Below are 72,089 nucleotides of genomic sequence, written 5' to 3'. Positions count from 1 at the left end.
GTTGCACCTTGACTTTGGAATGGCCTGCCACCTCATCTAAAACACTTGAATAACCACCTTGCCTTCAGAAAGGCTTTAAAAACTCATTTGTTCTAGTGCTGTTGCAGTGTGCACATTGATCCTCTCTCTCCTCCCCAGCACCAAGATGCCTTCGGCGAACATGCACTTAATAAGTATGCCTAACATAACATAACATCAGGTACACTCAATAATAACATAAAAGACAGTTTCTAGCAATTAAAACAAAACCCCATTAAGAAGGTTAGAAGGTAAAATATTCGCAGGTCATAATATATGGGTCCGAAAGGGACAAAATGTGCCAGTGTTTCTGAAGCACCACAGAGGCAACAGGGATCATTTGCATACTTTGTGTCAGACCAATTACTAGTTACTGCTCTTACTTGAAAGGTGTTTAGTCTGGCTGGAGTCAATAGTTATTGATGGTAGAGATTAGTTACCAAGTCGAGGTACATAACCTTCCCAACGGTTGGTGAGAGAGGGAGGTATTGTCCTGCTGGTGGCTTCAGGGAATTCAGATCCTTCCTCTTGCTACTTTACAGCAACAGAAACTTCTTTTGCAGAACCTTCACAGAAACTCTAACAAGTCTGGATGGATTTACAAAGCAGCCTTCAAAGCCCACAATACCAAGAGACTTTTCAATAAATAACAACCATTCGATTCTGTGGTGATCGCCCGTGAATATAGATGCTTGATCAGATGTTTAGTTAGGTTATCTTCTTGACCCAGCCACAGGGAAAACATGATAGATTTCTGCAGTAAGGTATTGGAGATGTGGACAAGCCCAGTTTATAGGTGAGTAATGTATGGTGCCTAAGTCGAAGGCACTCTCAAGAGACAGGCGAGAAAAGAGTTCTTCTCAGCTTGAAGCATGTCTAGCTTGCCTGTGTCCCATAATTGGCCACCATAGGCCCCTATAGCCATATGCATTCCATTATATACAGTGAGCATATGGCTTGCAGAACATTTTGGCAGGATCTTGGTGAATCTTTGTGAATCTAGAAATGCTACACAACTTGTTTAATTGTCAACCTTCGATTAATAATGCTGTCCTGCCAGGTTAGCTGGCTGTGGAAAGTTATTCACAAATAATCGAAGGACTGGCAAACATTCCGTCTTTGACTGTACACAAAACATGACAGATGCTGAAGACGTTTACTTGTGAAATGTATTACATAGCATGTATTAATGTTTACCTTCAGACCCCTCACGGATGCACATTTAACATTGCTCTCAACAAGGATTTGAAGAGACATAGAATATTTAAAATGAAACACATAGGCAGTTGGAAGAGGTTTTGGGAAGGCAACAGAGCGGAAAAGAGCATGTCTGACTGTAGAAAAGCTAATGGGTATCCGGGTTGGATGTAGCGGATGTATAGGCTCTGTAATAAGACCTTTTCCAGATGGAGTTGAATGCAGAAGATTTTATCAAGACAGAACCAGATTACCTGAAAGTGATGAGAGGGAAGGGAGACATAATAGAAGAGCTTATCTCGCAGAGATTACTAAAGTTGTTGATGGCCCTAAATATTGTGGTTCCTCAAATTACAAACCAAAAATGAGTTTGATTCATGTGGCCTGATCCTCATGAATCTCACAGGATCCCAGACCCTTGCTCCCAGTCAATACCAGCACCCCGATTCTCCACTGCACTGCCCTGCAGGCAGGGCCATCTTAAGCACTTTTGGTGCCCTGGGCACGGACACCTTTGGGGCCCCTCTCCATCAAACCAAAGAAATTAATGGATCCAGAATATCTGGTCAGGACCCCCCCACCACCCCCTCTCATTGCAATCACAACACATAGCTTGACTTGTTGCCTCGCAATGATTAAAAAAGCCAACTGTATTCCGTTTCAGTCCCCTTACCCTCTTCATTCTGGCTGTAATAAGAATGCTAAATAAGTCGCATTTTAAGGCCAACATCAGCAGTCCACGACACGGCTACTTGCATTCTAGCATAGATAGAGGCCATTTTTCATCATTAGCAGTCACGAGGAAGTTACACCAGTCATAGTATAAATTCGGGACACAGATCGTGTTTAAAAGGTGCACATAATCCAGAATAGACAAACAACTCTGATTAGCTCCCTCACAGAATGCAAAAGTGCTCAAGGAGACCAATGGGAAGCAAGGAGAAAGGTACACCTACCATAGCATAGATAGCGGATGAAGGTTAGAGGCTACCAGGAAGGTGCAAGTGGCAGTGGTGTGCAATATGTCAATGCTCCCTATTATTATAGAGGAAGCAACACTATATCCAGTGAAACCATGAGTGAATATGTTTTAAAGATCATACACTGAGAACAAAATCACTACAAAGGGTGACAATCGTGAATGATTTAGGGACTGGCAATGTTGACAGATTACGCAATGCTAGATTGAATAAAATTGTCAGGATTACAAATTAGTTAAAAGGAGATGCTGGGATTTGCACCCATTGCAATTTCTGCACTTTACCACTTGTTTTTCTAGTATGTACCATGAAGTAAAATAATCCCTTTATAGAGATCTCACTTGGAAAGTGGACAAATCACATTTTAAAAACAAAATGTTATAGAGGCTTATTATGCAAAATGAGAATGATTCTAGCTTAATTATTTCCATCATCAAGGGAAGTATATAAGTACCAACATACTAATGGATTTGAACCTAAGAGATTACATCTGGGTTTCTGCTCTGTATTTTAAAGCTTTAAATTGGCTGAAAACACAGGCTTTTGAAACTGTTCTTGATAAACATGCACAAACACCTTTCAGATTATTTATTTATGGGTCACTTGTTTAGCGCTTATACAATTAGCAAAACTGTTTTGAAGTGCCCACAAGGCAAACAGTGTGGGCACAGGGGAAGGCTGACAATGAATTACAGCAAGGATAAATAATTAAGTTAATAGTGCAAACAATAATGAGAATAAAGGGAAGGGGGGATGAACCTACTGTGCCTTGTGAGTGTTCAGAAAGTGCAAGTGCAGAGGGGTAGGGGTGAGGGAAAGGTGCTTTGATGCTCATGGAGAAGTGCTCAGGGTAAGTGCTAAGAGGAGAAGAACGTAAGTGCAACCACCCATAGCTAGGGTGAGCCCAAGTAAGTGCAGCAGAAAGACAGCAGCTGGGATGAGAGATGTGAAGGGTCAAGGTCCCAAGGACACATATGGGCCCTGCACATTAGTCATGCTGCTGTAAGATTAGCAGGGAGGAGAAGGAAGAGGTAAAGAGAAAGGTCTTGAGGATTTTTCGGAACTTAAGGAGGTCATGCTCAAGACGCAGAGGGAGAGGGAGGCTGTTCCACAGGAGAGAGCCAGCCGAGGAAAGAGATCACCCACCAGCCCTCTGTTTTAGCAAAACGCTTAACATGCAGGGAGTTGGTGCCAGAGGAACGGAGCAAACAATTTTTTGTGCCAAATAAGCAGACCTTAAAATATGCTATCAAGAGGCCTGCAATATCTGATCCGCTCTCTTCTGTCTAGGACCCCTTCCACTGAAATGGCCTACATAAAAGGTCAGATCAGGTAATGAATGGGCTGGACAATACCCCCTGCATGTGAGAAGCAGACCTTTTCATGGAAGACAGTACAGTAATGTCAGTGAAATAAGATGATTTGTCCAGGATCACTGAATCGTCTGCTGACAAAGCCAGGATAGAAGCCTGAACACTTTGGTTGCACAGTCTTGAATTTGCATACCTAATCATCTTTCAGACTAACACTTTATAGTTTTCATTGATGGCAGCTGCCTACGTTTTACAAGCCTCCATCTGAAGAAACCAATTTCAAGACCTTTCACCATACTGATGCTATATTCGTTTTTATAGCAAACACTATCTAGTACTGGTACACTCCTGATAATAGAACCACTTGCGCTACAAAACACACATACATGCATATTTATCAACTTCAAACATAGGAAAGGCTGAGTTGGCCTTGCTGGAATTTAGTATTATAATAACACTGAGCTATCTTCTGAACCAGCGCTGCACTCACATTTATCAGTATGCATTTCAACTTTGGCTAGTGCACATAATCAATATCATTCCCATAGAAAGGTGAGAATACTGTGTCGTAGTGAATGCACAACCTATGTGCAGGACAGTGAACACCGGATGCATTACACGATCAATTGATCAGAGCAGAATCTATTTGTCAAAATAAACAGGCAATAGCTTCAGAGCCTCAGCAGCACACCATAACATATATTGGTGTGTGTTATTCAGGTTTTGTAAACAATGGTCACTGACTTTTTTAGATTAGGCAGCCTTGTGGGGCCCCCCTCCAAGGTGGGGGCCCCAGGCAAGTGCCCCTTTTCCCCTCCCAAAAAGACGTCTCTGACTGTGGGCTCCTTCTTGGTGACACCACATCACACTGTTGAGAGTCGCCTGTACTTGCACTTAGCCTAAGCTTCTCCTCCTAGCTCCCCTTAGCACTTGCCTCCCGGGCCCTCCTCCAGCACTTGTCCACTCCTCTCTCGCCCTTCTATCCCATCGCCAGCACTTCTCCCAATTCAATTGCACGGCCGAATGCCACAAAAGTTAGTAATTACTGTTTTTGCCTTTGTTTTTATTTCCCCTACTCCATTCCAATTTAGCCGTGTGGCACTTTGATCACACAATTCTGTTGAATAAAGTGACTTACGAATGCTCAATCAAATAAATACAATTACTCCAGTTCATTTAAAGATTATAAATCCCAAGAATTAGTTAAATCCCAGATAGAAATTAAAAGTATTTTTGGGAGAACTCAGTTTACAAGCTGGTCCATTAAGTGGGTACTTGGCATGCACATTAAATTGTGTGGAAGTATATTTTAAATCAAATTTCCTAGAGTCAATATTTGTGCAGGAAATGTTATCTCTGACAGTAGCCAAGTAATAATTATTTCCCTGAGTTTTCACATGAGGACATTATACCTGGGTTTATGAGCATGGTGTACAACTCGACTCACAGATTGGTCCTCATTACGAGGTAGGAGGTAGCCATGGTGCTCTTAGCACCATGGCTACCCCCTTACCGCATTCCGGGTCCGGGTTGCCGAAATAAGGACTTACCGGGTCATTCCAACCATGGAGGACCCGGTAAGTCCCCATTCCGGGAACCATTCCCCATTCCCATTCGAGCCCCCATAGGGCTCAATGGGAATGGGGATGGAGCTAATAACGGTACCGCAAATTGCGGTACCGTTATTAGCTCTGAAGTCCCTTAACGGGTCCCATCCATAACGCCTGGTAAAACCAGGCGTTAAGGAAGGGACCCGCTAAGGGACCTCGGAATAGGGTGGTAAGGGATTACCGGCACTGGTGTCCTTACCGGTGCTGGTAATCCCTTACCACCTACCTCGTAATGAGGACCATTATTTTCTGTGATTGATAGACTTCTCGACATTTGAAAACCATAGTTTATATAAAAGAAAAATACTGAATACAGTTTGTTATCCCTCAAAGTGGAAATGGAAGGGCAACGTTCCCTGCCCTTTATTCCCAGAAAGTGATATCAATTCAAGTAACCACTGTTGTTTTCCAAATATCAATGCACAGAAATAGGATTTAGCCGCATGTGGACTCATAATGCCAAGTTAAGTTCACTTGCTGATTTCAATTTTATAATCTTATGCTTGTGTAACCCATCAATACATCAATATTTTGTTCTTTAAAATATGAGCTTCTACTCTGAACCAGTGGCAGAGCAAGGGAGAGGGCCGTAGGAGGCCACCCCCTGTATCTCCTCTGGTGCCCAGTACACCCCCAAGCCTCCGACTGGCACGCTATTAACTGCCCACTGGTAACAACAGATGCCTCTCCTGCTGCCCTGAACGTAAGCCTGTTTACCAAATATTCGTATATCTATATACAAGCTAGAAACAAATAATGTCCAACATTTCAGAGTTAAATCAGTACTAGAATTAGAAAGTAATATGTGATCCTAATATGTATATCTGATGCCAATATGTGACAGTGATATCTGAGAAAATTAAGTGAATCCCGTCATTGTACAGTGTAGTTTAGGAATGGTTTTGCATTTTCTATGAATTACATGCACAAGCAAAATGCGTATGTTTATTTTGTAGAGGAATATACTCTTATGCATGTAGTAGTTATTGAGATTTGTGTTTATACGTATGGATGTTTGTGTGTATTGATAATTTAAACTAGCAAGATAATAGCAAAGAGCATATGTTTATTTTCTGTAGGTAAGTGGCTTATATATATGTCGATTTTTTAGATGTTATTAATTATGATATATTCTATAGATTACAAAACTCACAATCATAAAACTTTGCAAACTGCATACATTTCCGAAATATTGAATGACACAGTACAGTATAGCTTAGCAGATCATAGCAACGAAAACAATTGTAAATAGCATGAAGCAGGTGGTGGGATGCAGCGAGTTCCTCCTCCCAAGTATATATATTATACATGTAGGCATCACTGATCATGGACTGACAGGTGAAGCGGAGGTTGACTACCTAGAAATATCCATAGTTTGCCTACGTTGGCATGGTTTTTTGGGAGCCTTAGACTTTTAAGTGCAGATAAAAAAAGCTCCCATGAACGGAACCCAGTTCCCCCTTTAATCATATGCAGTGGACAGTTTCTTACAATGGGGATAATTTTGAGGGACATTCTGACCAGTTTGTGGAGGGGAGTAAATGGAACAGTCAATGGGAACAATAAATCAGTTGACATACATAGATTAAGGACAACCAACATTGGAAATGTTTTAGTGCAGGTAGGCGGTACGGCCAGCTGTGCTCGGGATGCGACCATGATGGGTGAAGTGCTAGAATGGAGGCAGAGGTAGTGAGAGATAGAGGCAGGTTAGAGGTGAGGGGAAAATGTTAGCTAGCAGGCAGATGAGAGGTAAGTCAAGAGGCGGGGATGTAGGCTTTTAGTTTGGCTTGGAACACAGCGAGGAGCCACAAAGGTAGTCGGGGGGGGGCAGAGTGGAGATTACAAGAAGGCTTAAAGAGCTGAATAGTGGAGTCTAGATACAACAGTGCCTTACCATGGATACATTTCTGAACCCGGAGAAGACATTTAAATCTGGCCCTGTTTTGCATCATCAGCCATCCAGCCTGGTGACGGTACAAGGAAATTGGTGTGAAGTAAGGGAGTTAAAAGAAGGTCATGGTAGCAAAATTAATGATCTTGTTGAGAGGACAGAACATGTAATTGGGAGACTAATGAGGATATTGGCACAGTAGTCCAGTTTAGAGAAGACAAGAGTGGTTAAGAGATGCTTGCCAGGGTTGAAAGGAAGGATGTGCCCGATTTCCCTAATAGTTAGGAGGTTGAGGCGAGCTGAAGAAGAGTAGGGGAGAGTGTCTGGTGGGAACTGCATAGGTAGAGGAATAGAAGAGGGAGAGCTTTTGGCAGAGAAGAAGAGTACCTCTGTTTTGGTAGAGCTTAACATCAGTGAGTGTGACGCCATCTGATGTAATGTGCACGGGCACGTGTGGAATGTTGATGCCGGTTCAGGAGTCAACATTCCACAGCGGCCAGTTGATTGGGGACTCTGGAGGTGGGAGCTGGCCTGTGGGGTCCATGCAATAAAGCACTTGAATACACCTACCTGGTGTGAGGAGATCTTGTCATTGGCAACGAGGATTTGTGTGGACCCCGGTTTCACGCGTGCGTTGTTGTTTTGCTGCCATCTCCTCTGCTGTCGGCGCATCTTCAGCCTGATCCGCGCGGTGATGTGGACATACTGCGGAGCCGTTGGCGGCGACCAGGGCAGCCCGGAGACCGCTGTTGGGTGCCGAAGGATTGGTGGGGGCCCTGTTGGGGTACCAGAGACTCTGTGCCACCCGTGCTGTCGCCCCGCCGGATTGCGTACAGAGGGCTCTTTGAGTCGCGTGCGGTGGCGGTTGCAGGAGGGCCCTGCTTGGATGAATGCGCCTCTGCCTGGCTGTCTCGCTGCCATGTGAGCTTGGCAGTCACGGGCTGGTGAGACTTGCGGTGGCCTCTGGCGCCTGCTCAGGAGTCCAGCCTGGGCACTGGCGAAGGAGTGGCCTGGGATGCGATACGCATTTGCGTCCTCCCCGTTGTCCTCCGTTTGTGTTGCCGAGTGCTGCCATCAAGGGGCGGGGCTATCTGTGGAGCCTCCACGTAAGTGAGGAGGAGATGTGAATAAAATGGCTGAACTAGGCCACGTCCCACAAGCATTTCGGAGTGTTGGTTTGTGCTACGGGCCAACGGAATGCAGCTGTGATCTCTAGACAGGCTGGCGGCAGCAAGCTTGATGCATACAGCTGCTAGGGAGCACCGGTAGGTGTGGTGACATTTGCATGCTGGGCTAATTCCTGGAATGGTCTGTGTCACGGATTGCCTTGGATAGTTGGTAGCACGGATTGCCTGAATTGCATCGGACACTCTGTATTGACTCACCTGGGGCCAACCTGTCGGTTGAGAGTACTGCATTGAACGTGTGGGTGCACGTAGACAAGGTGACAGTTTGTGGAGACACTTACTCAGTGGTTGGGAACAAGAAACCTCGAGGAGTGTTCCTGGTTTGGGGCCTGGTGACCAGGGCATCTTTGATTTGACATGTTGCATACACCTGCCAGGCCTCCACCTGCCTTTTTGCTAAACCCTGGTTAACCTACTGCCCCTTGGGAGCAGTGGATGGATGCCTTCAAAGTGTACCTGAGGGCTGCCGGTGGTGCAAAGTTCAACGATGATGAAAAGGAGGCAGCATTGCTTAATTGTATTGGTACTGAGGGATTGAGGGTTTTTCGTCACCTGCCTGGAGAGAATGTAACGGTTCAAGGGGGCGGTGAGGGAGAGATGGTTATAAGCGCATATGAGACTGCCTTAAGGAAATTGCACATACTTTTTTTGTAAAGGAGTTAATGTGGTTTTAGAGCGATATAAATTCTTTTACAGGGCACAAGGATCCACGGAAAGCATAGATACTTATGTTACGGCATTGCGTGCACTCATGGCCACGTGTGGGTTTCCTGGTAATGGGGATGAACATATCAGGGACCAAATTATGATGAAGACATCTAATCAGAAAATTAGAGAAAGATTGTGGATTGAGAGTGATCCGTCTTTAGATAAGGTGTTGGAGATTGCAAGAGCAATTGAAGCTTCCAAGACGAGCGTACAGATTGTTACTGAAAGGGATGCGTCTGGGGAGGTGGTTCATGCTGTAATGCCAAGGAACAAGAAAAGTGTGGATAAGGTGGTTGGTCAAGGGAGTAGGGGATCCAAGAGCAAGGATGGGTGTAAAAATTGTGGTTGGTCCAGCCATGCGGCCGATTCTAAGTCCTGTCCTGCTTGCAATGTTGAATGCAGGAAATGTAAACGTCTGGGCCATTTTGCACGCATCTGTAAGGTGCAAGTGGTGGCTAATGTGGCTCCAGTTGATTCCACAATGTTACAAGAAGGTGCCTCAGGAGGCGGACCTGGATAGGGTGGGATTCTTCATGTGGAGGGAAGTGGGCGGAAGGGTCCATGGGTGTCATTATTGGTGGATCAGCATCCTGTGGATATGCTGGTGGATTCAGGGTCACCTTACACATTGGTGGCTCCAGAGGTGTATCAGGAAGTATTGGGTAAAGAAGTTTCAACTTTGTTGGCTTCGGACATCAAGCCATGCACATATGGGCAGAACCCTATTGATGTACTGGGATACAATTGGTCTAATTTTCCTTCAAAGGGAGGCATGCTTTGGGTAAACTGTATGTGGCTTCAAAGGGCACTAGTGTGTTGGGTTGGGATGAGCAGGCAGCTTTGAAAATACAGATTCATCCGGGTGAGGAAGTGCCGGTTCTCAGTATGGTGGAGGGAGTGGTGCAGGGCGACATAGTTACCCCAACAGTGCTCATGAGGGAGTTTCCCGAAGTATTTTCAGACACTCTTGGTAAGCTCAGAGGTTTTACCCATCGCATTGTATTGAAGAGGGGTGCAGTCCCCAAAGTACACAAAGTGAGGGGAGTGCCGGTGGCAGCAAGGGAGGCATTGAAAGCACAGCTGACCAAACTACAGACGGCGGGAGTAATTGAGCCTATTGAGTCATCAGAGTGGTTGTTTCCTGTGGTTTTGGTCAAGAAGGGTGACGGGAGCATCAGAATGTGTGTAGACCTCCGGGAGCTAAATTCTAGCATATGGGTGGATCGGCATCCCTTGCCGAACATTAATGAGTTGTTGTTGAATTGGGGAGATGCCAAGTATTTTTCCACCTTTGATTTGTCAACGGTGTACCATCAAATTGACTTGCACATGGACTCTAGGCTGTTAACTTCATTTGTGACTCCTTTTGGGGCATACCGATTTTGTCGCATGCCATTTGGCCTTGCTTCAGCCTCTGCTGTGTTCCAACGGTTGATGCAGCAGATGTTTGGAGGGGTGTTTGGAGTAAGTTATTTCCAGGACGACATCTTGGTGTGGGGCAGTAGCAGGGAAGAACATGATGTTAGCGTTAGGAAGGTCATGCAGATTCTTAAAGATAGAGGTCTGACTGTAAAATTAACCAAATGTCAGGTGGGTGTGGAGGAGGTTACCTATTTAGGTCATACCCTGAATTTGCAAGGTGTGAGTCCCAAGGGGGAGTTGGTACAGGTTTTGGGAGACACACCAGCTCCGACCAATAAAGACCAGCTGAGGGCTTTCCTGGGGCTTGCAGAATATTATGTTAAATTTATATCGAACTATGCTGAGAAGACTGTGGCCATGAGGGCTCTGATGAGGAAGTCAGTCAGATTTGTGTGGTCTGAGGAGTGCGGGCGGAATTTGAGCTGGTCAAGAGGGATGTGGAAAATGCTCCGTGCCTGAAGTCATTTGATCCAAAAAACAAGACTGTACTGACTGTGGATGAGAGTGAGGTGGGTTTGGGTGCGGTGCTAGAACAATGGGTGAATGGTGAATGGATGCCGGTGGCTTTTGCCTCAAGGACACTGAGAGATGTGGAAACTAGGTACTCGGTAATTGAGAGGGAGACCTTGGCCGTATTGTGGGCCTCAAAACATTTCAGGACATTTCTGTGGGGTATACCATATATAGCCAGGACGGACCACAAACCGTTGGTGTAGGTGTTTTCCACTAAAGGTGTCATGGCGGTATCCCCGAGGATTGCGAGGTGGTCGGTGGAGCTACAGGATTACAATTTCTCTTTGCAGTATTTTCCAGGGAAGTTTAATGTCGTGGCGGATTGTTTGTCCCGTTTGCCTGGGATGGAGGCGGATGGTCACAATCAGGCAGGGTTGGTGAAAGATGAGGATTTGCAGGGGTGTCAGGTTGCTTATGTGGCTTCTTCTGCTGTGGACAAGTCTTTGTGGGATGTGGAGTCGGAGGCTGATGCTGAATTAAAATGGATCAGGGACGGTCTAGTCAAAAGTTGGCATACCGTCAAGGACAAACCCGAGGGGAAAGGCTATGCCCAAGTATTGCATGAATTGGCTGAGGGTCCTTTGGGTGTGTCCAGAGGTGGCAGGTTAATTCCCCCTATATGTCTAGAGGTAAAATGGTGGAATTGGCACATGTCGGTCATTTGGGCCGGTCTTTGACCAAGAGAAGACTTAGGGAAGACTACTGGTGGCCGTCTATGGACAAGGATGTAGAACAGGCGGTGAAAGATTGTCAGGTGTGTGCTGTCAGTGATAAAAGTAAGGTACTGCATCCCCAACCGGTACATCCTGTAGATGTTCCTGAGCAAGTATGGAGTAAATTGGCTTTGGACATCATGGGTCCTTTTGAATGTTTGCAGCCTGAGTGTAGATATCTATTGGTGTTGGTGGACTATACATCCAGGTGGATCGAGGTAGCTGCCTGTGCTAATGTCACTACTGATTATGTTATTGCTTTCTTGAGGAAAGTATTTGCCCGTGAGGGATTACCTGCCAGCTTAGTTCAGATAATGGTGTGCAGTTCACGTCCAGAGCTATGAGAGAATTTTTGGATCAGCATGCCATTTCCCATCACCGGACTGCATTATATAATCCATGTGCTAATGGATTGGTTGATAGGGCCAATGGTACCATTAAGGCGGCTATACAATTGGCCTTGGCTAATGGTTTGGATTGGCAGGAAGTTGTGACACAGTACCTGGCTGAATATCGTAGAACTCCTGCTGTGGCTATGGGGAGGTCTCCATTTGAGCTCATGAGGGGCAGGAAAGCAGGTACAATGTTGAGAACTCCGGCTTTGGGTGGTGGTGGCTCATGTAATGTGGATCTGCAAGGTATACATCGCAGTATTGTGGCACGCCAAGAAGCTATGATCTCTTCCCAGAAATTCAGGAAGGAATTAAAGGAATGGTTCGGTCCACATTTTTTATTGCCCCTACGGGTCGGACATGTGTTTTTAAGCCTAAGTCGCTCGATTTTAGAAAAATTTCCTATGGACCTTACCCGAGTTTTTTTCCATTAAACGCACGTGAAAACAGGCACCAGGGAGCTGCCATTTTGTGATAATCCTATCATTTCCCCCATCGCCCTGGCTGACCTGCTTTTGCGGCACTAAATTGTATCCCCCGCCCCTGAGCCTGACATTATCAAAACATTTATATTCCCCGCCTCTCTACGTGACGTTACTGTGCTGCGTAGGCAAACGAGCCCAGTCGTCTTCTACGCGACTTCACACAGAACCCGGAAACCAACACAGATCAGCTCACAACACAGCGCGCCACAATTCGGAATATGAAACTGTACTTTAAAATGAAACAGCAACACAGTAAATTTGGTAAAGTACATTTATTTGACATTAAATGTTTATAGAATATTCAGCAATTGCCATAGGAACTCCGAAAGTCATTTATTTTCTTTTATCTCTATCCGCAAATCTGTAAAATTTTATCATGAGTCACGCCCTGTTCCTTTATGGTACAAAGGGTGTTGGTTTTCGTTCAAAGAAGCACTTTTGTTGCACGTTGAACCGCAAGGCTGTTCCATCAAGTAGGCACTAGGCCAGCGTAAAGGTTGATATGTTGCTTCTAGCCGCTAGTACCGCGTAAGGGCATATGGGCCCTTGGCGATCGTCCCATAAGATCATCAGAATGGTGCAGTTGTTTACATTAAGCTGCAGCTGGCGGCTGAAGAAACCGTCTGACTGTGTCTGAAACTGGCGGCAGTGGCAAAAGGGAAGTATATACCTGTTTTGAAAACATAAAATTTATAATTAGTCTCGCCAGCCGATCTTTATTAATATTATTCATTTTATTTATTATGGCCGAGCTGAAATTATTTGCTTTCAAGGATAGTGCAATGGAGTATGTTCGGCTCTAAAATCAATGCAAAAACTAACAAAATAAATCGAGGTTAGTACACAATGAGAAATGACTTTTTGTCTACATGCGTGTGGAATGTGGACCTGCATGCCCATGTGCCCGCTACAAGGACGATCCCACAAACGTTTTCATTCATTTATTCATGCATCCATTCATTAATTCTTCAGTCCGGTATAAAAGCGTCTGAAGAGTTACTTACATTATATTTGCAATTTCCATTGTGTCTCTGCGTAATGCAGTCCGTAAATCCCACTGTGCTCTTGACAACGATTTTTCGTATACTGAACTAACATGAAACTCGGTCTAGTTTAAGAAATTTCTGCCTTATCGTCTCTTACGTTATTGCACCCCCCAACCCACCCTTCAAATGAAGTTCTTTCTGCATGGTCCCTGTCTCTCAAGGTCAAAAAACAACTGAACCTTATACTGCCAGTGCGAGTTGTGGGCCTCTTCAGGGCACAAGCTGAAAATCAAAGCCGCTGACCTTCACTAGAAATGAGCATACATTCTTTCTTTGCAACATCCCGTAGTAAAGCCGTCTGTGAGAACTTGAACTTATCGAATCCATCTATGTAGTGCACCTCAATGTGCAAATGCGAACTGGCTTCTCTCCCATCTGCAACGGCTCGCTTGGCGCGTTCTAAGGCCCCCAATTTTGTCCTCGTTGTCTGCGAGCTTTGAAGCCCAAAGAACCATAACTATTGAGACTTTTAATTTTTTGGGGAAGGTCAGGGAAAGTATAAAGTACGCAAGGAGTTGAGTTGAAAGTGAGATTTATTGTTTGTTTGTTTTATTATTTGCAATACGCAAGCCTCCCCTCGGTTAACAGTGCCCAGCATTTATAAGAGATTGTGAAAATTAGTTACATCTACAAAAATATATACATACACATATAGACAAGGACAGCAATATGAGGTGAATAGAGAGAGAATTCAAAGATGACACCCAGGTAGTTCGGCACCCAGGATGGTGAAGGTAGGGGTTAGGGTTAGCGTACTTTGTATGCACACTGTACAATAAAATTTATTTACTAAAAGACAATCGTATTACAGTTATTTAAACCGGGATTTGTACTTCACAACCAGCTCTCCTTTGGGTGGACATGGCACAGTGCCAATGTTGGATGGCAATGGATCAGTGCTCTGCACAGAAACGTTCAAAATTCCATATCTCTGCTTCTCTAATACAGCAACAATAAGGCTTTTGACAAAGTCGAACTCCATTTCCTCATAGACTGGTTTGATCACCCATTGCTTCCTTCTTTTTGAAAAGGCCTTAGTGTAGCGAGGCATCCTTACATTACCCTTAGTCCTAGATTGTTCATGGACGAGATTCTCGTTATGGGCCAAGACGGCAAGTAGAGTCCTATGTCTCATGCCCTGTATGCTGAAATGCAAGCGCTTTGGCCTGTACTTTAGGCACATATTGTGGAACACCTCCAAACCTCCTGTGTGATGGAATTCTGTCAGTCCCCTCAAATCTCTTGATAGAGTTTTATCGAAAACAATCTTCTCAATGGCTTTGTGTGTCAGTGAAGATGGATTCAACCACTTCTTCTTCCGTGCCTCCACTGGGGATAAAGGGCCATGTTCACATTGGTGGAAATGTAGGTTTTCTGACCAGCGGTGCACGTTGGTACAGTGGTGCATCAGTGACCGCCATTTTTCAAGTAGTATTTCCACTGACCCTTCACAAGTTTTGGAGCTCCACCAAAGATGGTTGCTGATAGACTGAGACCACTCTGAAATACTTTCCAAACCTTTTTTTTCCCCTGCAGCCCAGATTTTCTTATTGATTGATTTAGCAAGATGCCATACGTCAAATTGATGTTTAATATGTGGGAACTGCTCTCTCATTGTCCTGGCAATTGAAATGTGTCTGTCCGTGGCTATGAGGTCGATGTGCATTCCCCTCGATTGTAGATATTCCACTGATTTTATAAATCCTAGTTTCTCCATGGCCACTGAGGATGTACATTGTGTTACCTGCACGACCACCGAACTCACAATTTTCTTACTATCCATGTCCTGAAAGTGGTAGGTGCAGTACTTGGCAGAAAATCCAGGGCTGTTGCACTGTCCATCGCCAGCTAGCCTGAATCGTTTGCCTTCGAATGTACTTGCTAGAGACAATTGTTCAATTTTCCAAGCATCACTAATGGCCGGAAACAGATAATCATGTTGGTATTTGTAGTACTGTGTTTTTTAAATGAAATGGAGTCCCACAAACTGAAAGAAAGACTCTAACTTTCTAAAACTGGAGCCACTAAAAAGTGATGCAGCTGCACACAGTAGATTGTCTGCTGGCAGTTTCCCCAGTATTGGTTGTGCAGACCATGAGAACGTATGATGTAATCTACAGGCGGCATGTATTGTGACATTACTGCCTTGTTTTTGATGAGTCACATGAATCAATGGCTTCCCACATACTTTCCCTCTGACGGAATGCCCACATTTCAGCATACTTATAATATCCATCAAACAACTATCGAATACTATGGATTTGCCCTCTTTCATTAGACTGTCATCCTGCGTCAAAGTTGTTTCGGCCTGTGACGTTGCGGACATATCACCACATTTGAAAGAAATATCGCTGCTATCAAGTTCTAATGCGTCGGTGAATGCTGCTGCTGGTTCATTCTCTGTCATTTCAACATCTGCTACTTCAACATTGATGGGAGAACACAACAATGTCGACAGCTTTTTTGGTGGCAATTTTTTGGCGGGTGTAGATTGTGTGAGTTGATCTGCGACTACTTCAGAGCTATCTTCAATACATCCAGTATCATGTTGTTGCGGTGGTGCGGTCGTACTGTAGCAATGGTCCAATACAACTTTGCCGGATTCTCCAGACACATTCATTTCATTTTCTGTACATTGGACATGAGCATCCCGAGTCTCAACACGCCGTGTCTGAATTAATAGTTCCTCCATAGCCTCCATAGTGTAAATGGTCTGGCAAGCAACATCTCTCATTCGCTTCACTGTCTGTGTATGTATAGTTCGTAGACCCACGGGTAACTAGAGGACAGGTTGGAAAAGGGATGTTCAGTTTAAACACAAGATAAAGTATAGTACAATTGACTTGAAAAAAACATAAAATAGTCCCCAGCACAAAATAAATTCTAAAGTTATGAACTGTTTGTAACTAACCTTATTTTTGTTTCTTTTCTTTGCAACTTTTTTGACTCGACCTTCAACATCTGCATGCTGTTGCTCCGATACGTATCCGCATGTCTCCCCTTGCTCTTGCGCTGCAACGACTATATTTTCTGTATCCGCATAGATAGCACGAAATGAGGCTCCATCGACTCCCTGAAACATAGTCGACTCCCTGAAACATAGTATTTTCATTGCTGTGTATCAAAATATTGTTAGCATAAAACACACGTGAGGACGAACACACATGTACATCTCAATAGCCAAACACGATTTAAACATTGTGTGGAACAATCAAACGACAAGTATTCGAGCTCTGATGACCTAGTTCGATGGAGCTGTCAGTATCCATACCTCTGGCTCTGCATGGACTGCCACGAATGATTGTATTGAAGAGGAGGCATCAGCAACTCCCTGAAACACAGTACTTGCATTAGTATGGTTTTCAATATTGTAAACATAACACACACTTGGGGTCGACGGCACAGGTACATCTAAAGAGATAACCACAAATGTTGCATTGTCTAAAAGAATCAAGGAATATTTAAATATGATCAGATTTAATCGACTTATTTCTCCAATTTCGTTACATCTGCATCATCTGAATGGGATCTTGTGATTGTAGTGGAAGCTCCATCGTCTCCCTGAAACACAGTACTTGCTTTAATGAGGAAGAAAGTATAGCAAATGGAATCACGTTATATGATCACGCTCGATGGAGCTGTCAGTATCCATACCTCGTGCTGCTGAAGAATATCTAGGGCTGTTGTCAATGTGGTGAGCACTTCCGAAAGCTGTTGCGCTGATTCGTATCTGCATGGTCCCGCTTCCACCGGAATTACTTGAATGTCGGGCTCCACATCAAGTGCGTGGGTTGATGATTCAACAACTGCCTGAAACATAGTATTTGCATTAGTAAGGATTACAATATTGAAAACACAACACACGGTTCGGGTCGACCGCACAGGTACATATCAACGGCTAACCACGAATGAAACATGGTGTAGAACAATCAAACGACAAGTGTTCCAGCTCTGATGATGACGCTCGATGGAGCTGTCAGTATCCATACCTCGTGCTGCTGAAGAACATCTAGGGCTGTTGTCAATGTGGTGGACGCTTCAGCATCTCCCTGAAAGACAGTACTTGCATTAGTATGGATAACACTAATTATAAATGAAAACAAACACCAGGGGACGACAACTATGGTGTATATCAATTGGAAAGCACTAACCAAACAATTGGTAAAATAATCACACGATATATACAAACTATTACTTGACATGCATGAAACAAGTATGTAGCGGAATAGCCAAGTATGATTACCTGATACGCGCTAGAAGTGGTTGATAACTGCGAGCACGTGACGGAAGTAGAATGTTCCTGCTTCAGATTCAAGGGATAGTCAAGAAGTTGTAAAGGTAAATTATTGTTTGATAATTAAATGCCAATATTTAAAATTGCCATGTAAGGAGACAGAATACTTGAGTAATGCGCAATATAGCACAGTTCCTTGCGCCCATATATAGATTTTGTTTGTGGGTTATGAAATCTAAAAATAATATATTGATAAATGTCATTATTCAAAAAGCTATACACTCATATCAATGTCGAAAGTATTACATATTGGAAACAACACCTGAAATATCAATGAATCCAAAGGCCTAAAGCTAAAAACGGACACTTGACTCACCAGTGGCGGATTGTGGACGAATAGAGTGGGAATAGCGTTTGCGAGCAATTTTCGTGTCGATTCTTCTTTGTTACCCAAGATGTGGTGTACATGTTCGAAGGAAAGTGCTGGCTGCAGATGCGGTATCGATCACCCCTCTTGTCCTCAAAGACTTGTTGGACTCTACTTTCCAGCTCACCCAGTGGATATCCGCAATGTCTGACCCATTCTCTTATTCGATCAACAGTTTTCGGGAATACATGCATTGTAGTGCCTTCAGATTTAGCATGGGTCTTTGAAGGGCAACCGCTAATCGAACAGGCAGGCATTGTTGAAAATTCTGAAAAGTAAATATCAAGATTATTATAAAACCTTGATGAATAAAAATGTCCTAAAAAAGTAAATGAACCATAGCATGCTCAATGCAAGGTTTGTTTTGGTCGCCGGAACGATACCAGTTCATCATGTGCGGCTTAGTATTTGCATAAGTTACAGAAATGTTTTAAATTATGTGACTAAACTCTGAACATGTGACTCATCCCTTGGATGTTCTGTCTTGCACGAAAAGGAACCATGCTTACATTATAGACTGGACCCCCGAAGGATGCAATTCGATGACAATTGACACAGATGAAAATAAATAGATCTATTGATAGCATAACAATTGAAACTCAAGTCAATAGCAATGAGACCAATGACCATAGCTCTATTGGGTACTGTAATAGCAAATAGATTGAAATGTAAAAATGACCGAAATATGACTAGGATACATGGCCTTACCTTGACCAACAAACAGTTGGATTCAGCAGACCGAGCAGTATGTTGCAGGAGAACAGGTAGATGGCCACAGGTAGCACACTGACGAGTTTGCTCGAAGCGGTCACAGATAGCACGGCGACGAGCAGATTAGCATAGATCTCAGTGCTTCTCAGGTAGAAGGTTCAGGAGTTGACTTGCAAAGCACAAAGATGTTCTCATGAGACATATCAAGTGGTTTATAAAGATTTAGAAACAGGGGTGTGTTTGTGAATGAATGACGTGTGTATGTCGTGGTATTATGTTTATTGCAGGTGGGCGAACTGCCTCAGGGGAGGCCTGCCTGGAGACACGGGGTCTGAGGAGGCCATGTGAGCGATGGCCCCTGGGCGTGGGATACCTTTTGAAGTGTACATGCTGTTTGGCACCTTGGCCGTTTGCGCCCGTCACAGCCCCCCATGCCAGTGCTCATCCCCGGGTACGAACCGCCTTTGATAGAGGGGGTGGGATGGATGGGCCTGGGGCGTGCAGATAAGGCACAGCAGATCCCCAACTAACATTAGACCCCTACTGCAGTATATCGTTGCCTATCAATAAAAAATGCCACATATCGGAGATTCTTGTGAGCACAGACCCACACTTCAAACAGTGTATTATAGTGGTCAAGACCCTTGACCTAAGGCCTGTATAATCCAATGTTAATTGATAGTATTGATATATGTGTGACTTTTATAGAGACATAACCGACTGAAAGACTTTGAACAAGTGTTATTTAGTGCATGCATTATTGATAATATATTATGTTAGCTTAGATAGTGACCACCCCGCTTCACAGCGACCTGAACTTCACCCATTCCGAGCACAGGTGTCTGACGTCCATCCTTGAATGGAGACACACATGATTGATTTAAAAAATTGAAACAACTGTTGTTAAAATATATGTGGTATTTTATTTTGTAGCTTATTTTGATGACACAAAAATACAAAACTTTACACATTGTACAGTTCAGGTTTCAGCACAGCGAGAGAAAATCCCCTGTACTGACCGCTGTCACTCGGGAACGTTTCTCTTATGGCACGAACGGCACAGGCGGGTATCACTCTTTGAATGCGGTGTTCAAGCCTCCCGTGAAGCCACCATGTAAAGGAACAATAGGCCACCAGCCTGTACCACCTGTGAAAAGGAATGAAACAAACTGTTTTTAAATGACCAAGATAAGTTTAATAAACGTTTGTTGTCAATGACAATTTTTGTAACTAATGGCATTCTGCTCGGACAAATGCTATCTAGACACTGCACACTATTGAACAACTTTCATTCGTTACAATGATATGTATATGTAATTTTGGATATAGTAGAAGACCATGAAATAGGAGTGGCATCACAAGCAGAGTAAACTTACTCGTTACTCGGATTACGAGGACGAACAGTTGCACGAAGTTCGTGCATGAGCATCATCATTATCCTCAACACGGACCGTGTGAGGCAGGCTGCCCTGAAGTCTGGCAGCTCGGTAATGCATTGCGGTCGTGGCTCGCCTTCTGAAATGTAGGCCACGCATCCCGAGTTTTCACAGCAGCAGCAGTTCTCGTCCTCGGTTGGCATTAGCTCGCACCGATTGCATGTGCACCTGGTGGAAACACTGTCTATGCGACTAGGTCCAGGCTCTTCAGCTGTTGAATCGTCCTCCCAACTGCCATCCGAAGACCCATCGTTTTCGCGTGTTTCCCTTTCCAGTAGTTCCTCCTCCGTATACTCGGGTTCGTACATGTAGGGCATTATTGTATCCATTTTGTGTTACACAAACTAAAATAATTGATAGCGGTGGTACTGGTATCTGTTCACACGGGCTACAAGCAACAAAGGTAGCTAACCAGAGCACAGACACGAGTCACAGAATACCCAAAGTAGCACAGAGAGAGGAATGGAATCGGAAATCTGCTACTGTGTGTTGTGAAACGGTCTGTTTACACTTATTGAGGAAAGAGGCGTCCTGACATTTCCATGGCGACACGTCATTAACTGAAGCGCAGCGAATGTTGACACGAGATGCGCTTTGGCGTTGTGAAATGGGCGGTACGCGTCTGCTGATGACAGGCTCAGGGGCGGGGGATATGATTTAGTGCCGCAAAAGCAGGTCAGCCAGGGCGATGGGGGAAAAGATAAGATTATCACAAAATGGCAGCTCCCTGGTGCCTGTTCTCACGTGCGTTTAATGGACGAAAACTCGGGTAAGGTCCATAGGAAATTTTTCTAAAATCGAGCGACTTAGGCTTAAAAACACATGGCCGACCCGTAGGGGCAATACAAAATGTTGACCAAACCATTCCTTTAAGCGTTCAGCATGGGGATGATGTGTACATAAAAAATCCTAGGTTGGTTCACAAAGGCAATAGCACGTTTTTACCGTCGAGGAGAGTTGTCAAGACTGGAAAGGGTCATGTACAATTGGAGGATGGCTCTGTGTGGAGTAAGAGACGGGTGGTAGTGGATGGAGGCAACGGTGCTGGAGGTTCAGATGCAGATTTGAGTGTGGATTCTCAGGAAACAGTTCTGGACTACGATCCTGTGGGTTCACAAGTAATCAGGTGTGAACAGGAAGAGGATGTTCCAGGCCCTGATATGTCAGGTGTGAATGTGGAGAGTGAGAGTGTTCCTGCTCAGCAAGCCAATGGGGGGGCAAGATGGGGGCCACCTTGCCAGGCGCTGTGGGCCTTCCATAAGATTTAGAGACTACCATTGTTAAGTGTGGCAATCTTCTGTATTTTAGGTGCAATGGCTTTGATTATGATCCTGATTATTGCAACATATGTTGTCATGTATGAAGGTCAGCTATATGTTACTGTTTATTTCACCATTCGTTCATTTCTTGTTGTTTTGCATTTCAGGTTGTCTTCCATGCCTGTTAATATTATTGTTATGTAAGGGAAGAGTATATGTTGTAATGTGCACGGGCGCGTGTGGAATGTTGATGCCAGTTCAGGAGTCAACATTCCACAGCGGCCAGTTGATCAGGGACTCTGGAGGTGGGAGCTGGCCTGTGGGGTCCATGCAATAAAGCACTTGAATACACTTACCCGGTGTGAGGAGATCTTGTCACCATCCTATGCTTAATGGCAGAAAGGCAGATGGGAATGTTGATAGAGAGGTCAGAAAGAGTTCGGGAAAGGAGAAGAAGATTTGGGTGTCGTCCATGAATAGTTGGCACGAGAACCCAAAGGAGGGGATTAGTGCCCCAAGAGCAGAAGTGTAGAGTGCAAAGAGGAGCAGAGCCAAGACAGAGCCTTGTGGAACACCAACAGTTAGAGGAGTGAGTTGAGAGGCGTTGTTGCTCCAAGAGACAGCAAATCATCGAGGTACAAGGTAGGATTCAATCAAGGCAAGGGCTTGATCGCGAACCCCAAGAAGAAAGAGAGTATTAAGGAGATGAAAGTGATTGACAGTGTCAAAGGCAGCAGAAATATCAAGGAGAATTATGATAGAGGATACATTTCAGTACTTAGCAGAGGGTTCTCTATAGATCCAGTGCCCATTGGGTCCACATTGTTGTTTGCACATTCATCAGGGCAAAGAATGGCATTAGTTAGGTGTGTATCAGAGAACCAGGGTGGGTTGTATTCCCTGGGCATTTAATCCGCAAATCTGCCCCAGCATTTGCTGCAAAATGTCAGAATCTGGGGGGGTGAGCAAGTAGGTCAAGAATGTATGAGTGGAAGGCAAAGGATTAAATAGAACATCATATCCCTTGCATTACTATTCTACTAAGTTAGCACCAAGAGAGCTAGTGGATGAATGGGGGTGTGAGGGCACCATGCCCACATATACATATCTTCACTAAAGCTAAGATTTCTCGTTGCTTCCTCCACTCAGTCAATTCATAACTCAGTGTCTACAACCTTGCTGCTATGAACCCCTTTGGCTCTTCTTCCTGTTGAGTGCCTGCTTTTGGCTACTGCTGCCGTGATCTGCTACTATTTCTGCTCATGAACTCATCTGCTTCTCAGACAATGCTTGCCATGCATTCTATTTCCCTTTTTCTCATTATTCTAGCCATCCCAGCATCTGAGATGAGGTTTTTAGCAGCTATGAATTCAACAGCATGGAGTGTGTGTGTCAAGGGGCAGGCCACACTGTGAAAAATCATGCTGACTAAACCGTTAAGGAAAGTAGTGAGGAGATTTCCTAGGACTCTCTCATTCAGTTCAGAAGTCACCTGCCCTGAAACTAAAAATGGTTGCTTATTAGGATACATAACCAGGATCAGAACCTTTGGGACCAAACAGGGAATACATTCGGACCCACACCGCCACAGTGTTCATCTCGACATGCTTCCTCTTCTGCCTCTTGCTAAGAAGAACAGGCGTTGGTAGGGGGGGGCTAAGCGGGGCTGGTCTTTTGGTTGTAGCCCCAGATAGAATCTCAGGAGCTACAACCAAAATGCTAGCTAGCCCCCAGTCCCTACAGTTTCAACATCAGCATAGCCCCGTGTCTTTTCCAGACCTAGCAACACCCCTGCTAAGAAGCCGGGCACTCTGTTCTGCACTCTCCATTTTTGACAACAGATTTTTTCCTTTCTTTCTCAATACCTCAACATTCAATGGAGGAGTACAATAGTCGCATAATGGAATAAGTGGACTGGTATTTTTTCATTTGTATTTCTATTTATTTAAGGAGAGGGAACCATTGTGGATAAACATGCAGTACAATGTAGGCAGCAACAGAGATCAGCAGCAATGTGCTCAGTGCATTTTGTCAGCGAATCCAGGATCACACATCAATTTGGTTTGATGGCAAACAAAGGCATCTGCATTCGGTGTGTTGCACGCACGGAAACAGCAAGATGCACCTATTGGGAGCTGGTGGCTCTAATCCGACTTGCCCCTAGACCCCTTTCCTTTATAAGTCACTGGCAACGTGACAGAATCTAAATCTAAGAATGCGTGAGAATGTAGACATCACGAGGCCATCCAGCACAAGTAGTCTGACTCCTTACCAAAATGATTAACTAATGCATCCCCATGTATTCCTTCCTTAGATGTCACTTCCCGTTATGATGTCACATGAACATTTCCGGTCTGCTGATCCATACCAAGGGGCTTTGGAATTCCATCCCCATGAGGACTTCTGGTCGCTTATGAGCAGCCCTAGTCTCCATCCCAGTTATAGCTGGACAAGTTAGTCAGAGGAGTGTCATTCACCTTGGCATGAGTTCCTGACGAGCACCACTTTTCAATTCATCACAGAGTCTATGCTCAATTGGGTCATAGGTGAACAGGCAGTGGCAATGCAACATGGAATCAGGGGATATCTGAACAGTGTGCTAAAAGAAACAAACTTTAAGGAAATGGGCAGTGATGTAAAAGAGGTATGGCAAACTTTATTCACTTCATGGGTAGTATTCAACTGCAAATTAATTTGCTTTATTTTTATAAATGTATTGATTTATTTGCTTACTTACTTATCTGTGGTTTTCTCCATCAATTGTTAGATTGAGTGACGTATGCCGGCTGGTGAATGGGCTAGAGTAGCAACATATACCAGGGACAGGGACTTGTGGACATAGCAATGTTTTTATTATTGAAAGCCACATGGCATTATTTTCATAGTTATACATTAGGGTAAGAATAATTGCAAGGAATACAGATCCAGGCCTTCAAACGATACGACTAATACGACTAACGTGTGTGCATGTTTTCTCTATTTTTGGAGAGCACCCTGATATTTTGGAAGTGTGCAGGATTGTTTAAATTGTTTTTATTAGTATTATTGTGGAACTGTTGATATACACGAAAAAACGTGGCACAAAAATACATTTTAGCATTCAATACAAACAAGAAATTAAAATAATGAACTAATCTCAAACCTCACTATACAGAACATTTAGTTAAACTTGGGAACATCTCTTTAAAAAATGTACACAATTTTAGAATCAATGCTCTATTATGAGTATTTACAGTGCACATTTTCTCCAAAGAAGGCTGTTTCTCAGTACATGGAGCAACCGGATCCACTGCCAACAAACTATGGGCGACAATATCTCATACATGCATTGTTTACATTATTGTAACATGTTAAGCAGCATCGGATGGTTTCCCTGGAATGACTGCTTTCTCCATGCTACCTCCACTTCATGCTCTGTGGTTGGGGCTTGATAATCAATATGTCTCTGTTACATTGCTTACCTCAACGGCAAGACACCTTCTGTTCAATGTGTCAATGTCAAGATGTATCTATGTCCACCTTCTGTCAACACCATGTCCTAATTAAAATGTTGCACCTCAACTACAGGCTCCTGCTTTTGAGAGTGGTGACAGGAAGTGACGCAATAGGTAAGCAGCTGCACGATGACAACACGACTCCCAGCTTGAGCAACATAGTCGCATGGCAACAGGATAAGATAACATTCAGAGTTTAAAACGTAGCACAGTCATAGAAACTGAGGGAAAGGACAACTAACCAGACAGGTGTAATATAAAGTATAGCTGGAGCAATAGCTCAGTGGGTTAATGTGCTTGTAGTTGATGTATTCATATTAACTAAAACAATTGCTGTTATAGTCACACATCTGAGTATTAATAGACATATAAGAACAGGTTGTCTTTCAAGCAACATAAACAACAAAGTTGTCCATTGTATGAATATATGTCATAATGCATGTAAAGATAAGAAATCCATGGCCAATGACTATGGTCTCCTGCAGAAGGAATGTAACTTATTAGTTTGGGGGTGGGAACAAGCTTGATTTGCTTATTGTTTTTCCCCTTTCTATAATGGTTTGGCAGGTGAAGAATGGTGATCTGGAGGGTTGTCCAGAGCAATTGCCAAAGGTTTAAGATTCATTGTAACCCTTCCAGCCATCACCTCTTCGTTTTTGCTGTGTCACCCCGAGTGGGACGGGTATGCCCAGACATGGGTCCTGTGCCTGCTTGGCCAACAGACCCAAACTACTCCTCACTGATGTACCCAATATGACCGAAACATGTCTGGGGATGCTCGTGGTATAGTGCAGAACGGATGTGGCCTAGCAGTTCGGGCTGGACTGCCCCTTTGGGGGTGGGACCAAGCCTGATTTGCATATGGTCTTTCCCCTTTCTGTAATGGCTTGGCAGGCAAAGAACAATGGTCTGGAGGGTTGCCCAGAGCAACTGCCAGAGGTTTTAACCTTCCAGCCGCCGCCTCTTTGTTTTGTATATTGTTCCCCTGCACCACAACGTCTACAGACCTCCGAGAGTGAAAGATATTGCAGAATATCATTCTGTTCACCATATACCACCATTTATAGGAACACATTTGGTGGGTAGACGTGATGACCTGTCTTTTTGCAGTTCAGCAGACCTTGCCAGAAAAGTTTGTCAACCATTCTGGGGAATGGATTATCCTAGAATGTAAGGAAATGATACGGGCAGGCAACTGCAGTGCAAACCATAGGTGGCTAGTAATGGAGCGTCTAATGAGCCGCAAATGCTCCCAAAATCATGGGAAGTGCAGCACATATAGATCATCCCCACTAAACTATAATTAAGCCACGCAATTCCCCGAAAAGCCAAGTGTGGTCAGACGTTCTAAGTACTTTCCTACAAGGAAGGATATTTATCAAACAGCATTATCATGTGCTTAACTACCTTTGAGGTCTCACTCTTATGAGCCATTTAGAATAATGATCTATGAACGATTGCTTACTGGCATCCCGAGGCTGAGCTCCCAGTCCCCCCCACCCCCTCGCCGCCCGGGGAGGATGGCGGGAGTAAAGATCCTGAGCATGATGAATGAGGTGGTGCTTTTAAAAACTGATAACTAAGTTGCTTTCCATTTCCCTGTTTGCCTGACAGCCATGACTGATGCTGAAACTAATGTGCTCACCTACTGTACTGTAAAGTGGATATTTCTCTAATAAAAACACCACTGGGACATTGCGAGATGTTCTTCACAGAGCAGGACTGATCTCGATAGGAAGGATCATGCTAGGCCCTTGAGAGCCAGGTCTTACACTTACAGTGAAACGTCCCTCGGTTAGAATTGAATACAGGGGGCTAATATATCGTTTTTTTTTAATAGTTTTTTTAGGCAAGCTGGTCAGCCTGTTTTTAAACGTTTCAGTCTGTTCTTCTCAATCATTTGAAAAGAAAAACAGGCATATGTTTAATAGGAATGATATTGCTTACCTAAAGGTATCTGATCAAATATTAATGATGCTTGTCCTTACATGGCACCAGGCCGCCGGCATAGTGTGCTAGAAATTCAGAGACAGCATTACTGCAAATGTCACCCTGTGTGGCTTTATACTTGTTGATAGGGGAATGCATTAAAGTTGTGTAAAAGTAGATCTGCGTTGTTACTGCATTCAGCCTAACCTGAAATAAGGCACCAAGGAGTTCCATAAAATCACAAAGTGCTTTGATATAATATGATTTTGGAGTTATACATTTTTTGTTATATGTTTTAAAAAAACTATCAGTCAGATACCCTATTGTTAGGAAAGATTTCATAATTGTAGGGAATTTTCCTTCCATGTGGCAACCCCTAAACTTTTTGCTGTTGTTTTACACCTTGTTCTTGACTTTGCCAGAGAAGTGCAGCCTTCTGCCGCACTTGTCTGGGCTTTCGCTCCTTTCTTACGGGGAAACTGACATGCCCTTAAGACAGTCAGTACCGGGGAACGCTGTTTCCCGTAGTTTCTTCTATCGTGTTGCGGCTTTAGTGCAACATGACACAAGAGGGCACTGTAAGCTAAGTTACAGCTCTCTTGGGTCTCTAGCCTTCTACAGACCCTAGATACTCTTTTAGGATGGTATTTGATCAGTGCAAGTCATTCAGGGACTCGAATGGTGGCAGCGATCGTTTTGTTTATTTTGAGCTCCTTTTGGCGTTCTGAGCACGTTTTTCGCACTGAACCCAAAATGGTGGCCTGGCTCCCAAAATGGCCAGTCCACGAGGCTCCTTTGTCCTGTCCACTGACCGTCTTGCTCCCTTCACCTTCCCCAGGTCGGGCGACCCGGGGCCTTCCTTATTTGGGCATGTACTTTCCCGCGAAACGTGGTTGCTTTCGCGGGCTTCTACATGTCGTTTGTGTGCCTCCAGGGTGTGGGCTGGGATGTCTGGTCCCAATACACATCCTGGGTGCCAGAGAGTCTAGGGTGGTGTGAATGCCTGGGACCACCGTGGTCCGTGATTGGTCCACGTATGGTATGTGTGTTGATGACCGGATCTCCCATTGGCTCCCCTCCGTTTTGGCGCGAAGGGAACCGTGGATAAGAGGGAGCTGGAAACACCACTACCATGTCGATCTCCTGAGTTCTCACGAACAAAGGAATACAGGAGCCAAGTATCCTGCAACCAAGAGGCTGGACCGAGGAATCGCTGGTGACCCGCTGAAGGAATCCTCCTTTGCACTGCTGTCGTCCAGTGAAAACCTTTCCTCCTTGGATCGAACCAGAAGGCCTGTACTGGTGCTTCGACCTTTGGAATAGCAGGAACAGCTATTCCCGGCGACTTCATCATCTCCTGCCAAGTAAGCCTTCGGAAGTGTCTCTGGGCCATCCAGTTGACTGACCAGCTTACAAGGGAGTCCTGCTCTGTAACTGCCGCCAGGTTGTGCTGTATTTCGATTCCTTGTCACTCTCCCACGCTTCGTACACTTGGCGTTCCCAAGTCTGAAGGGAGGAGTGTACATTTGGCTTGAATACACACGGCCGCTCCGTTGTCCTGCTGCGGCAACAAAACTGTGCTGGTTTCGTCGATTGGGACGTCTTTTTGCTCTACACGACTACGAGGCGTTCCCTGCTCTTCTGAACCTGCCAGCTGCTGAAACTAACGTGGAGAAGCCTGGGTCTGCTTGCTTCGGGGACCGGTGAGTAGTTTAGCTAGGATCTGGTCGCCCTCCTGCAGTATCCCATTGCTTTTCCCTGCTGTGTAAAAACAGCACCCTTTTGCCGTACGCGCGCTCTGCTTCTGCTCGCTGTGGAGGCTGCACTTGAGTTGCGGAACCTGTTCTCCTTCTGCTGTGCACTAACCTGAACTGCCTGACTTCCTCCGAAGAGCTTCCCCTTTTGCCCGTTGGCACCGGCGTGGCAGGTACTTTGAGCACAAGGCTCCACTCTTCGCAGGGCTCGGACTTCCATCTAGTTAGGTGCCTCTGAAGGCGAACTGAGTCTAAAGCGTTATCGCACTGCCTGTTTTCCTTTCCTTTCAGGTGGACTACATATTTTGTGCTTTAAACGCTTGCGACTGTGTATTTGTATATATATTGTGTTGATATGGTATGTGTTGGTTTAGTAATGTGATATTGTGATTTTCTCGCTACGGTCATTGTTTTAAAGGCCTTAAAATAAATGGGTATCTATTTTTGATATAACAACTGTTTGGAGTAGTTTGTAAGCACTCTTGCTTTGTGTGCTCATTGCGGGCTTTCAGTCACCCTCACCCCTCTTGAGACCTAGTCTTGACCGCCACGATCGCTACCTTGATTTGTCTGGCTTGTCCAGAGGTTACCCTGTTCCAAGTAATTAGGTTGGCCTTCTGAACTTCTGCGCCACCAGGACAGAGTTCAGAAATCCGTCTTAACACCTATACACATTGTGCGACTCATATAGGGCCTGATTCATGGAAAACATTTTCTATGGGTTTGCGCTATAATAAAACACTCCCATGAATCAGGCCCTAAGTTGTATCTCTCTGGAAAGCATACCCAATTTGATGTACTGTTCTGAGTAGATTAAGGGTGAATATATGTTTTTCTCCATTTTGGGCCAGTTGGTATGGGTTTTATTTAGTGTGAACATTGCATGGAAGCAACTGAGGGTTGTATATGTTGTGAGGGTGACACATGAGATAAGGAGGGGGACTATAATATGTTTCATGGGATGTTCTGGACATGTGGTGGGATGTGATTTGGGAATACCAGCAGCCTATGCCGCCCAAAACTGTACTTATAACGTACAGAAAACAAAACTGCATTTCTGACTTTCAAAAAAGACACCAGCAACTATGGTAATGTAAGCACAACTTTATTATAAGACCAAAATGACTGCACAGCTCTCCAATCCAGCCTTTTCCTCCACTGTCTCATGGAGAATGTTGGTTCTCCTCACCCTGCACCTTGATGCCTCAGGGCTTAGAACACTTTATAAATGTAAACATAAATAAATAAATAAATAAATAAATAAATAAATAAAGGGGGAAATGTAATAACCAATCAATCACTTTTTAGCAAGAGCTCTTTATCTGGTGGCTAATGGTAATTTATAAGCAATTATATATTTGTAACTCCAGAAACTTTAAACAGAGAGCACTCAATCAGTCCTCTTTATGATGTGACCTGAAAATTGCCACTACACCGCCCCTTCTGAACCTCATCTGGATCTTTTTTGTGCACTTTAACTAAACAGCTCTTAGCTTTCCTATTTAAAGAGCTCATCACTTGTGCTTGTATCTGTTATATTACACATTTGATCCGCTGTTATCAAATAAATAAGTAAATACTAACAGAGTTCTCTCTATCATGCCATGCTGGCCTAACAGGATCAGCTCCACCAATGCACCTCTGCATATCTACATGTATCTCTACCACTGAAGCAATGTATGTATCAACACTTGCCACTGCTATGTTGTGATCTACCTTGTGTTGTCTCTTGTCATGCAATCTGCCATCCAGATTATTGTATTAAGTTATTTTATTGAAGTTTTGAAATGTGCTACACTGCAAACAAGCAGTTTCAAATCGCAAAGGCTGGTGAGATGAGTGGAGTAGAGTGGAGAAAACATTAAGGGTGGATTAAATCTGTAGAGGAGGAGTCAAGTACCCCCACCAAAAACTCTGCCCCCATGTTCCCTATATATTGGGAACCAGAAATTGAGTCACGTGCAGTACCGGTAACGATGTCTGTATCAAAGAGAATCCTGGAAACAAGGTATCCATTGAGAAAACTCTATATGCATTCACAAAGAAATAATGGCCTTTTGGACAAAGTCCCGGAGGAAGTGTGTAAACAAGTGAGAAAAAAAGACTGGTGACGTCATACAAAGTAGAACTGACACACCCAGAAAGGATGCACGAGGTAAAAGAACATAGACATTCTATAAGATCTGAAGAGGAGGTGGTAAAAATGAGCAACATTTCAGGCTCAAGATGCAGATGCTCATTCTACAGAAACACTGAAGAAAATGCAAAATAAGTTTACACTTGTACAGACGCAGTAACGCAAGTAGACAAAGTGATCTTAAGGCTGGCTACATAGTGAATAGTTGCAGCGATGCTCCAATGTATAATACAAAGGAATGTATAGACCCTGGATATTCAACAGTGCACTTCAAGCAAGGCTTGAAACCCTGTGATTGGAAAGGGTTTTTCAGTGTAGCGCAGTTGGAAAATAACTGATGGTGGAGGAGAAATACAAGAAAGGCTTGGCTGGCCCAGCACCAAGGAGTCGAGGCCACCGTGAGCCTGGTTGTCCATCCAGTAGTTACATGAACATGACAAAGAAACAAACTTCTGTTTGAGGTGCTATGGAAAAATACTGAAGGCGTCAAATGTTCATCATTTAATAATACTAAATGCAGCAAAGAACTCGAAAACGCGGTCTCCTTTCACATGGTCAGATCAAAATATACATTGGGTTGAGCTACACTGAAACCAAGAAGATATTCCCCTTTATTCTCAGGCCCAGAGAGCTTCTACAAGGCCAAGTTCAAAGCCTTAAATGACTGGAAGACTGCAAGAGTGATACTAGATGTTGGGCTAATTGGGAGGGGAGGCATGATCACGCCGACCCTCCCTGCACCTCGAGTGGTAGCCTGCATGCTGCTAGTATGTGGAATATTCCAGAAGGGGACAAGGGTGCCAAACCAATGGTAGATGGCCATTTATCAGAGAGCCCTATAGTTTGTCTAACCAATTAAGAGTCGAGTATTAGTGTGACACGGAAGATGACTTGCACTTGGGATGGGCTTAGTTGCCCACCTAACAGTAGAGACCCAATCACTTCCCCTGTCAATGTGGACGTATACTTAGATGTGCCCTGTAAGCTATCACATCCCCAAGTAGGTTTTTGTAGTTTGCCACATAGTGTGACAACACTGATGACGAGTTTTTAATATAAAAGTTGTGCTTTTTATAATATTTACTGAGAGAAATCGAGCAAACGTCTGTTGATGTCCGTTGTAACTCCCTGTTTTAGACAATTGCAAATAAAACAGCGCCAAGTTTTGCCAACCTCCTGAGTCAGTTTGATTATTGATGTTTGAGTAAATTCTGCATCGTCATCTATCTCCAAATATTGCTACCTCGTCTTAAAGGGCCCTGGGTCTATGGGTTCATATCGATAACTACTGGCATGTGGTCTTCAATCATGTTGTACACAACATCTAACATTTGAAAAAGTTCAAAAGGGTAGCCAGTGGCTTCTGAAAATGACGTTTGCCAGCTGGCAGGTAAGGCATCCGGACTGATCACTGGAGCCTAGCCAGCCCACCTAAGTCCTAACCCGGCACAAATATGCACAATCATCTCTAATTTAAACTCTTAGTTCATCCTACACATGGACTGCGGTCACCAAGGGCATTCCAACCACAAAGCGCATTGAGGCCATACAAATGGGGAAAGGGTGCTATATACAAGACAAATACAATACAATACAATACAATACAAAATACACCAGAGACTATGATAATGTAAGCAGATCATCATTCCAATACTAAGATAGCTCTCCCATCCAGCATTTTACTCAACTGTCTCATGGAAAATGATGGTTCTCCTCACAGTTTAGAACCTAATGCCTAGGGGACATTCCACAAGGTCTGAGAAGAGGGACTGCTCATAAATAAGGGGGGAAGGCAAGCTGGAGTTCAACACCACACATCTTACCCCATAAAAAGTAGATAAGCAACGATTAAGGAAATAAGCTAATAAGAAGATAGAGGGCAGTGGAAAATAAGGGTAAAGGGGAAGAGGGGGGCAGAGATGGGGATGGATGTGGAAGTAAAGATTGACTGATGTATAATAGCTGGTAGCATTTTTACATATCAAAATCTCAGAATGTGGTGGGAATATTGCTAGCATTCTTAGGTAGGCTGGACCCAGTTTGCAAAGTTTTTATTTCACCTAACTCTCCATCTGTACCATCACCTGTACCCCCCTCACCATGGTTTCTTACTGCTCTGAAGGGGCATGGCACTGCTCCCCATGGCATGAACTACTCTAGTGATCCTGTCCTGCAATGGCTCTATCGAGGTGTGATAGAGGGACAGTGGGGGGTTAAGCTGCGGTAAGGACAATGGCCAGGAGAGCAGCTTATTCTTCCCGGATCATCACATTTTCCTCCACCTCATTGTGAAGCACAGACACACCCTCATCAACCCTGCATCGTACTACCTTATTGAGATTCCAAACGTCCCCTCATCCTGCATCACAGCATATTATTGTTAGGGTCCGAAAACTTGGATTCACTCTTAGCTCTGCATCTCCCTTCCTCATTATGACCAATTCAACAGAGAACAATTCCACCTCTCAACCATGGATCCCTTTATCATAATGCATCTTGCGCATTTCCCGAGTGGGGTCCCTCTGTTCCTTGATTTCCTGAGATGAAACCTCAATATTGGTTGCCATAACATTCACCCATCAAGGTTTGAGCATAGAATTTAAAATCCTTCCACACCTGAGGCGGAACTGCCGGATTCCTGTAACCTCTTGACTGGAAGATCCCACCCTTCATGTTTTTAAGAGCTTTCTTGGCCTTCATACTGTTTTTCAAGGCTTGCACAATCGTCCACACTATCACCCTGTTTCAATCTGCAACTATCTCATTACTTTCCGGTAATAATTGGCAGTGAACTTCGACTCTGTCCCCTACCTTTAGGCATACTCTGCAACCTTGGTGCTTCTAAACTGTGCCTTGTTGTCAGACACTAGTTCAAAGGGGGGCGTAGGTTCTTTGCACCCTGACAGTAAAGCTACTAGAAGTCCTTGCTGCAAAAATTAACATAAATTAAGAACACCTGCACCAGCTGAAAGCTGCAAGCTAAGACTGCCTCCCTGATGAGGTGTAGAGCACTGAAAATGTAGCCGAGAGGCAAACGCAGCAGGGAAACGTAGTGCACCCCTCACCCCCTGTTAGTTCAACTTTTTAAATGGGGTACACATCCATTTTGAAAACCTTCTCTAAAAATGGTATGATATCACACCCAGTAGTGTGCTTCTCCAGCTTCATCTCTGGTTACTTGGAGAAAATAAAATCCTCACGATTATGAAATGGATTCCTGGCCGTTATCGTAAGGTAGGGGACCCGTATATCTATCCCCAAAAGCTTCCATGTTCTCTTGAATGGGGCGATGAGGTTTAGCTCCTGTTTTCATAGTGTAATGCTTTTTGAGCAGAGTATAAACATGACCAACACTCTCTGACCATGTCTTCCACTAATATGTTGACCTCTGTCCACCAGTATTATTCCACCACCCACACACATAGCAACATATTTTCAATTACTGAGTACCTCAACCCAGGTTCGGTTGGCCGACGTGGATGCATAACAAATTACACTTTCTTCAAACGTGTACATTTGGGAAAACACAACACTGAGACCTCGTATGCTGGCGTCCACTGTGAGAGTGACGAGTTAACACAGGTCACACCTTACCAGATGAGGGACCTTCCATATTCCTGCAGGCTCTTTGAGCACTCCACACACTTTTGCCATCATTGTTTAAGTAATACACAAATCAGATGGCTGAGATCACAACATGTCTGACAGTTACTCAGAGGGACAAGCGCATGCCCTTATTAGGAGGCATTGGGCCTCATTACGAGTATGGAGGAAGCCATGCCCCTTTTAGCGGCATGGCTACCACCATACCGGGTACCGGGTCTGGGTTCCTGGAATGGGGAAATACGCTGCCATTCTGACCTTGGGGGCCCAGTAATTCCCTTTCCCGGGACCCGGACCCTGTACATCCCCATTCCCATTTAAGCCCCCATAGCGCTCAATGGGAATGGGGAGGATGCTAACAACGGGCCCGTTAATGATGGGCCCATTGTTAGCATCCTAGTCTGCAAGCGGGTCCCGCTAAGGACGCCTGGTTTTACCAGATGTCCTTAGCAGGACCCGCGAGCAGGCCTCGTAATGAGGCGGTCGAGGTTTAATGGCGCATGCAGCTCTACCGGCGCCTTTGACCCTCTACCGCACTCGTAATGAGGCCCAGAGTTTGCCGGTCCGGATACAACGGTACCGGCAAGCTTACCGGTACCATTGTATCCGGACCAGCAATCTCGTAATGATGCCCATTGGCTCTCAGCGTCTCCTTCCTGAGCTTTTAATCCATGTCATTGATTAGGTGGCTTGTGTATTTTAGCTCCTACACCATGAATTTACACTTCTTAGCTTCTATGTACAAATCTGCCCAGTGCGGCATATAGCCTGCTGTTGTTTCCCTTTTGCCTATTCCCATAGACCGGAAGGTCATCTTAATGAAGAAGGTTCCCTGATATTCTTCTGAGAGAGGAGCTTATCACCCACTGGAACACAGCTGCTGCAGATGCCTGTGCTATGGACATCCTCACGATGAAGTTCATATAGTGGTCAGTTGTCTACTTTCCTTTGTCAGTGGTACTTGGTGGTAGGCTGCCAATACATCCAGTGAAATGCATAAGTCTGCACCCTGAACATAGTTCAACATTACAGCAATAGGAGGCAAGGGGTATTCGTCTACTAGGATATTCTTGCTTAACTCCTTAGCATCCATACAAGCCCCTATTTCTGGTTCTTCTTTTGTTCCACCACATTTGGTCTCACCCCCTTGCTGAATATATATTTTTGATGATTTCTTCTTGCACCAGTCCATCAGGTTCCTTCTCTATGTCTGTTTTCACTGACAACGGGATGTGTCTGGGTTTGTGGCAGGTAGGTTCATATGGGGTTAGAGGTAATTTGTGTGCTTATTCAATCAGAATACCAATGTTGATGTTAAAACAGATTTAGGCATGCATTATCTTCTGTACGTTGGTGACTGATAAATAAACCCAGCTTATTCTTGTTGCAGTCTGGTTTGATTCTTAAAGCTGCTTGGTCTCTCCATCCTAGTACTTTGGCCCCCTTTTTGGCAACATAGATATTCACTTCAGCCATCCCAACGTTATAGACAATTGACTTTTGAGAACCCCCATAAATTGTATCTGGAGCTTTCAAACCCACCATAGCCCTTAATATCTGAATCCTTTAATTTCTCCTATAGTCCTCTCTCTTGCAAGCTTTCCCACTGTTGTCTGGATAGGATTGAGCATGGCAAGCAACTGACAAACATCTTCCGAATTGGACACTGGTTGATTCATACCTTATTCCGTATGAGCATCACTCGTTCCTCATCAGAGCTCCCCCCCCCCCTTTTGATGCCGTCTACTTTTTTCTTGAAGTGACAAATTGCTATGAAAGGCCACTAGTCCTTCAATTCATGCACTAAACAGGAAGTGGCCAGCTGAATAGGTGTGATTAGAACCATTTGCACTTGTTGGGGAGCCTGTTTTTTCGCCTGTCTCTTCTTTCGACTGGCTCATGGTTCCAATCTTTTCTTCATGGCTTCTGGTTTCCATTTCACAATATTGACTTCATATTGTCTGGGAGTTTGTGTAAAATAGATGGACCGCCACACTTACCTGGGTAATATGAAGGTTTATTACCAAAATATGTACAATAACAAAGACCCCCAACCTTCCGCTGCTGCCCACTTCTCCAACTGCCTTTCTTCAGTCCCTGCATATTCCATTACAGAACTTAACACATGGTTCCATCATAACATTCCACCATATACCTCCACCCTGCTAAACTGTATTACATAAAAAAAACACCTCCCCCCTTTATTAACAAAAGCTTGGACACAATACATAGAAATAACATTAACTATATACATTACACTATTATCTTTGTCATTACATCGTAGTTCAAAAATGACAACATATTCATACCATTTATAGCACTGGCAAATTGAAAGACACTCAATGCACAAGGGCAACTGACCCTCATGAAATATCAGTTGTGTAAACAACTTCATAACTTCATACGCTACTGTCTTCCCGATGATTCCTCACATTCACTTTAACAATTCTAGACATGTTCCAGACTTGTCCACTCTGTATTCTTCTTGCACCTTTCAATACTTGCAACACCTGCATTGGCTCTGAGTACATCATGTCACCCTTCCTTTTCACACACCCCTTCTTCACTCGTACCCAATCTCCAACTTCCACTTCATTCACCCACCTGGGCAAACTCTCATTCACTCTTCTTATCCAGCCATTCTTCCTCTCATTCATTCTTTTCCTCGCCTCATCCACGACACAATCAGTTTCTCTAGCCCTCCCCAACCACGGTGGAGACACCAACGTATTGGGTTTTCTACCCCTCATCAGCTCAAAAGCACTAACTCCAGTCTCCACATGGGGTGCTAGATGCAAGGCATATAACCGTTCCCCGATCGCAATTTTCTTATCCTTCCCCGTTACTCCACTCATCCGCACTGCATCCATAATGCAACGATTTATTTTTTCTGCCATACCATTTGTCTGAGGTTGATATAAGGCAGTCCGCTTGTGTTTTATTCCACATATCTTTAGGTAATCTGAAATAAACCTCCAACAAATTGTCGGCCATTATCCATCAAAATCGTCTGGGGCAATCCTTCTCTTTCGCAGATACTCTGCAGAAATTCAACTATAAGCTGGGATGATACCTCCCTCATGACTCTAAACTGAGTCCACCAGGAAAATAAATCAACTACCACCACAACGAATCTTCCATGTCCACTTCCTAAATCCATGGGACCTAGAATATCCATAGCTAGATCACAACACACACCCACTGGTGCATTCACTTTATTCAATGGTTTGCATTTAGCACAAACATTTTTAGCAGACACCTCACACTCGACACATGACACAACCACTCTCTCTACTTCACAGTCAAAGCCCGGCCACCAATAGTCTCCCTTGATAAGCTCTTTCATTTTGAAAATTCCAATATGTCCTTGATGACTAATCTCAATAAGCCTCTTACAGAGCTTTCCTGGAACCATAAATCGATCCCACCGATATATTAAACTATCCTTTATACTCAATTCCAACCTCACTTCCCTCATTGCTCTCTCCTCCCCAATCAATAGCCTCTTTTCCGGCTATCCATTTCGAACAAAATCCAAAATGCCCTTCCACATTTCATCTGAATTGAACTCACTCTCCCACTCCTCTTTAGTAATCACCCCATCATGGGTAACATATACCATATCCGTAACGATATCTTCTGATATCCCCTGGCACCCTTCATAATCTTCATCCTGCAGTCAAGAAACATGGTCAGCTCACACATTCTCCTTCCCAGGAATCAGTTCAATGTCAAATTTGTGACACTGCAAACTTGCCACCCAGCATGTGACTCTCCTGAACACCGTATCTAAACCTTTATTCTCGAATAGAGCTTTGAAGGGTTTGCGATTCGTCCGCAAAGTAAATTCTGACCCCCACACAAAATTCTTAAATGTGTCAATCCCCCAATGGCACGCCAGCGCCTCCTTTTCCAGAACTGAGTAATTTAACTCAGCACCCCTCAGCATCCTGGATGGATGAGTCACAACCTCCTCAATGCCATTTACGCCAACCTGAGACAACACAACACTGATTCCTGCCTCACTAGCATCCACTGTAGTTATACATTTCCTCTTAGTATCGAACATAGCCAAAGCCTTTGCCATATCAATTTTTCTTTTTATCTCACAGAATTCTACTTCACACTAATTGTCCCATTTGAATTCAACACCTTTCTTCAACAAACCTCTCATCTTGTTGACTCAATCCGCAAAAATATCCACATACCTGCGATAAAATTCTATCATGCCAAAAAATTATCACAGCTCTGCCTTATCCCTAGGCGACCCTATTTTCTTAATTCCTTCAACCAAATCCTTTTTTGGATTAAGGCCTTCTTCAGAAATTTCGTGCCCAAGATACTTTACAACCCTTCTTCCGAAAACACACTTCTCTGCCCTAAGTGTTATCCTTTTCTCCCTGAAGGCATCTACTACCCTCCTCACATTCCTCTTAAGCATATCTTCACTCTCCAAACACACTAATACATCATCCTAGAAACACCACACATCGTCCATACCTCCCAAGATTTTGTCCACCACCTTCTGGAATATGGATGACGCCAAAATTAGTCCAAATGTCATCTCACGAAATTGGTACACGCCATCATACGTTATGAATGCTGTTGTCATGAACCGTCGGATGTGTCCCTTTTGGACTTCCTGGTCCCTGACACATCGAGGCTTGCACTCAGTAGTACTATCAACATGGCCGTCAAACACAGAACGTTGTTTACCAGCTTCCGTGTTGGATGTAGCACACTGTATAAAGAAGCCAAGCCCCAGCTGGCCCACGCGTCTCAACGCTACCGCTTGCAGTGGCTAGACGTGCGTTGCCGTAGTTCACTCTCGCTGGCTACCTGTTCCCGGTTCCTGGTTCCCTTGTCTCCTCCTCTTTCAGTCCCTTCCTCTCATTACCTCCTGTATTATGGACCCTCGTGTACCCGTCTCCGAGTACACTTCATCATTTCTTGGATTTCCCAGACTTACTGAACGTTCCAGGAGTCGAAGCGCCGATCGCACGCTGGAACCCGAAGACGTCCACACGGGACTATACAAGACCCGGACTGTGCGCAAGAAGACTCCTTCAAGGAGCTCCAGTAAACAACAGCAACAGGTAAGAAGGGGGGAAACCTGTGACAGATTGAGACACCAGCAAACCAAAATAGACACAGACATGAAGGCGGCGCTTCAAGATCTTATGGGCAGCATGCAGGAATTAACAACGGAAGTGCAGAATCTTAAGGCTGAGAATGGCGCGTTAAAACAATTAGTCTTGTCCCGTGATTCTGCGACCAAGGAAAGCGTATTGTTGGGCAGAGTAGTTGATAAATACGACGGTTCTTCAAAAACCCTTCACAGATTCCTTGACTCGTGTTTAGTCCACTTCACCTTTAAGTCCTACTACTTCTCTACCCCCAGGGAAAGGTGGGATTCATGATTTTGCATATCTCCGGAAATACTTTGACTTGTGCCACACACTTAGATAATTCTGGGGATGCCCTCCTGGATGACTATGATGGATTCGTACAGGCTCTAAAGACCATTTTTGACCGCCCAGAACAGATCTATAGCGCCTAGGAATGCCTACTGGATTTCCAACAAGGTTCCCAAGACATGCTGACATATGTTTCATGCTTTAAGCAATTGGCCAAAGAAACCGATTGGTCCTCAGAAGCCTGCTTTACCCTTTTTTTCGAAGAGGACTAAATGAAGAAATAAAAGATGAGCTAGCCAGAGTGGCTCGTCCAGGCACATTCCAGGCTCTTATGGATCTCTCCCTACAGATAGACTTCCGTATCCAGGAACGGAAGGCAGAGAAGAAGAAGACCAGAATGTCTTTCCAAAAGACCTCCACCGAAACTTCCTTGAAGGCTGAGCACACTCCTACCCCTGCTAATGAACCAGAACCCATGCAACTCGGGGCCTTTCGCGGACCCATATCCCCGCAAGAAAGAATGCGACGGATTCATACTGGGCTTTGTATGTATTGTGCCTCAGATAATCATCTAGTGAGAGAGTGTCCATTAGCTCCTCCACAGCATTCGGGAAACGCCAGATCCCGATCCTAGATGGAGCGCAGCTTCGGGAGAGAGATGTTTGCTCCATGTCTATTCCATCCTTGAACTCTCCTGGACAAAATAATCTTGTGATTTTACAGGCCTTTCTATCACCATCCAAGAACGAAACCTACCCCATTTTGGCATTGGTGGATTGTGGAGCCATGGGGATATTTATAGATCAAGATTGGGTCACTGCCCACCACATTCCATATGAAACTCGAGGCATCACGCAACCTGTAGAGGCTATTGATGGAAGACCCCTCTCTTCTGGACCCATAACTCTACAAACCCAGGAGTTGCAGCTCTCTATAAATCACCATCAAGAGGTGATCAAGTTTGACATCATAAAGTCTGCTCACAACCCAATAGTGCTGGGTATGCCCTGGTTACAAAAGCACAACCCATAAATCAACTGGGCAGCAGGTTCCTTGTTCCTGGATTCAGAGGATTGTATGTCTCATTGTCTATTCCTGGATTACTTGCCGACACCTTCTGGAGGTACACCGTCAGACCAGCAAGGCTCATTCACAGTCTCAAATATCATCCAGGTTCCTAGGGCCTATCAGGACTACACCGATGTGTTTTCAACTGCTATAGTTCAGGCCCTACCACCTCACAGACCTGAAGATTGTGCTATTAACACTGAGCCCTCCGCCGTGATTCCCTTTGGAAGAATGTTCATTTTATCCAAACCGGAAAAGAGAGCCCTCCGTGAATATTTGGATACTAACCTTGAAAATGGCACTATACGACCATCCAAATCACCAGCAGGAGCTTCGTTGTTTTTCGTTCCTAAAAAAGACACCAAAGAGCTTAGGCCTTGTCTTGATTATCGTGGGTTAAATCAGTGCACCCTGAAGGACCGCTACCCATTGCCCTTAATCTCAGACATCCTGGAAGCAGTGAGAGGAGCTGTAGTCTTTACGAAATTGGATCTCAGAGGTGCCTACCATCTGATCCGTATTAGGGAAGGAAAAGAATGGAAAACGGCCTTTAGAACGCCTTTTGGTCACTTTGAGTACCTAATCATGCCCTTTGGGCTCGCCAATGCTCCAGCGGTCGTCCAACGTTTCATGGATCGGGTGTTCTCTGATATGCTGTTCCTCTTCGTCATAGTGTACCTGGACGATATCCTAATATTTTCTAAGGACCATCTTCAGCATGAAGAGCATGTTAAGGCAGTATTACAGCAGCTATGTGAACACAAGCTCCTGGCTAAACCCGAGAAATGCCTTTTTCACATCTCCAGTGTTCACTATCTAGGATTCGTCCTTAGCCCAGAAGGAATCAGAATGGACCAATCAATATAGCTATACTATCCTGGCCCGTTCCGACTACTGTGAAACAGATCCAAACCTTCCTGGGGCTTGCCAACTTCTATCAGAAATTCATACCCTCCTTTTCTGAGATAGTTCAACCGATCATTACATTGTTTAAAAAAGATACTCCCTTTCGTTGGACCACATCCCAAGAGGAGGCATTCCAACGGTTAAATACAGAGTTTACACAGAGTTTACACACAAGCCCCCATCCTGGCTCAACCTGACATCAATCAACCATTTCTAGTGGAAACGGATTCCTCTAACTACGCCATTGGAGCTGTTCTAAAGCAGGAATTTGAGGATAAATTAGAACATCCCATTGCTTACCTTTCCCGAACTCTAACTCCCAGCGAAACCCAATATTCCGTTTTTGGAAAAGGAATTGTTAGCCATCCCATCAAGCCTTCACAGAGTGTCGTCATCTACTTCTAGGAGCAAAGCATCCTGTACAAGTCTGCACGGACCATCGGATTCTTCAGGTTTTACAGTCCCTGGAATGTAGAAACAGCCGTCAGGCTCGCTGGGCCTTCTTCTTTGCCCAGTATCAGTTCCAGATCCACCATGTCCCTGCAACACAAAACATAATTGCTGACGCCTTATCCCGGCGTCCCGACTATGAAACTCTTGAGGATCGGTCCTTCCCAAAGATGTTTCCCAACACAATTTTTGTAGCCCAAGCAATCAGTCTCCTGGAAGATGTTTGGATACAAAGCCAGTCCTATGACCTCTGGAAGGATTTTACTGGAAAGAATCGCTGGAGTTTAAGAACTAAGGACGGGTATCTGTTTAAGGATAACGGCCTGGTCATTCCCACACAGAAACTGCAACAAAGTATCATAAATCTCTGTCACAATGCCCTTCATTCAGGACATTGTGGCGTCCCCAACACCCTCCGCCTGACACAGAGACAATTCTGGTGTCCAAGAATGAAAACTGATGTTCAGCTGTGTATCCAAGCCTGTGCAGTCTGCAATCAAAATAAACATGATAATAAGAAGCCGGCGAGTCTCCTACTTCAACCTTCGTTACCGACAAGACCTTGGGAAGTCATTGCTATGAACTTCATAGTAGAATTACCCCCTTCCAGGGGATACATGACCATCATGGTCACCATTGATTCATTCACTCACATGACTCATTTTACTCCACTGTATAAACTACCATCTTCATCAGAACTTGCTGGAATCTTCCTGGAACACATATTCCGACTTCATGGACTCGTTTCCAAGATTATATCAGACAGAGGGCCCCAATACATTTCTCAGTTTAGGAAACACCTATGCCGAATACTAGGGATCCAACGCACCCTCTCCTCAGGTTATCATCCACAGACGAACGGAGCTACGGAACGGGTGAATCAAACTCTAGACAAGTATCTCTGTTGCTTCACTACCAAGGTACAGGATGATTGGTCACTCCTAATACCCCTGGCTGAGTTTGCCTACAACAATTCGGACCACACAGCCGTCAAGACCAGCCCTTTTTTCTTCAGCCAAGGATTCCACCCTTCAGTCCTACCTTCCATTCTCCCACATCCTACACCAGTACCCACACTCGACACCTGGATCAAAACTCTCATCAATGTACACAAGGAAGCCAAGGAACACCTAGAAAAGGCCCAAACCCACAGCAAGCATTATGCAGATTCCAAAAGAAGACCAGGACCATCCTACACAGTGGGTGACAAGGTCTAGCTATCTGTCATCGGCCACCGCCGTGACTGGAGGATACTTACGCGTTTTCTGTGGCAGCGGAGGTTTAGAGGTCGGTAGTCCTTCCTCTCTGTTCACGGCTCTACTTGCCGTTCTAGTTGTTCTCAACACCCTGCCGCCGGAGTATTTACTCCTCCCTCTCCCGGCCAACCCTGCGTTGCAACCCCTGTGGATTCTTTCCTCTACTTCCGGGTTTACGCTCAGCTGACACTCCGTCCGGAACGTCAGTGCCTTTCCTTGCGCTCTCAGGCTTCATCCCTGTACGAAGCTCTCTTTCCCTTGCTACCCCTTTTCTACCAGCTTTCTCTGATCCTCCGATCGAGTCCTCTCCCTCCTTCGGGGGCCGGTCTCTCCTTTCTGGGCTTCTCTCTCTTGGTTTCCTGGTTCTTCCCTTTCTCTCTCTCTCTTTCTATTTCTGTTGCTCCTCAGTCCAGCCGCAGTTGATCTTCTCCACCGTCCACGCCTTCCAGCTCCCAGTCCGGAACGGTTCTTCCTCTCCTGCTCCAGATCACGACTCCTCCAGCTATGAACTTTCTCTTCAGCTACTCACCTCTACACCAGATCCAGTTGGAAGTGGGACAGACCGCATCGTCGTTCCTGACAAGGGTTTTTTCCGCCATCTGGCTTTTTCCCTTGCTTATGGCTTGATCCCGGAGAGGGAGCCCCGGACTCGCTCTGCCTTCAGCAGTCACGGTGGCTTCCCTCCGTGGCAGGCAATCGTCAGCGAAAAAGGAGAAGGACTACTCCTCTCGACGAAACCTGTCTACCATCAGCCTCGCCCCAAGCATCTCAGGTGAGGAGAGAGGGGAGACAAGGGCTGAAGGGGGAGTCAAAGAGTGTCAGAAGGGACAGATTGCAACGCCAGAACAGAAAAGAATGTCAGCCGACGAACAAGTTCAAGAGCTGTGGAAAGCCTTTCAGGCTATGTCTGTCGAGCTACAAGGAGTGAAGACAGAAAATGCCCTTCTTAAACAAATGGTGTTGACTAGAGAGCAAACTGTAGTAGAATTGCCTCCCATGCCACTTTCTTCGGGAAAATTTGACGGTTCTCCCAAAAGGGTGAAAGAATTCTTGGAGGCATGTACAGTATATTTCACCTTTAGACCCCGCACTTTTTCCACCGACCAGGCCAAGGTCGGATTCCTAATCACAAACATGACTGGGAATGCGTAAGCGTGGGCAACTCGGTTGGTGACCAGTGCCAATGCAATCCTAAATGATTTTGTGGACTTTCAGAACCTACTCAAACAAACTTTTGAAAGACCAGAGCTCTCTTTTACTGCTTGTGAGGAACTGCTAGACGTCAGACAAGGATCTTTAGATGTCTTATCCTATATTTCCTCCTTTAAGACCTTGGCGGCCGGGGCAGGGTGGCCAGAGCCCGCGCAATACGCCATCTTTCGTAGGGGATTACGAGAAGAGATTAAGGACGAGCTAGCCAGATCTCCCCGTTCCCCCACTTTATCTGATCTACTGGCAGCCGCTCTCCACATAGAGTTCAGACTGCAGGAAAGAAGATCGGAATGTCGCAAACAGCGGTTTTCAGGAGCGGTATCGGACTCTCTTCCTCTTCCTTCCCCTTCTCTCTCTCCAGCAAAGTCTTCAGAAGAGCCCAAGCAAATCGGAGCTACAAGAACACCTCTGTCCTCTGCAGAGAGACGTAGAAGGTGAGAAAAAGGACTGTGTGCCTACTGCGGTTCTGATCAGCACCTCTTGAAGGAATGCTCGGAGGTACCCGACAGGAGATCGGGAAACGAGTACCCTCGGCGCCAGTAGGGACAGGTCTCCGAGGGTCGTCAGGTTCTTTATCTCGTGCCTATGTCTCACTATCGGTATCAGCCCCGGATTCCCAGGAGGATTCAAGACTCATGGTTCTGTCCGTGACCCTCAAGTTGGAGGGTAAGCAGGTTGAGGCTTTAGCTCTGTTGGACTGCAGAGCGGCTGGCAACTTTGTGGATACCCAGTGGGCTGAGAAAGTAGGCCTAAGCAGGATCGCCTGCCAAGAGGGCCAACAGGTTGAAGGGGTGGACGGATCCCCGTTGTCCTCCGGTCTCATAACACATTCTACGGAGGATCTCTTCCTGACCATCAACCATCACTCTGAGATGCTAACATTCGATTTCATACGAGCTGCTCATTTCCCTATCATACTTGGGATTCCCTGGCTCCGAAGACATAATCCTCATATTGACTGGACTAATAATCAATTGAGTTTCTCTTCCACCTACTGTACCACCAATTGCCTACCTTTAAGGGATCGGTGTGACTTGCAATCGGTGACAATTCTTTCAGATACCCATCTTGGAGTACATGCTCTACCCCAGTTCTGCTCAGCTTTCAAAGAGGTATTCCAGGAAAACCATCATGCCAGGTTACCTCCCCATCGACCCGAAGACTGCACCATCGACATTGAAGACAACGGCCTAGTACCATTTGGTAGAATGTTCTCTCTCACTCTAGCAGAAAAACAGGTACTTAGAGTCTACCTAGACACCAACTTGAAGAATGGCCTAATTCAGCCCTCGAAATCCCCCGCTGGGGCTTCTTTGTTCTTTATCAAGAAGAAAGGTTCAGACGAGCTCAGACCCTGTATAGATTACAGGAGTCTTAATAAAGTTACCATCCGGCATCGCTACCCGATGCCGCTCATCACAGACATAATTGAAGCTGTTCAGGGGGCTAAGGTGTTCACAAAACTTGACCTAAGGAACGCATACCACCTGCTCCGTGTGGCCAAGGGCCATGAGTGGAAGACCGCCTTTCACACTCCATTCGGGCTATACGAATACCGGGTTATGCCATTTGGCCTGGTAAACGCCCCGGCAATATTTCAACGGTTTATGGACCGAATGTTTTCCGACATGCTCACCATCTTCGTAATGATTTACCTGGATGACATACTCATTTTTTCCTCTAGTCTGGAAGAGCACATTTCGCATGTCAAACAGGTTCTGGAACGTCTCCAGGAGAACCAACTACTGGTCGAGGCCGAGAAATGCTCCTTTTCTGTTTCTTCAGTATCATATCTAGGGTATATCTTATCTGAGGAGGGTATCGCCATGAATCGGGATAAGGTTCCGGCTATTCTCGACTGGCCGGCCCCTACTTCGATTCGGGAAGTGCAAAGATTCCTTGGACTGTCCAATTTTTATCGACGATTCATTTCCAACTTCTCAGATGTGGTCTATCCCATCACCCGTCTTCTCAAGAAGGATGCTCTTCCTTTCCATTGGTCGACCGAAGCGGACAGTAGTTTTTCCCTACTCAAAAAACTCTTCTGTTCTGCCCCTATTCTGTGGCATCCAGATCAGACATTACCCTTCATCTTGGAGACTGATGCCTCAACAGTAGCCATCGGAGGAGTTTTATTACAAACGGTGAAGGGGGTGGAGCATCCAGTTGAGTACCTATCAAAAACTCTCTCACCCAGCCAACTCAACTACTCAGTTCTGGAGAAAGAACTTCTGGCGATGAAGTTAGCCTGCGAAGAGTGGCGGCACCTCCTCATGGGGGCAAGACATCAATTCACTATTCAAACAGATCACAAGAATCTGAGGGTACTGCAAGACATGGAGTGTTCCAACTCCCGCCAGGCCTGGTGGGCTTACTTGTTTTCGCAATTTGATTTCCGCATCACCTACATCCCTGGAACGATGAATCGCTTAGCAGACGCTCTGTCCCGCAAGGATCCATATAAGGAGAGGAAGTCTGATCATTCGGAGCCCTTGTTTCAGAGGAACCGCATCTTGGTCCTGGTAGGCACTTTTCTTCAGGAGGTTAAAGCGGCGGTTGCTCCGGAGTTAGCTCGATTGCCACTTCGCCCCAACTCTCATTATCAGAACCAGGATGGTTGGGTGTTCTACAAGAACCGTTTATACATCCCAGCAGGCCCATTACGCCAGAAGATACTGAACTGGTGCCACAACTCCCGAACAGCAGGCCATAGAGGCTCGGAAGGTACTATAGACCTGATCTCAAGGTCATTTCTCTGGCCTAATCTGAGAAGAGAGACATTGGAATATGTTTGAGCATGTCCCATCTGCGCCAGAGCCAAATACCCTACGGGCAAACCCCTTGGCCTTCTGACGCAAACGGAACTCCCTAGTCGACCATGGGGACTTATATCCACGGACTTTATTGTGGACCTTCCTCGTTCAGACGCATGTATGTGTATCATGGTCACGTTGACACTTTTTCCAAAATATCACATTTTTCCTCCCTTCCCGGGCTTCCCAGCGCAGCGGTCATGGCAGAAGTCTTTGCTAAAGACATCTTCAGACTACATGGAATCCCGGATAAGATAATTTCAGATCGAGGGAGCAAGTTCATCTCTAAGTTTTGGAAAGCTTTGTGTGCCAGACTCGGAATCGAAAGAGCGCTTTCCACAGGGTTTCATCCTCAGACGAACGGCCAGACCGAACGCCTTAATGCCACGTTGGAGCAGTATCTGAGATGCTACATTAATCTACATCAAGACGATTGGGTTTCATTACTTCCCACCGCGGAATTCATGTATAATAACACCAAGCATTCTGCTATTGGCCTTTCACCTTTTTATTGTACCTATGAGGTCATCCCAAGGCTTTTCTGCTACATGTTCCGAGTCTCAGCAACGCGCCCGCAGCCGAAGAGGTCCTACAGAATATAGCGGCAGCTCAGACTTCAGCCATTCAGAGCCTTGAGGACAGCCAGAGACACAATAAGGTTCAGGCCGACAAACACCGCAAAGAATGTCCGAAGTTCAAGGCGGGTGAAAAGGTGTGGTTGTCAACCAAATACTTGCCCCGTTGGACTCATCCTTCGAAACTATCTCCCCGCTTCTTGGGACCCTTTTCTATCCTCTCTCAAATCAATCCTGTCACTTTCAGGCTTCAACTCCCTCCTGCACTCAGTCGCATCCATCCTGTCTTCCATTCCTCTCTCCTTAAACATTTCATAGCTGATCCACACAGAAGGAAGATTCCCCGTCAAAACCTCTCCCCTGAGAAGATCGAGGATGAATACGAGATATCCTCCATATGGGACTCTAGGTATTATAGAGGCCGTTTGGAGTACTTATTGTCATGGAAGGGCTAACCCGAATCGGAGGACTCGTGGGAGCCAGCTTCCCAGGTTCATGTCCCTAGATTGCTTTTTAGGTTTCACTGATTACACCCGGGCAAGCCAGGGTTTTCCCGCACTGGAGGGGGGCATGCTGTCATCGGCCACCGACGTGACTGGCGGATACTTCCGCATTTTCGGTGGCAGCGGAGGTTTAGAGGTCGGTAGTCCTTCCTCTCTGTTCACCGCTCTAGTTGCCGTTCTAGTTGTTCTCAACACCCTGCTGCCGGAGTATTTACTCCTCGCTCTCCCGGCCAACCCTGCGTTGCAACCCCTGTGTATTCTTTCCTCTACTTCCGGGTTTACGCTCAGCTGACACTCCGTCCGGAACGTCAGTGCCTTTCCTCTTGTTCTCGGGCTTCGTCCCTGTACGAAGCTCTCTTTCCCCTTGCTACCCTTTTTCTACCAGCTTTCTCCGATCCTCCGATCGAGTCCTCTCCCTCCTTCGGGGGCCGGTCTCTCCTTTCCGGGTTTCTCACTCTTGGTTTCCCGGTTCTTCCCTTTCTCTCTCTCTCTTTCTCTTCCTGTTCCTCTCTCTCTTTCTCTTCCTGTTCCTTTTCTCTTCCTGTTGCTCCTCAGTCCAGCCACAGTTGATCTTCTCCACCGTCCACGCCTTCCAGCTCCCAGTCCGGAACGGTTCTTCCTCTCCTGCTCCAGACGACGACTCCTCCAGCTACGAACTTTCTCTTCAGCTACTCACCTCTACACCAGATCCAGTTGGAAGTGGGACAGAGCGCATCGTCGTTCCTGACAAGGGTTTTTTCCGCCATCTGGCTTTTTCCCTTGCTTACGGCAGTCACGGTGGCTTCCCTCGGTGGCAGGCAATCGTCAGCGAAAAAGGAGAAAGACTACTCCGCCCGACGAAACCTGTCTACCATCAGCCTCGACCCAAGCATCTCAGGTGAGGATAGAAGGGAGACAAGGGGTGAAGCATAGTCAAAGAGTGTCAGAAGGGACACTAGCCTCAAAACTACTGCCTCGACATCTACGACCAAATAAGCTGGCTCCCCGGTACTATGGCCCCTTTTCCATAAAAGAAATCAATAATCCAGTCGCCTTCCGGCTCAAACTACCAGACTCTTGGAAAAAGATTCACCCAGTGTTTCATACGTCTTTAATGAAGCCATACATCCAGTCCTCCCAGACTGCCCCCAGGCCTAACCCAGTAATTATCGATGACCAGCTGGAATACGAAGTGTCCAGGATATGTGACTCCAGGTACAAACGTGGTCAGCTACAATACCTGGGTGAGTGGAAAGGGTACCCTCCTAGTGAACGCACCTGGGAACCAATCTCAAATCTAAATGCTCCCAGATTACTCAGAAGGTATCATCTCATACACATGGGCAAACCCGGAGGGACAGGTCTTCGGAGGAGGCATGCTGTCATGAACCATCGGACGTGTCCCTTTTGGACTTCCTGGTCCCTGACACATCAAAGCTTGCACTCAGTAGTACTACCAACATGGCCTCAAACACGGAACGTTGTTTACCAGCTTCTGCGTCGGACGTAGCACACTCTATAAGGAAGCCACGCCCCTGCGGGCCCGCGCGCCTCAACGCTACCGCTTGCAGTGGCTAGACGTGCGTTGCCGTAGTTCGCTCTGGCTGACTACCTGTTCCCGGTTCCCTTGTCTCCTCCTCTTCCAGTCCCTTCCTCTCATTACCTCCTGTATCCTGGACCCCCGTATACCCGTCGCCCAGTACACTTCATCATTTCCTGGATTTCCCGCAATTACTGAACGTTCCAGGAGTCGAAGCGCCGATCGCACGCTGGAACTCAAAGACATCCACACGCGACTATACAAGACCCGGACTGTGCGCAAGAAGACTCCTTCAAGGAGCTCCAGTAAACAACAGCAACAGGTGAGAAGGGGGGAAACCTGTTACAGCTGTGAGTTTCCTGGATCCCTTATCAAGTTGAATCTCGTGGAACGCACTGGCCATATCCAGCTTTGTAAAATACTTGGTTCGTCCAATCCTGCTCAGCATCTCTAGCATATTAGGTAGAGGGTGTCTCTCCATAACCACACATTTGTTTACTTCTCTCAGATCTATGCATACTCTCAACTGTACACTCACCTTCTTCACCACAACCAATGGAGAAATCCACTCCACACCCTTCGCTGGTTCTATAATTCCTGCACTCTTCAATCTCTCAAGCTCCTCACGCACTCTAAAACGAAGTGCCAGTGATACAGGGCAATGTTTAGCACTCACCGGCTTACTTCCTTTTTTCATCACAATTTTATGCACCATGCCCTTAACACACTCCACCTTCTTGGAAAATACTTTTGGATTGTTAGGGATAATTCTCCAGAATGGCTAATTTCCCTTAACTACTGCAGCAATACTCATCAATGGACTCAGCAAATTCATCCACATCACACCAACCCTCATCAAGCTGTTGTGGCTCAGGCTGCAGGCACATATCTTGTTCACCTTCTGTTGCATCCTCTACAATACTGTGGCCCTGAAGTGCCAAAGCTGCCTCCCTGAGAAACTAGACATCTCCAGAGGCATGCAACCCACAAGAAGTGAGGTAATGTGCAGGTTCCAACTTTGATGGTGAAGAAAGGAAATAACAAATAACATGGTTCTCTGTCTATGCCCTAGCTCTGGAATCTTCTCCCCATCAACATCAGACTTGCCCCATCACTTTGGAAGTTCAGGAAAGAGCTCAAGACCTTCCTCTTCAAGGAATGTCTCCTCCCTAATTTGGGTGCAAACACTGCCCTCCATGCTCTTCCTGGAACTCTGTAATCTGTTCCCCACTGTCTCCTCCCATGTTTGCTTGTCAATCCCTTGATGCCAATTGCCCACCCTTGCACTCGCATCCTTTCTCCCTCCCCCCTTTTTCTCTGCTTCCCTTACTGTGTTGCTCCCCATATGCTTGTGAGGCACACTGTTGCTTCTCAAACCTAGGCCCATGGTCAATAAATGCTCTTATAATAATTGTTATGGTGATGTTGATTCATTAAATTTGGTGTCATTTCTAGTGTTACTGTGGGTCACGTTACTGCTTGTGTCTGTGTGATAGTTGATACTCACCTATGAGCCAGGTGTTGCCAAAGAGTCCTGATTCCAGGGCCTGGTATGAATGACACAAGACGTAGCTATCATTGGTACATCCCCGGTAGTTGGCATTCACATGCAATGTGTCCCTTGGCATCACAGGTCACCTGCACATTTATTGAATGCCATTGTTTCCTATTGCTATATATTTGCTCTGTGTCTCGGGGGAGAGGGGGTGATTGCAGCACTATCTGGGTGCAGTCGAATTCCTGGCATAGTCTCTGCATTGTCTGCAGTGTGCGTAGCATGTGAATGTGCCTATGCGCATGTGCTAGGATGAAGCACAAGACCTGGTGGAGGCACCATGATTATGTGGGCTGTGATATACCCCCAACAATTCCTGTGGTATGCTGAAATGTTCCAGTGGCCAGAAAGTGTAAGGCTGATAGCACTTTGAGCATAAGAGCACATGGTGGGTGATGCCAGGTCATTGTCTTACTCCATGGGGAGGGAAGCAGTATCTTCCATGCACCTCCTCATTTGGCATCCCATATATTGTTGTTCGGGGATGGAAGATTCTGGACCTCCTCCTTCTTCTGTGTAGTAATACTGAAATGTCTACTTGAAAGGAGGAAGGCTAGCAATGCTGGATCTGGCATTGCAGCAATTGTATATTAGTTGGGTTGTATTCTGCTTTTTATGAGTGGCCTTTCATTGCCATTTTTGATTTCTGACAGGTGACAGTTGGCAGTAATATCGTTTTCCTTTGAAGTCTGGAACTTTTGCTCTGTGAATAGGGTTTCCTTAGCGCGTGATGGGGCGTAAGATTGTTTTCATTTGAAGTCTGGAACCTTTGCTTCTGTGAATAGGGTTTCCTTTGCACTTGATGGGGCATGGGGTGTCTGGTTTGCACGATGCCTCCTTGCCCACGTCAATGTTATCCCTCCTTTTCCATCTTTAATGAGGATTTTACATACTCCAACCCCCTTTTGATTTTTTGCAGTGGCCCATCCCATGCTCATCATATAGAGCGCTTGAATTGGGCACAAAGTATGGATGGCCAGCCCAAAGTCTGATGTGTAATTCAGAGAGAAAAAAAGACATTTAGCGCAGTGCAAAGTCACTTTGCAACATGCTAAACCTTTTGTAAATTAGGCCCTATGTATTGGGCACTATGTCCATTTTGAACTAGTTTTAATAGCAGTTGCACTGGTGGAACATGTCTGTAATACCGCAGCCAATGTTTACATTTATGCCATTTCAATAAAGTTATACCAGTCATGGGGCATCCTTGCTTGCTCCCTTGTGTCTGTGTTCATGGCTTCTGTAATCTCCAGGTCCCTTCCTCTTTCCTCTCAGTGACACTCTCACCCTCATGATGTCTTCCCTCTCTAAGTTTGCTATTTTGTTGGTTGATCAATCACAAGTGTAGGTCCTTTTCTCAGTTCACTGTCATCGTATACAGAACATGGCCTGCAGCCTTCAGGCAGGACATTCGTCTTTAATCACATCAAGTTGAAACTCCTGTGGCTAAATTTGCAAAAAAAAATTAGCTTTGGCTGCATTGTGGTTTGGGATTTCATAAACATATGCGTTTCTTTTTGAGCGTGGAATAAAGTATAGTTCTCTAAAACAAAAGAGTCTTTGGCCCGACAGAGTCCAATCCGTTCAGACTGCTGCCCTGGGATTTTTAAATCCTTCTCATTGCGGACGTGGGCTTTATGCATTTACAGCTGTGTAGCTTTATTTCATCTGCCAGTGCCAAGCAGGAGCTGCTCCCAGCTGACACTCCCATGCTGCTCAATAAATATCTGCGCATGCCTTTCTGTGAAGACATTTACGATCTGAGGCGGGATTGCTTTTCCATACATCATGTTCAATCGCAGCAACATCTCGGCTCTCCCGTCAGATCATTAGGGTGCATCAGACGTGTCCTCGTGCAACCCCCCCCCCCAACGCGTCTTACAGTATATGTGTGCACAGAGATTTCCCTCCGTTTAAAGTGGCATTCGACATCTCCACTATGAAGTAAAATATAACTTGGTCAATCAAAATACGCCTTTGTCAGCCTAGTGGCCTCATTGTGGCCAACTTCAAACGTGATCTGTGCTGCCAAGAGTTCTGAACAAATTGTACTTTTTGTTTCAATGGAATGCTGGTTTGGGAATTTGAGTCTGCTGGCCTTGAAATTAAAAACGAATCACAGTGCGAAATGGCCTTTATTAAAGCGACATTGGGGTTTTGGACACATCTAGGGTCATGTTCTCAAAAGGGGAACTTCCACAGAGAGGAAAGGCTGCGCTTGCACTTTTGCGCAAAAAGGCCCCCTGCGTGTTGTCGTTATCATGTCCACCATGTTGGGTTATCATGCCGCAAGGTAACAAACAAATATTGAGGGAAACCGCTCCAGAATAACAGGTACTGATGTGAAAGTTAAAAAAGGCAAATATTCAGAGAAACACATCCTAAATTGCGAATATATTAACCAAATCTGGCGTGATGTATCAAGACATCAAATAAACATCGCCACTGTCTAAATTTTGCAATACAGAATTGTATCAATGTACCCCTCCTGATGAACCATTATAATTAAATGGACAAACACATGTCGAGGGTAGCATTTTGAAACTGATGCACGAAAAACTGAAGTTGACAATCATGGTTTTAAATTGAAGAGGTATTTGAAGACAAGAGGGTAAAATGTGAAATTGATACACAAAAAGCAAATGCTAACAATTATGATTTAAAATTGATGAAAAATTTGAATACAATAAACCGCAAATTGGGGCGCAAAACTAAGAATGCTCAAGTTTTTTTTCTTTACTATACAGAGTGCGGAATGGCCTTTATTAAATCGATTTTGATGTTTTGAACACATTTAGTGCCATGTTCCCAAAAGGTGAAATTCCACAGATAGGAAGGGCTGCGTTTGCACCTTTGTGCAAAAAGGCCCCCTCCTTGCAAACGTTATCATTTCCACCATGTTGTGGGAAAGTAGAGTAAGATACAAGCAAAATCCCCTCTGCCCTTTACCTTTCCACTACGTGTTTGGAAAAGTGTAAATGCTTCTCGCAATTAACGATTGTGGAAGGCATTTGGAATGGATGTCTATGGAATGTGCTTGCTTTTACAAGGTGATATATTGAGATGGATACCATAGGGATACCTTGGTTTACCTGAACTATGAAAATCTCATGCTGGCGGTAAACCTGGCGGAATTATAAAGCGGTGCAGGAAAGAAGGTCTACATCTAAAGTATGTCCTGACCCCTAATCAAAACGACAAAAGCCCCATGATCAGTGAAAATGGCGTTACAGGTGGTGGTAATCATTACCATCACTTTTTATTCACCATTTTTTACTATGTGGGGGTTTGAAAATTGATCTCCCATTGGATTTGACATTAACGAGAAATATATTAACATCTGAGTTTCACCAGGGGAGGATTGGAAACATTTGGCCTGGGGGGCAAATTGACTTTTGTAGCCCACAGTTCAGCAGCCCCAACTTCAAGAACAAGTAATGGAAATACCTAACTCTCCACTTCCCACACATTCTCAAGTATATATAGTAAACATAATTGACTTTACTTTCTTTTTATGCAACATATTTTTTAGTTGGGTTTATGGTTTCTTAGAGGCCTTTAGAGACCCTTAGAAATTCTCTCACTTGCCAAGTATACTAAAAATATTTCACCAGGATAATATAATTGGTGAAATGGGAAAACTGTGATTTTGATCACAGTTTTCAATATGTTACAGTGTGTAATTTGACAAAAAGGTTACATGTTCTCCCATCTCATCACATCTTTAGTTTTAGAACAATGTAGATGTGGCAAAGCTAGAGAATTTATTGGTAGAACGGAGCCATTGCTGAACCACAGGGTCTGGATTTGCTTTTCAAGCCAAAAATGAATTTACATGGCAAAACACCAATACTGGGCTTCCTGCCTCCTTAGCCCACAACACAAAACCCATATCTACACCCTTTTTACCGACCCCCCACAGCATAGGCCCTCTCCTGTCTGCTCACCAGTATGCTTAACATAAATTGTAAAATGTTTGTAGAGTAACAGTATAGAATGTAAACCAATATGAGTGAGGCTTTCTCTACAGATAGTTAAGGAAAATAACGCACAGTCATGATCTGCTCAGGATCGCATAAAGTATTAAGTGTGGAAGGTGAGGATTGGAGCCCTGTTTTCCTAGTTACACAGTTTAAAATTCATAAAGTAGGGGAGACGTCATCTTCTCCTATTCTATCTTTAATATTAGAAACAAAAAATATGCTTTTAGCAAAGTTGTTATTCAAGGGCTACACTAGTATGATGTTCAATACATTTTGTTCCAAAGTACCAATGCATCAACAAGGGCGAAGCATATTAATTGTCTGTATCCTGGGGAAAATACACCTGAGAAGCAGACTAAGATTATAATTATAATGTACATTTACTAGAATTATAATCTTAGTCTATACAATTGTGGGTACTTTCCAAGCACCAAGTCACACGATAAAGCAAGTTGAAAAAATATGAAAGTAGTATAATTGAAACCTGTGTTCATAAAGCAAGTATGCATCACTTAGTCAGAAAAAAAGAAAGGGGGTCAATCTAGTCCCACAATCGCGTGCAGTCCCATGCAGGTCAGGCATATGTCAACCTACCTTTCCAGATGTGTACTGTCTCATTCACCCTATTTTCATTACCCATCATCCTCTGGTAGCTTTCGTTTGCACCACATTCTCAGTGCCCCCTTTTTCTTAGAATTAACTTTCAGACCTCCATCTTTTAACTGTTAATTCAATGCCCATTTGCCACATACCCATTTCCTTACCTCTCCAAGCACCTCCTTCCCTTGCCAATATTGCTCAATCACCAATTCCATGCCATTCACGCCCTTTGATTGCCCATCACACTGAGCCCATTTTGTTTCCCTGGTTTACAGTCAGACAGTAGACCACCGTGATTTGCCAGTCAGTCACTCCAAAACATGACAAGAAGCCATTGTTGGGGACTGGCTGTGCATTGTGGCAATGAGGTCAGCACTTGGATAATCCAGAGCAAAGACCACGAGGGGACGCTGCTTTTTTGTGCTACCAAGTTGCACTTTCTTGGAAAGTCGGCTGCACATTTCATGTAAGCAGAGAGAGCTACAAGGGTACTATGCTTTGGACTTGGTGATGGAGAAGGAGCAAGAGCGACCTATTAGATTTATGTGTGTTTTCAAATAAGGTGATGTGTGGGTGTGTTGCAGTTTCTGTGACTGGGCTAATGTGTTTAAGTGTATTTGTTACAGTATAAATTATAGGTGGAAGGATGTATCTGTGTTTGCGTAACTTTGTATCTATATTTCAGAATCTGGTTTTGATTTGCATGTGTGTCTTTTGTTGTTCACATAAGAGAAGGGTGTTCTGGACAAGACAATGAAAAACGATCACAGACTTCAATAGTGACAAACGTTTTGCAAATGGGCGTGTTGAAGTTGTAAAAGGTTGGCATCTCTTATTGTCCCCTGTCACCACCTTACCCATATAGTGCATAAAAGGGCCACAATGTACCTTTCAGTGCATAAACAGAAATCAACAGTAGTGATATAAACCACACTGTACATAATCCATTTCTCCCTTCACATTGATGCTGAAAGTTGCGGGATCAGAGCTGGATACTTTCTTCAGTGGTATTAAATTTGTGTTCCCCTACTCTAAATTACACCCTTAGTTTTTCGTCTTCTAATAATGAATCCCTGAATATTATATTTTTCTATGTGTGTTCTTCAACTGTATCCAAACGTAAGTAACACAAACATTCCCACAGCCATTTCTATAACCACTATATAAGTAACATTCCTGGGTGCTATTTAGGGTGCTATTAAGCTCTTTGTGTATGAACATACTGGTGATCAGAAAATTCACCAGAACATAGAAGAAGCATTTGTATAGAATCAAACCAAGGACAAACTCTAATAAGATATGGACCCTTACTTCCTTGGCAAGTAGGAGTCGTGCTATGCTGCTTTGGATTGTAACAGACCAGTGGAATGTGGGTAGCAGTCATGCACACACTACTATCCAGGGTCATGGAATCTGTTAGTTAAATGTTAACATTGCCACTGGGTGGTATGAACATACCCCTGCAGCCTAGACTACTCTCCCTTTCACGCACTGTGGAGGCCCTTGCTTGGTGGCCATCCAGGCACTTCGAGCACATTGCTGAGATCAAGACAAATGCTTCACCCCATTTACAAAGAATCGGAGCAAGCTTTGCAACACTCGGTTCTTTTGTGGAAGGCTAGATTCTGGAGGATTTCATCTTTTTCAATTATTTTATTTACATTCTGCAGCTCTGGCCCATGGGGTAGCAGCCCAGCCAGCCTTGGGGGTAATTGCCCCTTTTCCCCCCTTGCTAGTCTGCCCCTGCCTATGTGACATGTGGTACGAATTGGGAATGCATTCCTGCATCTTCAAAATATTGGCTAGCCATTGGCAAGCGGTGGTGTTATAGCAGCATGCTCCATTTTTGTGAGCTAGGTCCAAAATATAATTGCTATATTTTGTTATTTATTTTAATGTGTGTACTGCCTTTACCCAAGTACTCATCATATCATGTAACATAAACAGTACTATATTTAATAGGTTTAATAAACACAGTTTCACCAGAAACACAAAAGCACTATAAGTACAGTCACATATGGCCACGTTAAAAAATGATGCCAAGGAAGGAAATTACACTTGAATGCATGCTTAAAGTTGCTTCAGTGGGATACATGTGAGTATGTGATGGAATAGATATATTTTTTTAAATTTGCAAATACGAAGTTGGGATGTAGTGTATTGCAATGAAGCCCCCATTACATTGAACAAAGAACATAAGTACATTCAGTCAAATATAAATGACTATTCTGTGCAATAGAATAAACTACCCCACACTGTACACATACACATTAACATTTTTGTTTTAATTAAAAAAGTAAAACATTTCTTCAGATATAGTTTTGAAACAAAACAATTCACTTCATTTTCTCTGAAACCGTTGGCATCCAAGAAAGATATTGGCCCTCATTACAACCTTGGCGGAGGACCATGGTGCTATTAGCACCATGGTCCATGCCGCTAAGGTTACGATTCCGCCATGGTGGATGGCGGAATTACCGCCCCATTCCAAGGTGAGTGGGGCGGTAATTCCCCATTCACCATTTGCCCTTCCCCATTCCCATTTTTGCCCCCATAGGGCATAATGGGAATGGGGAAGGTGCTAATTACGGCACCGTAAATTACGGTGCCGTAACTAGCTCCAAAGTCCCTTTGCGGGTTGGATTTTTAACGCCTGCTAAAAGCAGGCATTAAAAACCAACCCGCAAAGGGACACTTGTAATCAGGCGTTAAGGGTCAAAGGCGCCGACGGTGCCGTTAACCCCTTAACGCCTGAGTTGTAATGAGGGCCATTGACTTAACAAATGGTTCTCCTATTCTAGGACTTCAAATCTAAAACGTGGAGCACCATCTTTGACAGACTATTGGTTCATAGCTTGGGAATAGATACAAAATGTTTTGTGTGGTTATTTTGGAATTTGACGTCTCTCATTCCGATCTCCCCCCTACCACTACACCCTCGCCTAAGCCCTTACTGGTCTGTAATACTTGCAAATTCACACATGAGATGCTCAGGCTTACTCCACCTGCCTACTCCCCCCACTCTGCCTGTAAACAAAAGCCCTGAAGACCTATCTAACCACTACCATCAGAGCCCGCTCCTCATGATGGACCAACATGAACCCCTTAAACCAAAAATTCTGAAACCACACAAGCCCTCCATCACCTCGTTTTCAGACGAGCTCATCAAACTCCATAGAAACAAGAGAACGTTAGAACATCATCACAAGAAACACCCCACCGTGGCAAACTACATGAACTTTGCAAATGCCTCCAAGGTGTACAAGAAATCAGTCATTTCCTAAAAAGTTAACTCTTAAGATTCTACGATCTCCAATGGTAGATTAAACTCCAAAGAACTGTTCTCTATCTTAAGAGTGTTGTAAAACCCAGTCCGATGTAATATCCACATGAGGTTTGATAAAGATTGCTGCTCCACCTTTTAAGATGCCCTTACTAACAAATGTAACCTATTACAAAAAAAACGGATTGCCAAAAAAAACAACTAGTCATAAATTCTCCACCACAGGTCACCCTGCCACCATTAGACCACCTGAACACACCATGACAATCCCCTTATCCTTTTTCCAAGTCCCTCAAGTGACTGTTCTGAAGACCATCCAGTCACTAAAACCCTCAAAGTGTAAGGGAGGCTCTTGCCCAGCTCAGATACTCAAGCTATGTGCTGCCACCATGCCCTGCATCATCACTGAGTTTGTCAATGCCTCCTATGAGACCAACAACATTACCACTAGTAACAAATATGCGTGGATCACTCCACTGCTCAGAAAACCCATATCTTGATCATTCTCTGCACACTAATTATCGACCCATCACCACCATCCCATTCTTGCTCAAAATTCTCCATTGCACCGCCTACTCCCAAATCCAACAATTCTTAGAATCCCTTCACCTCCTCAGAGCAAGACAATCTGGGATCTGTCCAAAGCACAGCAACAAAACTGCCTTGCTTGACCTTAAAATGCAGCTGCATAGCATTCGGGACTCAGGTAATCTAGCCATTGTCCTCCTCCTCAGCCTGTCAGCAGCATTCAAATTGACCATGACATGTTATGCCAATACCTTGGCTCACACTTTTAATTTTCTATGAACTTTGTCGCCTGGGCCAAAACTTTCCTTGGTGAACGACTCTCAAGAATCTCCATTGACAATTTCGCAATTGACCCCATCCCAGTTCCCCAGGGTGTCCCCCAAGGCTCTTGTCTTTCGCCCACCCTGTATAACACCTATAAAAAGTCTTTATTTGACATCCTTGACTCACTTGGTATCACTTACACTAACTTTGCTGACAACACCCAAATCCTCATCCCCATTACAGGTTTCTACACTGAGTACACCTTTGTCAATAATAGGGTATACTGCACTATCCAAAACTGGATGGCCACTCACAATCTCTGCCTGAATGATGACAAAACAGAGATACTTATTGTGGGATCCCCTTATTGCCTCAAAATGTTAGATGATGCTTATTCCTCTTTTTCCATTGATGGCACTGTCATCCCAGAACTCAAATGAGTCAAACCTCTGGAGTCTTCTTGGATGCTGAGATTACCATGACCAAGGATATTAATGCCTTGGCCTCCTCTATGGCCTACATCGTGAGACTCATCTCCCTGTGCAGACAATGTCTGACAAGACTAATTGCCTCATGCTCGCAAGAGCCCTCATCAACAGCAAACATGACTATTGGCACCTCAGGAACGAACCTGGCCAAGCTCCAACTCCTCCAAAATAAAGCCCTCTGGGCAGCACTGGACCTGCGCCAGACAGCCCACATTTCAGCATCCAAGCGAGAGGACCTCTGGCTATCCATCAAAGCCTGCATTGATTTGTAAACCCTGACTCTTGCACATCACTGCATCTACAATGAACCTCCTCTTTAGCTGAACAAGAGTATCTCCCAGAAACACCACTCGCGTGCACTGCACTCCTCCAACAGCATCTCTCTTGTCAGACCATACTTCTAAAAGTAGCAAGAGTTGTTAGCTTCTCTGTCACTGCCCACTCACTCTGGAACTCTTTACCTCCAAATATCAGAGATGAATCATTCTACAATACCTTCAAGAAACTAGTGAAAACCTGGCTCTTCAATAAATACGAATAATGACACTCTATACGTAACTTTTTACAGCCACCAATATAGAAATGAACTGTTACCATTGACACTTTATTGGTTTTACAGTTGTAATCATGTCTCCTCTGTACACACGCTGTGATACACCTCGGTCTGGGCATTACATAAATGTTATAAATACATAAATACATGTTATAGGCTTGGGTTCAGGAACTCTGTTTCTTTTTGAAATGCCGGGACAGTAATGCCTAACTCTCTCACACTAGAAATCAAGTTCGCCTTCTCAAAACTCCAGTTCCATGTGTTCATTTAGGAACATAATTCAAATACTTTATTGACTATGGAGACAATAATCTGAAAGTGCTGTCATTCTACATTTCAATGTGGATGTCTAAGGCCTCCGAAGATCACAAGTTATGCTTGTACCATCCTCCCACTCTCAGTGCCATTGCTTGTAAGCAGGAACATTTGTCTAGTTAATTTGGGAACATCATTCTCACTTTTGGTTTGTCTCTTTCAAAGGGTAAGGACAGGCAAATGCATCAAGCAGCTTCAGGCATCACCAGGCAAACCCTTGCTTTTAGGCTGTCCACCTGCTTCAAAATCTCTCTCAGATTATTTGGATCTGTCTTGGCAAACACCATTTTAGGGGGAATTTACACTAGCTCGTCCAGTTGAAGTCCCAATCAACTTTCTTCCTGTCAATCAGGCTTTCTTTCTTTTCTGCTTCTCCAAAACTCACCCCCTCTTGTATATGTTTGAGCTCAAATACCCAGGAAACTCCAGACATGCAGCACAATTTGACACATCATTTTTGGATTCAAGGTTGTGATGAGTTTCCTTCACTTACACCTATGTTCTCCTCTTTGCTTTGATGGGGCATTGCATTCTCAGTGCAATAAGAGGATGTGTTAGTCATGAGGTAGTCATCCACTCAGGAATGTGGAATCAAAATTGGACTGATATATGTGTGTTCCTTATAATTCCTTAAATGGAAGAGTGATGTTAAGAAAAACATATATATTCAGATGTGCAAGTATATTCTGAATCTGAAGACATCCTTTTTATTTGTAAGACTGCATTCATAACATAATTATTAAATTATGTGAATACATGAATGAATCATACATTTGAATATACAAATTGTTACATGCATGGGAACCATTTTCCCCACACAATTTAAATCTGTACCTGTTTTTGTTTTTATCAGAACAACTACTCAAAAGTTATAGCAAAAAATGCTTATCCCCTCTTGCCATTTTAAATACATTATTATTCAGCAGCACATTTTACTGTACATTTTAGTTTTGAATCGCATGTGTTGCTCACCCCTGCTAGCAATAGACCCATCTGTTCTCTTTATAACAAAAGACAATTTTAATAGTAAAAGATATGCATTCTTCTTGAGACCTTATTGCCTTGCCAAGACACATTTATTGGCTGACTTACCGTGATGGGCATTAAGAAAAACGTACAAAAATAAGACAATAAAATCCCTGATCTTTAAATATATTTTAGCAAAGCAAAATAAGTAATGGCATTTAGAATGAATCTTAACCCACCAGAGCATCCTTTTTCAGCCTGCCAAGCCATTATAGAAAGGGAAAAGAGCATATGAAAATCAGGATTTGTGCCACCTTTAAAGGGCATCATCTGTGAGGTGTATCTTGGTTCTCTAGGCCCGGCAAGTTCGGGGCCCACATCTGGGCATACCCTTCACACTCAGGGTGACTAAAGCAAAACAAAAGAGGTGATGGCTAGAAGGTTTAGTAATGATCTTAACCTCTGCCACTGTTAAAGAAAACCATCCAGAACATTGTTCTTCAGCCCACAAATTCATTATATAAAGGGGCAAAACCAGATGAAAATCAGGATAGCTCCCAACTCAAAAAGGGGCTGTCTAGACCTTCTGCACAAGACCAGCTTAACGGTTCAGGCTGGACTGCTTCCATGGACGGCAGCACCAGACAGATTTGCATTGGCTGCAGGCAGCCTAAACCATGGTGGAGTGGGAGGTTGCCCAAAGAAGTGCTAGTGGTTAGGATTAATTCAACATCTTCCAAACATCACCTTGTTGGTTGAATTTGTTTTGACTTGTTTTCCATATTTTGAAATCTGGCTTTTGCCCTTGGTAAACACAGATGTGCCATTAACTTGGATCATAGTGATGAATAATGGATCTGTGCATTCATGTTTTCAAGAAAAATTACGCTTGAGCAAACATACAGTTTCAGAGCTCAACTAAGTTGACAACTTCGATGTTATTACTAAGAGGAAAATGCTCTCCATGTGTCATTTCTAGCAATAATGGCAATCTTATGAAGCGTAGGCCTATCAAAAGATTCAACTTTATCTATAAGATGATTGTAATGCACATTCTGTGTATCATTACCTTATACAATGCTAAGAAACATGTTGCAGTTTGTCAGGTCATCAATGCAACCTGAAATCACACATGCAAAAGCACATTTTAAGTCGCATTTGATTTTTCACTTGTAGCCTGCAACATAGCATGATTTCCCTGTAACTTTGAATTATCTGTTTAACAGTAATTACATAATGTTTCAATGTACAGCAGTTCTGAGTTTGTATTACTTAAAGGAGACCATTACATTTATTCAAATGCTTTGTACAGATAAATGTATATAAAAAGTGTGATAAACATGCAACTTATCCTAAATGTTGATCAAATAGAATGTAAGGTTGATGGAAAACAATTCTTTGGTTTTAGGGGCTTCATAGAAAGATATCTAGAGTCCATCCAAACTTTAACAGGTGATAAACGTGCAGAAATTTGAATTAATTAGAGCAATGTAATGTAACATAAATGTATGAGAGACCTGTGCCTTTGAGGTTTTGTATTTATTTTAAAATAGGTTTGTTTGATGCCATGTAGGTTGTCCATATGCCTTACCTCCCTCTGACACTATACTTTCTGGCTGTGTGGGCAGTGATAGGTATGGATGCATGGCTGTATAGTAAACATCAAATGACTGGCCCTTAGCCAGACACAATTTACTTGATTTGCTTCACAGAGTTCTGAGTGAGTCAAATAAAAGTAATTCTTCTCTCCTCTTACGTAGGATGCTTTCACAGCCCTCAGTGGAGAGTGATGGGGTGGTGGCATAGTTGGTGTGGGTTGCTGCTCAGATGCTTCCTATACTTCTGCTGCGTGTAGATCTTTCATTGCCACAACCATCAACTGGCTCCTTCCCCTTAAGCCACGCACCTGTTCGAAAGCCATGATACCTGGCTCAAAAATGTGAACGCCCAGTCTGTGGCTGTGCTGGAAAAACGTACAATACTTATTGCTGCAGCTCTGTCTATAAAAGTACAGGCGCTGGCATTGATCAAGACAGCTCTTCAACAACTGAAAAAAACTTGACAATCTAACATTCATCATTTGCTCAAATCTGTCGCATCCGTTACATTTTCCTAATTACATTAGTAAGTGCTCAGACAATATCCATCTTTGCGTGTTTATGCAGCTATTGGATTGCAGTGTGGCATCGCGGAATGTTCCAGAATGTCCATAGCTCCCACATGAAGAACAAAGGCACCAGCTATGAGATCAGTGCACTGCCTGTCTGGAGCTACACATTTCATGTCAGTTTCAAGTTGTATTGCATTCGAAACTGCTTCAGACGTCTTTTAAGAACCAGATGAAAAATGCCATGTAGATGTGCATCACTCTTAAACCCTGCCCCCCAACCCCCCAATAAATTAGACCTTTGGGTGAATGGTGATTTTCACTTCAGAGAGCTTCCCAGTAAAGAAAAATCACAAAAAACGATCCTTTCCCAACAACAGCAATCGGTTATATTATGCACTATGTTCTGGATTCGCAAAACGTTTCCTGACACAGATAATGGGATCTGTTAGGGCATCTTTTTCATTTGCACCATGACATGTAGTGTCAGAATCACAAAGGGCATTAGAACAAGGACATGAAAGGTACGGCTATCCAGGTGCCCTCCACGGATCTACGTTAAAATAGCGCAGGAAAAAATAACGAGACTGAAAACAACGATTTATTTAAATCGAATTTCTCCAAAAAAGGGTTCCTTTTTTTGCACGTTTTTTCGATATATAATGCGGCCTCACCACATCCACCACCTTCATAAAATAATGTGCAAAACAGTGTAAAAAAGCGATTTAAAAAATGCAGTGTTTTTGGCCTCATTATTTTGCGATTAATGTTTTTAGCCGATACCATCCTTCACCACTATGCAAATCCAAACATCAGAGGGACTTGAAAGGGATTCTCGATTTCACGAGATGCATGTTCTACACAATGCAAGAACTACTGTAGCACTCCCCTGCGCCTGTTTGTAACAGATGCAGTGGAATATACAATGCCTCGGAGGGTGATTCTGGCCTTTCATTAAGGTGGCAAGACTGAAGTATGAACAGCTTCTGTTCCTTTCACCTAGATATCTGTAAACACGGACACGTGTGTTTTCTTTATTTTCCTTTCAATTGTTCACGAAAACAGGACAAGGATCCCCCTCACTTTGAAATCCATTGTGCTGGGCCCATATCGGGGATGTCATTTCACCAAAATGTCAGGGGTAGCGGAAGTGACATCACGCGACCCTTGACCTCTGATGACATCACAAGAAGTGATGTCATTTGACCCCACCTTGGAGTGACATCATGGGAAGCAATGACACATGACCTCTTGACAAAACAGGAAGTGGCATCACATAGCATTGTTCCTAAGTACACTGCAAAAAATATGGTTAAGATATCACTAACGTGATATACATTTCATACAAGAATAGATCATCATATGTTTGTGTAGGACAATATTATCGTGAATGCAAGCAGACGTCTGAGGCCAAATGATAATGATGTGTTAGTATATGCCTCTTACACTTAAGCGCTTTAGTTTATATACAACAAATATACATACAATATAACCCAACCTGTGTTGGTACTCATTTATTCACCTCAGAAGGATGAAAGGCTGAGTTGGCCTTGCCGGGATTCGAATCTGAAACCTACAGAACACGCACACATTGCAGCAGCAAGAACTCAATCCACTGAGCTACCTGACTGGATATAGCTATCTAACTGGCTATAGTTAAATTAGCAATTATATGTCTGAATGTTCTCAAAGTCATAAAGCAAATTACACTGTGTACTGAGATTTTGCAGCAGCCCAGTTAATCTGCAGGTCTGGTGCAAAGCTGGCCGGATATCAAATCTGCATGGAGCTACTTTTCGTTTTTCAGAGGTTGGTAAAGTAGGGAAACCAGCGCATTCGCACAACATTCCCTACTCTGGGCACTCGTTACCTCATACATGCAAAGAAACATCCTGAACAGCATGCCAGGGAGATGGGAAAGATAGACACATTACAACAAAGCGTTAATTGTGGCACAATGAAATCAAGGGCCACTTGATGTGCTATGGTCAAACATTTCTACAACGTACACAAGCTTTTAGACACAAGGATGTTGTCAAGTGACAGAGGACACCGAGATGGAATGTCGTGTTATGTTCTTAACAGAGACAGAAAAAACATGCTATAACTGCAACTTGCGAAAAGCAAAATACATTGTCCAAATAAATGGATGCTTATTCTACTCTAAATGCTTTTTGGAAGTTTTTGTCTGCATTGTGAATTTGAGGTATTTGAGAGCAGACTAAATCAGTGACTCTGCCCATGAAGTGTGCTTGAAACAACCCTTTAGTGAGTCTAGCAATTATTGTATAGAATTCCAGAAAGGCAAATTATTTGTTATTCCTATTCTTTTTTTATTTAGAGTGACTGCTCAAATTGTTACACTTGTGGAGCCCCCTGTTTTGTTTAAGTGGCCTGAACAGGAATGCCAGCCGCTCCAGAAACAAAGAGCCACATGGTGCTGGCCACAGCCCGGGAGCTTCCGTTTAAAAAAATGTAAAAAAGAAACATTTCAGAATGTACAGCTGCAAGCTTTGTGGTAACATAGGGGTCATGTTATGAGGTCATTTGCTTTTATTCTGTTTATTTGAATCTGGAGCATGGATTTGACCAGGTGCTCCACCCTACCTCCACCCTCCACCCTACCTGATACTCTGGTTTTCTCTTCACTGTGATTAGCTCCCTTGCTGCCAATGGCCCGCCTCCACTGTTGTTAGCTCTCTGCTCTCCTTTTCTCTGCTTCTGGCAATGTGTTATTCGCCTTATGACCGTAAAGTGCTCTGTTGCTTCCCAAAGCTAGGTATGTGCTCAGTAAATACTACAATAATAATAATAATAATAATAATAATAATAATAATAATAGTAATAATAATAACAATAATAATAATAATAATAATAATAATAATAATAATAATAATAGTCGTTTTTGGTTGCACAGGGTCTGCCTCCTTCGGCTCTCCAGATGTTTTGGACTACAGCTCCCATCAGTCCTACGCATCATAGTAAATGGTGAGGGATCCTGGGCGTTGTAGTCCATACCATCTGGGGATCTGCAGGGTGCAGACACCTGCTCAAAAACACCACATATTCAAGAAAATGAACCTTATCAACTGCTAATTGATTGCCAATTCCTTGCTTCCACGTATAATATGCCTATATTATTCCTTCATTTGGTCATTTACTTCCATCTTCGATCCCTTAACCCCACATCCTTGTACTCTAGCAGACAGTCTTTCCCCTTTGATTAATCAAGCAAACAATACTTTTTAGCCCATCATATACTCCCAACCATTGATTCTGGCCTGCCAGTGGCCCTATATTGCAAGAATCACACTGCCTGCCCAAGGTTGTGGGGTAGTTTAAGGAAGATTAGTTTCATAAAGAGATGCTAATTTGGTAGGTTGAGCATTGTTTTAAAAATAGGCACAGCTTTTGAAGCTGCATCATTTGCAATACAGAGGAAAGACAAATAAGATGCAACAGACTGGAGAAAGAAGCACTTCGAGCTTAGTTCCAGTGTTGGTAGGTAATGTGCTACCAAACATGATAATTTGGTGAAACAAGGACAATCGTGACCTAACCAGTTTTTAGGGCCCAAGTGGACCTGGGAGGCAGTTAAGTGTCAGAGTACCTTATTTAGGTCCTTGGTGGGCTGATGCATAAGACCCGGGTTGAACGCTGATGCAAGCTGATTAGGCACATCAGGCACGTAGGATCACGGAGGCCCTGGCAGCAAGTGGGTGTCGTGCAAAGTCAAATTTGGGTGCTTTGTTCAGTCGAACAGAGGCAGTTAAAATGTTGCAGGTCGGAGTGGTCCCAAGAATGCTTCAACTTTGGCCTGACTGAGTCGAGCTTTAGCTGTTGGCAGAGGTCGGCGAGTAACACTGCAGCGGGTCAAGTTGCTGGTCAGGGGTCATGAAATGGTGATCAAGGGGGCGTTGAGGTGCAAAGAGTGAGGCGCGACTCTCGGGCTAGCTGGGCTGAGTCATGTGGTAATCTATGGGTAGGATCGGAGAGTGGCTCTCCAGAGATTTTGTTAAGTTTCCGGCATTGAGCAGACGGATTAGGCCTGGTAGTTCACAGGCTCTGCTAGGACACGATTACTTGGAGAAACACAGAGACCAGCACAGGCACCTTCCCTTTCATTCAGGATGTGGGAAAACACAGAGCGACCTGTTCAGTGTGGGTGAACAGGGAGCTTTGGCTGGTCTGGCCCTCTGGGTTGCTTTCAGGCCTTTGCAAAGGGATTGAGGACAGGATATTCCACTTCAGGGTCTGCACTTCTACCACAGAAGATCCAATGCAGATTGGTAGGTCGGGTCTTTGCCCACAGCATGGTCACTCATGATAGTCCCTGGGAGTGGCTAGGGGAGAAATCTTCCATCTGTATTGGATGGCTTCTTCTTTGGCGGGGTGCTTTGGACAGTGCAACTGTCCCAAAGGAAGTCCAGGTGAAAGTCCCAAGAATATCTCTTCGGCCTTAAGGGATCCTTAGAAACTGAAGGTATTCTGTTGAAGGGGTGCAAGACTCCTTTAAAGTTATAAGTCCTCAGGTGATTGGTATAAAGTTAGCTTGCTTTAGGGGACCAATCCCTGCTCCTGGTAGGAGCGGACTGAGTCCTCTTGATCTTGCAACCTAAAGTACTTTGCTCCAGGGGAAACGGTGGAGAAAGGAAATGGAGAAGAGACAGTGAGAAACAGAATGGTAGAAGGCTTCTTCCATTGTCCAGAGCACTCTTGCCTATCTTACTCCCACCCTCATCCCCCCTACTGACAACAAAAGACCTTTAGAAATTCAGCACCCTAGTGTGAGGTTACTCTTCCAGACTGGGTGTGCCCCTTTGATACATGGGCCCAGGACCTCTGCCTGCAGTGCAGCGGTCTCTGGGGAAGGGGGTTACCTGCCCTCGCAAAGAGAATCAAGGAGAGGCTGGGTTTCTGTCCTGCTGGCCAAATCGGCCCATATGACCCTAATACACATTCCCTTTCACATCAGAGCTCACTCACAGGAGATGACACATGGTGCAATATCAATTGGTTTGTTGCGTCCATGATCATAAGCACATCATGCATTATGCCTATACTCAGTCATAATTTATGCATAGAAATTACCCTGCCACCAACATGGGGTACACATGATCGTCGTAGTTTGGGTACAGGAGGCATATCTTAAATGTCGTCCCTGTGCTGCAGTGACTTTGCTGTCACTGTGGCGGTTGAGTGGGCATCTTATGACATTTGAACATGCTCTGTGCCATGAGCAGAGCGAGTGCTGTTGATCAGGTTACTGATACATCTGGGTGCAAGTGCACTATGATTTGTGCATGGCGTTGGGATCTGACTAGTAGAGTACCTCTTTGGTAAAGGAATCACCTGCATCATTTTAATTACTAAAAATCAGAAAAGGCAGGGCTTTGCACCCTTGCCAGATGTCAATTCCTCACAGTGGGACACAGAACAAGTCAACTGATATCGGGCACAATGGGGTTTGACTAATTGAGAGATGAGAGGGGAAGTGGTACATTAGAGTTTGAATAAATAGTGGACCTGGGGATGGAACATTGCAGATGGCATAGTGGAGTATGGCACTTAGTTGGTTAAAAACCACTGAATGGAAGGGACACGACTTCCATGATGAGATCAACAATATGGGGAAGAGTACAGTAACACACCACTGTGCATGCCTGCATGTGAGATACTTCTGATTTGTAAGATTTGTAAATAATAATGGTCCTGGTTTCTTAATCACCACATCTTCACAACACATTGGAACCATGTAATTGATGTACTTAGGGGTGAGTAGAATACATAAGAGAATGGAATTTAACAACTACACCAAGACCAACATTTTCAACACAAAGCTAAGGATCCACTACCCATTTTGGAATCTTGCCTGGAATAAGGGACGGATGTTCTTATTTACAATACTGTTGCATTGCTACAATTGTTAGTGTTCTTCATTGCCAGAACAGATGAGGTCTATATGTAGAAGGGTATAGTGAGTACCCACACATGTATAACCACACGTATATCAACCTATAGAAACGTATAAAAAACGGGCCAAGTGGGACTCACAAATATTTTAGATAGGATGTGTCTGCTCTCCTGTTTATAGGATAGCTGTTGGCATGAACGCACCTCAGATTGAACTCAGAGTGGATATGCAGGTTTGACATGATGATCTGTCACCTGATCAGGATCCTAACATACGTTTTATTAAAAAGATGTATTCAGACAATCAGAGGCCTAGAATGCTCTAAAGTAAAGCTATCAAATATGAAGCCTAGTTCATGCTATGTTCCTTTCTGCCGTTTGCTAGGCTGTGACGGAAGGAGTCCACAGGACAGGCTCACACTCAGAGGGTGTTTTGAGTTTGTTTGATCATTTGAGTAGGATGTCTAGGAGTTTCGATCAGCTCTATTTCTTTGGTGCTGCGTTTTGTTCTGAATTTTAAAAAATGAAGGATTTGGGTCAGGTGTAAAACATAAAGAAAATGAATTTGCCTATGCACTGAGAAAATGCCTAATTTAATGGACAATTTACCCTCTACTGGCCTCAGAAGCAGCATTGGAATTGTTTATCAGTACTGCCGGATCTATAATCATCCTCTGGAGACTTTCAAACATGTCAACCTACATTATGAAAGTTCTTCAGGGGATTCAACAAAAACATGTATGTATTTATTTATTTATGGTTTGCTTAATAAACCCTTATACAATAAGAATATACTGTTTCAAAGCACCCACATGGCAGGGAGGGAGAGTGGGAAACACATTACAACATTACAACACAATATTTAAGAGCAGAGGGGGAAGAGGGAGGGGGATACACCTGCTATGCCTTGTGAGTATTCAGAATGTGCAAGTGCAGAAAGGAAGAGGGGGAAAGTGCTGGGGCGTCTGATCCCGTGGGTGGGCCATGGCCAAAGGGCTAGAATGCTGAGTGCTACACGGCCTGGGCTGCGGGAAGTGTAACTGCAAGTCTCCAGAGCAGAGGGTATGTAGATGCAAAGTGCTGTTGAAAGAGAGGAGCTGGGGATAATTGGTGTGGGAGGTCAAGGCCCGAAGATGCATAAGGGCGAAGGACACTGATTCAGCAACTGTGAGATTAGCAGAGGAGAGAAGAAGGGAAGGAGGAGGAAAAGAGGAACGTCTTAATGAACTTCTGGAATTTTAGAAGATCCTGCTGAATGCGCAGGTGAAGGGGGAGGCTATTCCAAAGGTGGGAGCCTGCAGAGGAAAGTGAGCAACCCCCTGCCCTCTGCTTAGCAAAACACTCTACACATAC

This window comes from Ambystoma mexicanum, chromosome 5p, assembly GCF_040938575.1.
Source record: "Ambystoma mexicanum isolate Mex_15411 chromosome 5p, UKY_AmexF1_1, whole genome shotgun sequence".
Taxonomy (NCBI): Eukaryota; Metazoa; Chordata; class Amphibia; order Caudata; family Ambystomatidae; genus Ambystoma; species Ambystoma mexicanum.
This window is presented reverse-complemented; position numbering follows the sequence as displayed.